At 46.3% G+C, this 72089-nt stretch overlaps 1 protein-coding gene across 4 annotated transcripts; it reads right to left on the bottom strand.

Moving 5' to 3' along the window:
- Positions 1–29746: 29746 nt before the first annotated feature.
- LOC140731986 (uncharacterized) lies at positions 29747–70990 on the bottom strand. Of its 4 annotated transcripts, none has more exons than XM_073054041.1 (4): positions 70723–70990; positions 51094–52297; positions 39925–40650; positions 29747–30499 (listed from the first exon to the last, which is right to left on the bottom strand). In XM_073054041.1, exons 2-4 carry the CDS (start codon positions 51952–51954, stop codon positions 30098–30100), a joined length of 1989 nt encoding a protein of 662 aa, XP_072910142.1. In that variant the 5' UTR covers positions 51955–52297; positions 70723–70990; the 3' UTR covers positions 29747–30097. The 4 variants fall into 4 exon arrangements, with proteins under 4 accessions (XP_072910142.1, XP_072910144.1, XP_072910143.1 ...); XM_073054043.1 differs by lacking the exon at positions 70723–70990 and adding an exon at positions 67069–67109; XM_073054042.1 differs by lacking the exon at positions 70723–70990 and adding an exon at positions 59583–60289.
- Between the last annotated feature and the right edge of the window lie 1099 nt (positions 70991–72089).

Genomic DNA, 72089 nt, shown 5'->3' with positions numbered 1-72089 from the left:
TCTTCCTCTTTGGGATGTATATATCCCGTGCCTTCCAAATTGCTTCCAGAAATCCCAGCCATCGCAGCTCTGCCATCATCCCTGCCAGTGTTCTTTACCAATCAATTCTGGCTTACTTCTCTCTCATGCCTCTATAATTCTCTTTACTCCACTATAATACTGATACATCTGACTCTAGCTGCCCCTTCTCAAATTTCAGGGCGAATTCCATCATATTACGATCACTTGCTCCCCTAAGGGTTCTCTTACCTTAAGTTCTCTAATCAATTCCAGTTCATTGCACAACACCCAATCCAAAATAGCTGATCCCCTAGTGGACTCAACCACAAGTTGCTCTAAAAAAGCCATCTCATAGGCACTCTAGAAATTCCTCAACTTGGGATCAAGCACCACCCTGCTTTCCCCAATCTACATGCATACTGAAGTCCACCATGACTGTTGTAACATTGCCCTTTTGGGCATCCATTTTCTACCTCTCATTGTAATTTGTTGACCATGTCCTTACGACTGTTTGGGGGTCTGAATACAATTCCCATCAGGGTCTTTTTGCCCTTGCAGTTCCTTAGCTCCACCACAATGATTCAACACCTTCCGACCCTATGCCTTTCAAATGATTTGATATAACATTTTACCAACGCAGCAATGCCACCCCCTCGGGCGTCCTGCCTGCCCTTTCGATACAATGTATATTCTTGACATTAAGCTTCCAGCTACTATCTCTTCTTAGCCATGATCAGGTAGCAGAAGGCTAGTTATCAGATAAACCCCAAAACGGGTGAAAATCTCTCACATGAGGGTCTTGACTACAATCCTGGTGTGGTTTTGAGAGTCGGGAAGGCTTCTATCCATTTAGAGAGCATGTTCACTATCACCAATAAATATTCAAACCCGGCACTAGTTGGCATGTGCACAAAATCTAACTGTAGTCTAGCAGAGGGGGCCTCCGCAGGGGGTGAGTGGTCAAATTTAGCTGGCGTTTCCCCTCCATTATTTGTCTGATATATCTCACAGCTCTGTACAAGAGGTCGGGCCATGGTAGTTACTCCGGGCGCAAACCATTGTTATGATATCCAGTGTATAATCTCCCCTCTTCCTACAAGCCCTTTCCCATGACACAGCCGGACAAGCGCATTCAGAAGATTCTGGGGACATGCTGGTCGCTGGTCCGAGTGGCACCAAATGCACCGGGGACCGGGGGCATATTGGGCTTTGGCCCACCCCTGTCTTTCCCTCTCTCTGGGGCCGCGCGTTTAGTGGTTGCATTGTGAGCTTCACACTTGATTATCACAAATCTTTGTGGCATCTCCTCTGCCTTTGGAAGATTTACCCAAAGACGTAATTAAGTGCCGATGTTTCCAAGGAGTACCGAAATCACGGACCACACCAAAAGCGTAGCGGGAGTTAAGGTCTTACCGGCTGCCAGAAGGCAGGCTCGGGTTAGGGCGAACAATCTGGCTGTCTGTGCCGATGTACCTGGGGGTAGGGGTGCAGTCTCTAGCGTCTCGAAGGGCGTTACTACCCTGCACATCTTGCCAGAATGGAGTGGTCGTTAGCCTACAAGGGAACCCATCTGCAGAAAGGACCAGTTCTGGGTTGTCTGACGTGGTAGAGTGGAGGTCTGGTCGGGGTAAGGTTACCGTCTCAACTACCTCCAAACCATTGTGGGGCTCAGTTGGTTCGAGGGTAGGGCGCCAGGGTAGAAGAGTTAAAGGCGAGATTGGGTTTACTGAGGAGCATGACTTTGTACCCCGTCCGGCGGACTTTGGTGGGTCGCCACCGAACTGAGTAGCAGGAACACCGAGCAGAGTGGTCAAGGATTAACAGAGTTACCTTCTCGGCCATCAGCGCCGTGCGGGCCACTGCCCAGAGGCAAGCAGGCAAGCCGCGGACTGCAGCAGACAGGAGAGTGGAGTAGTCGGCAATGGGGCTTCCAAGTCCTCCATGTTCCTGCATGAGGCCAACCCTCCTTTCTGTTCACATAAAGCCAAAAAGGTTTGGTGTAGTCTGGCAGACCAAGAACGGGGGCCTGCAAGCAGGAATTGGCGTAAAGCGGTGAAAGCGGCCTCTCTTTCCTCGGACCACTGAATAGTGTCTGGCACCTTTTGAGCCAGCGCCTCTCAGAGGATTACGTCGACGGCTCTATACCGACGACAGTAGTTGGTCAAACCCAGAAAAGTCATTAGCTGCTTCTTCGTCCAGGGCTGGGGTACCTCAGGCCTTCTGAAGCCTCCCTGGAGTAGGTCGCCTGGGTACGTAGCCGTAGGTTGGCAGTACTGACGTTCAGTTAGAGAAGCACGCGAGCCCCTTGCCATTAGGTGATTCAGAAGAACGACTGGGTCCTGCCTGCAAACATGCAGACTCGTGGAAGTCCGCAACAGGTCGTCGGCGTACCGCAACAACACCGTTTCCTCCAAAAGCAGCAAATCTGCCAGGTCATCACCATCAGCTGCCGCATAAACTGCTGGACTTTCTTTGTATCCTCGGGCAAGACGCGCCCAGGTGTACTGCTGGCCGTTGTAGGTAAAGGTTAATAGATATTGGCTATGCTTCTGCAAGTGGGGTGGAGAAGAAAGCTGAACTCAAGTCGACTCGCGACTCTTCCAGGGAACGGAGGTCGGGGCGGGCATCACCGGCGAGAGGTAGGGCACTACCCGGTGAATGGCCCGCAGGTCTTCAGGTCACCCCGGTTTCGGCACTGGCAGAACGGGTGTATTGTTGGAGCTTTGTATCGGGCGGAGAACCCCTTGCTGGAGTAGGGTCTCCACCACGGGTTTGACTCCTAACAAGGCTTCTGGTGACAGGCGGTACTGACGGATGGAAGGTGGGTGGCAGTTCCGCTACTTGGTGAGGAGACCACGATCTTGACTCGCCCCATGTGATTTTTGTGTTTTGCCCAAAGTTCCAGATTTACCCAACTAAGTCCATCCACTGACCAGGGGTGACCAGTCCACACCCCACAGTTGTCACTGTGATTCCAGAATCCGGAGTGGGGAAATCGGCCGGGTGACATGGCGGCTCGCACTGTCTTCAGCATGGGCTCCAAGTCTTTAAGTGAAAACAGGGATTTCAGAGCGAGGGACACGTGCGGGCTTGAGGTCTCTGCCTCGAGAAACAGCTGCGCCGGAGCGTGTTCGAAGCCAGTGTCCCAGCTGACCTCCGGGACTGAAGGTAGACGGCCCGGGCTTTTGCCCTCATGCTCAACGGCCAGTTTTCGATCATCGTCATCTGGGTCGGGATCGAGAAAGGCGGCGGTACAGTGCAACATAGTGGCGACACGTCAAGTATTTACAAATTCCTCCATTTACCCTTTCCCTTTAATTTGCCAAAGCCAATTTCCCCACGAGAGACCTTCCACGTGCCAGGCATATAATGCCGCTTGAGTAGCAGGGGGCCCCACTGTTGGTACATCATAGCGCGAAGCGCAGGGTCTGAGGCATTTTAGAAGAGTCTGCTCTGCCAGCTCCGCAAGGGATTCTCCTTTTTTTTTCTGTAGACATTTTGTAACCTCGCCAAAATCCCCATGTTTCCGGGCTGTCATTAAAATGGGTTCCCTTACCTCAGCGACCCACTGTTCCATGGCTTGTCTTACATCGCCCCCCTCTGGTGGTTCCCTATCGCCCTCGGGGGCCGGTCTGGGAAGGTACCCCCGAGAGGTCCCGTATGTAACCCTGAGGAGTGCGCGGGGTAGGGGCTGCAATGGTTTCCATAGCGGGTCAGGGGCATCACCAAACATATTCCGCGCCGCAGCCGGGGTCCAGGGCTTTGCAATTGGGATTTCTCCCACCATTATTCGGGGAAACTGACTGAAATCTCCCCGGCTAGAGCGATCTGCTGTTTCAGCTCTTATTCCCTTTGATTTTGCTGTCTGTCACCGGATAATAGGTGTCAATTCGGGGAACCGTTCCGTCCCGGCCTCTCCGGGCGCGGAAACAAGAGCCGACGCAGATGGCGCCTCGCTGTTGGACTTCAGTGGCCTCTGAGAAGTCTTGCGATGGATCATACGGAGGCGGAGGCGGAGGAGGAGTGGAAGGAGCCGGCAACTGTGGGTACGGACGATTGGCGGGTCGCGGAGCAGCGGCCGTCGGTGTCATGGGTTTCGTTAGAAGTAGGTCCTTTCTTAGGTTTCGTTTTGGGTGGTTGGTGTCGCTTGGTCACTTCTACCCAAGTGAGGTCCCCGCTACCTGAATCAGTTGTCTCTTTCCAGTATTTTGTTTTTAACAGGTCGAAAGAAACTCCATAAGGCTAATCCCTTTGATTCCAACCATTCAAATCACAAGAAAATGCTGTCCCGTTTCCCACCAAACCTTCTCGGCGGGCGATCCGGCGGGGGGGGGGGGGGGTGACCAGCGGGACACCCAGCAATTTACTTGTCTTCTTGAACTTTTCGAATTTCTTCATCGTGGTGTTGTTTACCGGTATTTTCGTTTCAGGATCTCTCGGGCTTTTACCTTTAGAAGGGGCCGCCATCTTACCAGGACGGTTACCCATCTTTTTCAGTCTTGTATCTTACTTACCAGATGCTAATATATTCCCGCACCCCAGTTATCCTTTGTATTATCAGCTGATTATGACAGCGAACATCTGGGTCCCAAAAAGGATCAAGTTTATTTACTCTGATTAAGATCAGAATAGGTTGCATGGTCGGCACAACATTGAGAGCCGAAGGGCCTGTAATGTGCTGTAGATTTAAATGTTCTATGTTCTATTTTAATGCAATTTTAAATTTCAAGGTTCCCTGGTTTCTGTCTGGAACTCAGGAACACCATACACCTTCTTAACAACCCTGTCAACCTGCACAGCAGTTTTTAGTGCCCTATGGACAAGGAACCCAAGATCTCTCAGATCCTCCACACTGTCAAGAGTCTTACCATTCTGTCTTCAAATTTGACTTACCAGAATGAACCACTTCACACCTATCTGGGTTGAAGTCCATCTGCCACTTCTCAGCCCAGTTCTGTATCCTGTCGATGTCCCACAGTGACCTCTCACAACCCTCCAGACTATCCACAACACCCCCAACCTTCATGTCATCAGCAAATTACTAACCCATCCTTCTACTTCATCCAGGTCATTTATAAAAGTCAAAGATAGGGGGTCCCAGAACAGATTCCTGCAAAACACCACTGGTCACCAACCTCCATGCAGAATATGAACCATCTACAACCACCCTTTTCCTTCTGTGGGCAAGCCAATTATGGACCCACAAGTCAAGGTCTCCTTGGATTCCATGCCTCCTTACTTTCTGAAGGAGCCTTGCATGGGGAACCTTATCAAATACCTTACTGAATTCCATATACACTCATCCACTGCTCTACCTTCATCAATGTGTTTTGTTACTTCTTCAACAAATTCAATCAGGCTTATGACCTGCTCTTAACACAACCATGCTGACCATCCCTAATCAGATTATATCTCTCTAAATGCTCATAAATCCTGCCTCTCAGGATTTTCCCCAACGACTTGCCCACCACTGAATTAAGATCTACTGGTCTATAATTTTGTGTGTTATCTCTACTCCCTTTCTTGAACAAGGGAACAACATTTGCTACCTTCCAATCCTCCGGTACTTCTCCCATCCCTATTGATGCAAAGATCATCACCAAAGGCTCAGGAAACTCCTCCCTCACTTTCCACAGTAGCCTGGGGTATATCTCATTCGGTTCTGGGAACTTATCTAACTTAATGCTTTTCAAAACCTCCATCTTTATGCTCGAGCATTTCAGTCTGCTGTAACCTACTCTAGAAACTGCATAGAAATTCCCTACCATATAGCCCTCTATTTTTCTAAGCTCCATGTACCTGTCTAAGAGTCTCTTAAAAGACCCTGTTGTATCCGCTTCCACCACCACTGCTGGCAGTGCATTGCATGCACTCACCACTCTCTGTGTGAAAAACTTGCCTCTGACTTCTCCTCTGTACCTACTTCAAAAGCACCTTAAAACGATGCCCCTTGTGTTAGCCATCTCAGCCCTGGGAAAAACCCTCTGACTGTCCACACGATCAATGCCTCTCATCATCTTATACACCTCTATCAGGTCACCTCTCATCCTTTGTTGCTCCAAGGGGAAAAGGCCGAGTTCACTCAACCAATTCTCATAAGGCATGCTCCCCAATCCATGCAGCATCCTTGTAAATCCCCTCTGCACTCTCTCTATAGCATCCACATCCTTCCTGTAGTGAAGCAACCAGAACTGAGCACGGTACTCCAAGTGGGGTCTGACTAAGGTCTTATACAGCTGTATAGATTTGGTCTGTTAACAACGTCAACAAAAACACTCAAAAATGTCTATAGATTTACCATGGAGAGCATTCTGACAGGCTGCATGCATGACTGGTATGGGTGGGGGGAGGTGGGTGTTATTGCACAGGACCAAACAAAGCTGTAGAGGGTCATAAATTTAGTCGGCACCGTCTTGGGCACTAGCCTACAAAGTACCCAGGACATCTTCAAGGAGCAGTGCCTCAGAAAGGCAGCATCAAATAGTAAGGACCCTCAGCACCCAGGACATGTCCTTTACCATCAGGTAGGACGTACAGAAGCCTGAAGGCACACACTCAGTGATTCAGGAACAGCTTCTTCCCCTCTGCCATCCGATTCCTAAATGGACATTGAACCCGTGAATACTACCTCACTTTTTTAATATATATTATTTCTGTTTTTGCACAATTTTTAATCTATTCATTATACATGTATTGTAATTGGTAGATTGATTTTTCTTTATATTATCTTTTGCATTAAACTGCTGCTGCTAAATTAACAAATTTCACGACACATGACGGTGATAATAAACCTGATTCTGATTATGACATTAGCTCTTTCTTAATGTCTGTGCACTCAAACATTTCAGTCCTCTGTAGGTCATCCCCACAATTGCCAAGGTTATTTTTACTGGTGAATACTGAAGCAAAGTATTGATTAAGTACCTCCGCTACCTCCTCCAGCTCCGTGCACTTGTTTCCACTATTGCTCCTGATTGGTCCTATTCTCACACAGCTCATCCTCTTGCTCTTCACATACTTGTAGAATGTCTTGGAGTTTTCCTTAATCCAGCTCCCCAAGGCCTTCTCATGGCCCCTTTTAGCTCTCCTCATTTCATTCCTGAGCTCCTTCCTGGTACCGTTACAGTACCCAGTAAACAGATGTAACAATCCAAGCATTTGTGAGACTGGATAAAAGTAGCTTTTCACAAGCCCTGCAGCTGGTAGCAATTAGCTCAGTGTCCTACTGGCATATTTAAACAATACGTAAGTTTTCCACACTCCCTTTTATCAACATTTTCTGTTCCCTTCTACTAGAACATTCAGCAGTCACACATTATCATTAACCCTCTAAATTCTCTCACACTTATCATCAGCACTATCGCTCCAGTTCCCAACCCCCTGCTAAATTAGTTTAAACCCATTTGAACAACTCTAGCCAACCTGCCCACAAAGATATTGGACCCCTTCGGGTTCCAGTGTAACCCGACCCTTTTGTACAAGTCATACCCTTGCCAGAAGAGATCTCAATGATCCATAAATCTGAACCCTGCCCCCTGCACCAGTTCCTCAGCCACACATCCACCTGCCAAATCATCCTATTGTTATCCTCACTGCTGCGTGGCACAGGTAGCAATCCAGAGATTACTACCCTGCAGGTCCTGTTTTCAGCTTTCTTCCTAGCTCCCTAAAATCTCTCTTCAGAGCCTCCTCACCTTGACTACCTATGTCATTGATGCCAGTATGCACCAAGACTGCTCACCCTCACCCTTGCCCTTGAGAATACCATAGACCTGACCCGAGTCATCCCTGATCCTGACACCAGAGAGGCAACATGCCATCTGGATGTCTCTATTGACCCCATAGAACCTTGTCTCTGTTTCTCTGACTACAGAATCTCCTATCAACACTACGGTCCTCTTTACCTCTCTTCTCTTCTGAGCCACAGCACCAGACTCAATCCCAGAGACCCGGTCACCGTGGCTCCCCCTGACAGGTCATTTCCCTCAATAGTATCTCAAGTTGTATACTTATTACTGAGGGGAACAGCCACAGGTGTACTCTGCACTGGCTGTGTATTTTCCCTCCTCCTCCTGACAGTCACCCAGTTACCTGTCGCGGGAGAACACAGAACATCAGGAGTAGCAGTTTAGCTGCTGGCTGTGGGTCCAGAGACCTGAGCCTTTCCTGGGCACAGAGTTCAGAAGAAAGTGACGCAACAGACTTTTAACATCATAAATCAGCGAGTTGTTTCTTATGTCTCCCCTCTCACTGTGAAACAGGAACACCTCTTATTTCCTTATTAGGGAGAGAGAGAGCCTGTGGTATGTCAAATTACCGAGTGAACAAGTAGTCTTTGGGGGACTGCAAGTCTGTGTCTTTATTGATGCTTTGCTGCACTTTGCTGCTGGGGGAGGGGGAGTTTGTTGCCTTGCTGCTGTTTGTGTGTGGGAGGGGGAGCTGGGAGAGGGCTTTTGTGGTTCTGAAGTTTAACTGGCATTCATTCTTTGGGTCACTCCCTTGATTTTGTGGATGTTTGCAAAGTAAGAGAATTTCAGGGTGTATACTGTATACATTTCTCTGACATTAAATGTACCCATTGAACCTATTGAACCTGGCTCCTGCAACCTAGGGGTGACTACCTCGCTGTAGCTCCTGCCTATCCCCTCCTCCTTCTCCCATATGAGTTGAAGGTCATCAAGCTGCAGCTCCATTTCTTTAATACATTCTCTCAGAAGCTGCAACTTAGTGCACCTGGTGCAGATGTGTTTATCTGGGAGACTGGAGTTCACTCTAAACTCTCCATATCCTCTCCAAACAATGGCACATTCCAAATGAATGGCTGCTTCACTTCCACTTGAATTATTCTTATTGGCCCTTTCTAATGAATCCCTCTTGCTGATTGGTCACTCCTCTACTCAGATGAACTGTGGCAAAATTCTATCTTTAAAATCTCAATCACCCTCCTGATTAAAAGGTAGCTTTTTTTTTTATACAGCCCTGACATGAATTGTCTAACTCCAGATGTATGTAAATTAAATAGTTAAATTAAAAATAGTGCAAAAACAGAAATAATATAAGTGAGGTAGTGTCCTTGGGTTCAACATCCATGTAGGTATTTGATAGGTGTCGATGAGATCTCCCCTCATTCTTTGAAATTCCAGTGAGCACAGACCCAGAGCATTCAATTACTGCTCATCTGATAACCCTTCCTGCCCCAGAATCATTCTCATGATCCTCCCTTGAACCCTCTCCAATGTACACACATTCTTTCTTAAATAAGGAACCCAAAACTGCTTACAATTCTCCAAGAGCCTTATAAAGCCTAAGCATTGCATCCTTGCTTTTATATTCTACTCCTCTTGAAATGAATGCTAACATCGCATTCGTCTTCCGCACCACCGACTCAACCTGCAGATTAACCTCAAGGAATCCTGCACAAGAGCAACCAAATCCATATGCTGCTCAGATTTTTGGATATTCTTCAGTTTAGAAAATAGTCTGTGTTTTTATTCCTTCTACCACAGTATATGGCCAAATACTTCCTGACACTGTATTCCATCTGCCACTTCTTTGCCCACTCTCCTAATCTGTCTAAATTCTTCTGCAGCCTCTCTGCTTCCCCAACACTACATGTTCCTCCACCTACCTTCATACCATCCACAAACCTGGCCAGAAAGTCATCAATTCCATCATCCAAATCATTGACGTACAACTTAAAAAGAAGTGGTCCCAACATCTACCCCAGTGTAACTCCACTAGTCACTGGCAGCCAGATAGAGAGGGGGGAAAAAGGGGAGGAGGGGTGGCATTACTAGTCAGGGATACTATTACAGCTGCAGAAAGGGTGGATAATGTAGCAGGATCCTCTTTTGAGACAGTATGGGTAGAAGTCAGGAACAGGAAGGGAGCAGTTACTCTACTGGGGGTATTCTATAGCCCCCTGGTAGCAGCAGAGATACCAAGGAGCAGATTGGGAGGCAGATTTTGGAAAGGTGCAAAAATAACAGGGTTGTTATCATGGGTGACTTTAACTTCCCTAATATTGATTGGCACTTGTTTAGTTCTAAGGGTTTAGATGGGGCAGTGTTTGTTAAGTGTGTCCAGGATGGATTCCTTTCACAGTATGTTGACAGGCCGACTAGGGGGAATGCCATACTAGATCTAGTATTAGGTAATGAACCAGGTCAGGTCACTGATCTGTCAGTGGGTGAGCAGATGGGGGACAGTGATCACCGCTCCATGGCCTTTAGCATTATCATGGAAAAGGATAGAATCAGAGAGGACAGGAAAATTTTTATTTGGGGAAAGGCAGATTATGAGGCTATAAGGCTGGAACTTACGGGTGTGAAGTGGGATGATGTTTTTGCAGGGAAATGTGCTATGGACATGTGGTCAATGTTTAAGGATCTTTTGCAGGATGTTAGGGATAAATTTGTCCCGGTGAGGAAGATAAAGAATAGTAGAATGAAGGAACCATGGGTCACAAGTGAAGTGGAAAATCTAGTCAGGTGGAAGAAGGCAGCATACACGAGGTTTAGGAAGCAAGGATCAAATGGGTCTATTGAGGAACATAAGGTAGCAAGAAAGGAGCTTAAGAAGGGGCAGAGAAGAGCAAGAAGGGGGCATGAGAAGGCCTTGGCGAGTAGGGTAAAGAAAACCCCAAGGCATTCTTCAATTATGTGAAAGACAAAAGGATGACAGGAGTGAGGGTAGGACCTATTAGAGATAAAGGTGGGAAGATGGAGGCTGTGGAAGTGAGCGAGGTCCTCAATGAATACTTCTCTTCGGTATTCACCAATGAGAGGGAACTTGATGACGGTGAGGACAATATGAGTGAGGTTGATGTTCTGGAGCATGTTGATATTAAGGGAGAGGAGGTGTTGGAGTTGTTAAAATACATTAGAACGGATAAGTCCCCGGGGCCTGACGGAATATTCCCCAGGCTGCTCCACGAGGCAAGGGAAGAGATTGCTGAGCCTCTGGCTAGGATCTTTATGTCCTCGTTGTCCACAGGAATGGTACCGGAGGATTGGAGGGAGGCGAATGTTGTCCCCTTGTTCAAAAAAGGTAGTAGGTATAGTCCGGGTAATTATAGACCAGTGAGCCTTACGTCTGTGGTGGGAAAGCTGTTGGAAAAGATTCTTAGAGATAGGATCTATGGGCATTTAGAGAATCATGGTCTGATCAGGGACAGTCAGCATGGCTTTGTGAAGTGCAGATCGTGCCTAACAAGCCTGATAGAGTTCTTTGAGGAGGTGACCAGGCATATAGATGAGGGTAGTGCAGTGGATGTGATCTACATGGATTTTAGTAAGGCATTTGACAAGGTTCCACATGGTAGGCTTATTCAGAAAGTCAGAAGGCATGGGATCCAGGGAAGTTTGGCCAGGTGGATTCAGAATTGGCTTGCCTGCAGAAGGCAGAGGGTTGTGGTGGAGGGAGTACATTCAGATTGGAGGGTTGTGACTAGTGGTGTCCCACAAGGATTTGTTCTGGGACCTCTACTTTTTGTGATTTTTATTAACGACCTGGATGTGGGGGTAGAAGGGTGGGTTGGCAAGTTTGCAGATGACACAAAGATTGGTGGTGTTGTAGATAGTGTAGAGGATTGTCAAAGACTGCAGAGAGACATTGATAGGATGCAGAAGTAGGCTGAGCAGTGGCAGATGGAGTTCAACCCGGAGAAGTGTGAGGTGGTTCACTTTGGAAGGACAATCTCCAAGGCAGAGTACAAAGTAAATGGCAGGATACTTAGTAGTGTGGAGGAGCAGAGGGATCTGGGGATACATGTCCACAGATTCCTGAAAGTTGCCTCACAGGTAGATAGGGTAGTTAAGAAAGCTTATGGGGTGTTAGCTTTCATAAATCGAGGGATAGAGTTTAAGAGACGCGATGTAATGATGCAGCTCTATAAAACTCTAGTTAGGCCACACTTGGAGTACTGTGTCCAGTTCTGGTTGCTTCACTATAGGAAGGATGTGGAAGCATTGGAAAGGGTACAGAGGAGATTTACCAGGATGCTGCCTGGTTTAGAGAGTATGGATTATGTTCAGAGATTAAGGGAGCTAGGGCTTTACTCTTTGGAGAGAAGGAGGATGAGAGGAGACATGATAGAGGTGTGCAAGATATTAAGAGGAATAGATGGAGTGGACAGCCAGCGCCTCTTCCCCAGGGCACCACTGCTCAGTACAAGAGGACATGGCTTTAAGTTAAGGGGAGGGAAGTTCAAGGGGGATATTAGAGGAAGGTTTTTCACTCAGAGAATGGTTGGTGTGGAATGCACTGCCTGAGTCAGTGGTGGAGGCAGACACACTAGTGAAGTTTAAGAGACTACTAGACAGGTATATGGAGGAATTTAGGGTGGGGGGTTATATGTGAGGCAGGATTTGAGGGTCAGCACAACATTGTGGTCCGAAGGGCCTGTAATGTGCTGTACTATTCTATGTTCTATGTTCTAAAACTGATTTCAAACCTCTGCTGCCTTGCGACCATACCCCCTCATGGGAAAGGCTTCGGGAGTAAACCCTGAGGACAAATCTGGAGCTGGAGTCCCTAAGGCAGTACGATGTTGTCTTCAACCTCACTCTGGCAACTCCTGCGATGACACTGGCACCAAGCTGTATCGACCCTTGCCCTTCCCTTGGACAACATTGGTGGTGTGGCGAGGGGAGACTTGCTGCATGGGCAACTGCCGAGCTTCCATACAACCTTCCCCAGGGCTGAGCCCTGGAGAGGACACTCCACTTTCCAGGCGCAGATCCATGGTCTCATGAGACTAACGGATGCCATCATATATATCCTGTGACTTCCCAATTGCTCCATGAAACTCCAGCTACTGCTGGTCTGCCATCATCCCTGCTAATGTCCCCTTCCAATCAACTATGGCTAGTTCATCTCTCATGACTCTGTAATTCACTTTACTCTACTGTAATAGTGATACATCTGACTTTAGTTTCTCCCTCTCAAATTCCGATGGACCAGTCACCAGCAGGAGCAGGCCACAGTGATGAGGTTTCTTGCAGGTTGTTTGAAAGGAGAATTTTCGAACACATTCAGATGGCCCAATCACCGGCAGGAGCAGACCACAGTGATTAGGTTTCTCACTGGTCAGCGATGCTTATTTAGAAGTACAGAATGGACAAGTGGGGCAGCGATGGCCAGAATTGGGGCAGTGGTGAGAGTAGGAGCGTCAGGCTTTGGCTCAAAGGAGGCTTCTGCTCAAAAGAGGCATTAGTCTGAGTAAGCTTCTGTTAAGGATCCCTTTTTTCCCTCTTACTGTACCTGGTTTAGTAAATTGCTGTTATGTGTTCTTCATGCCATATGTGGGATTCCTGGGAGACCCAGAGTGTCCCAGGGAACTACATCTGCATGAAGTGCATCGGACTGCAGTTCCTTGTAGCCCATATTATGGATCTGGAGCAGCAGCTGGATGACCTTCAGCTTGTACGGGAGAGTGAGGAGATCATCGATCAGAGTTACAGGGAAGTTGTCACCTCAAGGTTACAGGATGTGAGTATCTGGGTGACTGTCAGGAGAAATAGAAATGTGAATAGGCAGTTAGCACAGAGCACCCCTGAGGCTGTTCCTCTCAAAAATAAGTATGCCACTTTGGTTACTGTTGTGGTAGATGACCTCCCAGGGAATGCCACAGAGACCAGGATACTGGCAATGAGCTTGGGTCCGTAATGCAGAAGGGAAAGAAAGGCAAGAGGGAAGCAGTAGTCATAGGCGGCTCAATAGTCAGGGATTCTGCGGACGTGAATATTGACACTCAGATGGTATGTTGCCTCCCAAATGCCAGGGCCAGGGACATCTCAGATTGCATCCACAACATTTTGGAGAGGGAGGGAAAGCAGTCAGATGTCTTGCTACCAATGACATAGGAAGGAAAAGCAAAGAGGTCCTGAAAGAATTTAGAGAGCTAGGTAGAAAAGCAGGACCTCCTGGGTAGTAATTTCTGTATTCCTGCCTGTGCCATGCACCAGTGAGGGTAGAAACAGGATGTTTTAACAGATTAATGTGTGGCTGAGAAGCTGGTGCAGGGGGCAGGGTTTTGGGCTCTTGGATCATTGGGATCTCTTCTGGGCAAGGTATGTTCTGTTCAAAGGTGACGGGTTGCACCGGAACCTGAGATATAAGGTGGATGATCTTGTTGCACTATTACAGATTGTCAGCTAAGATGTTGTGGCCATCACTGATCATGGGGAGCTAACTGTCCAAGGTTACACATTATATCAGAAGGATAGGAAGGTAGGCAGAGGGGGGTGGCATGGTTCTGCTGGTAAAGGATGGCATCAAGTCAGTGACATAGGATTGGAAGATGTTGAATCCTTGTGGGATGAGTTAAGAAACTGCAAGAGTAAAAGGAGGCTAATGGCAGTTATATACAGGGCTCCCATCAGTAGTTGGGATGTGGATCGTCAATTGGGAAAATCTGGTTGGAAATGGATCTCAACAGAGTGAGTTTGTTGAATGCCTGTGAGATGGCTTTTTACAGCAGTTTGTCATTCGGCCTTCTAGGGGATCAGCTATACTGGATTCGGTGTTAGGGTAATGAACCGGAGGAGATCAGGGAGTTTAAGGTAAAAGAACTCTTAGGAGACAGTGATCACAATATGACAGAGTTCTACTTGAAAATTAATAGGGAGAACATAACGTCTGACATAGCAGTATTTTCATTGGAGTAAAGGAAATTACAGTGGTATGAGAGGAGTTGGCCAAAGTAAATTGGAAGGAGCTGTTGGCAGGGATGACAGCAGAGCAGCAATGGTGTGAGTTTCTGGGAAAAAAAGAGGAAGGTGCAGGATATATGCATTCCAAAGACAAAGAAATACTCATATAGCAAAATAGTACAACAATGGCTGACAAAGCAAAAATTAGTGGGAAGATAGAGGATTGGGAAGTTTTTAAGACCCTACAGAGAACAATTTTAAAAATTATTACGAGGGAAAAGATGAAATAGTAAGGCAAATGAGCAAACAATATCAAAGTGGACAGTAAAAGCTTTTTCAAGTATGTTAAAAAAAAAAGAGAGATGAGAGTGGATATAGGACCACTAGAAAATGAGGCCGGTGAAATAATAATGGGGGACAAGGAGATGGCAGATGAACTAGATTAGTATTTTGCATCAGTCTTGTCTGAGGAAGACACTAGCAATGTGCCAGGTGTTGAAGGGTGTGAGGGAAGAGAAGTGAGTACAGTTGCTATTTGCAGGGGGATGGGAACCAGAGTGGCAGAGTAGATAGTGGAACGGGGGTAAAAATAAATGATGTTAGAGTTCATGGAAAGTCACAAATAGTAAGGTTGGTGTGGTGGTAACAATCTTCTGAGGCGTGTATATTTCAATGCAAGGAGTATTGTGGGAAAGGCAGATGAGCTGAGGGCCTGGATTGACATGTGGAATCATGACTTCATAGCCATTACTGAAACTTGGCTACAGGAGGGGCAGGACTGGCAGCTCAATGTTCCAGGGTTCCGATGTTTCAGACGTGATAGAAGCAGAGGGATGAAGGGTGGGGGGGGAGTGGCTTTGCTAGTCAGGGAAAATATTACAGCAGTGCTTCGGCAGGAAAGATTAGAGGGCTTGTCTACTGAGGCCATATGGGTGGAGCTGAGAAACAAGAAAGGTATGACCACATTAATAGGGTTGTATTATAGACCTGACAATAGTCAGTGAGAATTGGAGCAGCAAATCTGCAGGGAGATAACAGACAACTGCAGGAGACAGAAAGTTGTGATAGTAGGGGATTTTAATTTTCCACATATTGATTGGGACTTCCATACTGTTAAAGGTCTAGACAGGTTAGAGTTTGTGAAATGTGTTCAGGAAAGTTTTCTAAATCAATATATAGATGTACCAACTAGGGAGGATGCAAAATTAGATCTCCTATTAGGAAATAAGTTAGGACAGGTGATGGAAGTGTGTGTAGGGGAACACTTTGGTTCCAGTGATCATAACGTCATTAGTTTCAACGTGATCATGGATAAAGATAGATCTGGTCCTCGAGTTAAAGTTCTAAACTGGAAAAAGGCCAAATTTGAAGAAATGAGAAAGGATCTAAAAAGCGTAGATTGGGACAGGTTTTTCTCTGGCCAGGATGTGATTGGTAAGTGGGAGGCCTTCAAAGGAGAAATTTTGAGAGCAGAGTTTGTATGTTCCTGTCAGGTTTAAAGGCAAAATGAATAAGAATAAGGAACCTTGGTTCTCGAGGGATATTGGAACGCTGATAAAGAAGAGAGAGATGTATAACATGTATAGGCAACAAGGAGGAAATAAGATGCTTGAGGAGTATAAAAAGAGTAAGAAAATACTTAAGAAAGAAACCAGGAGGGCTAAAAGAAGACATGAGGTTGCTTTGGCAGTCAGGGTGAAGGATAATCCTAAGAGCTTCTACAGGTATGTTAAGAGCAAAAGGATAGTAAGGGATAAAATTAGTCCCCTTGAAGATCAAAGTAGTTGGCTATGTATGGAACCAAAAGAAATGGGAGAGATATTAAATGGGTTTTTTGCATCTGTATTTACTAAGGAAACTGGAATGGAGTCTATGGAAACAAGGCAAACAAGTAGGGAGGTCATGGAACTTATACAGATTAAAGAGGAGGAGGTGCTTGCTGTCTTGAGGCAAATCAGAGTATAAATCCCCAGGACCTGACAGGGTATTCCCTTGGACCTTGAGGGAGACTAGTGCTGAAATTGCAGGGGCCCTGGCAGAAATATTTAAAATGTCGATATCCACGGGGCAGGTGCCGGAGGATTGGAGGATAGCTCATGTAGTTCCGTTGTTTAAAAAAGGCTCAAAAAGTAACCCGGGAAATTATAGGCCGGTAAGTTTGACATCGGTAGTAGGTAAATTATTGGAAGGAATACTAAGAGATAGGATCTACAAGTATTTGGATAGACAGGGACTTATTAGAAACAGTCAGCATGGCTTTGTGCGTGGTAGGTCATGTTTAGCCAATCTATTAGAGTTTTTCGAGGAAGTTACCAGGAAAGTGGATGAAGAGAAGGCAGTGGATGTTGTATACATGGACTTCAGTAAGGCCTTTGACAAGGTCCCGCATGAGAGGTTAGTTAGGAAGATTCAGTCGCTAGGTATACATGGAGAGGTAGTAAATTGGATTAGAAATTGGCTCAATGGAAGAAGCCAGAGAGTGGTAGTGGAGGATTGCTTCTCTGACTGGATGCCTGTGACTAGTGGTGTGCCACAGGAATCAGTGCTGGGTCCATTGTTATTTGTCATCTATATCAATGATCTGGATGATAATGTGGCAAATTGGATCAGCAAATTTGTTGTTGATACAAAGGTTGGAGGTGTAGTGGACAGTGAGGAAGGTTTTCAAAGCTTGCAGAGGGATTTGGACCAGTTGGAGGAATGGGCAGAAAAAATGGCAGATGAAGTTTAATACGGACAAGTGTGAGGTATTGCACTTCGGAAGGTCAAACCAAGGTAGAACATACAAGGTAAATGGTACTACACTGAGGAGTGCAGTAGAACAGAGGGATCTGGGAGTACAGATACATAATTCCCTAAAAGTGGCGTCACAAGTAGATATGGTTGTAAAGAGAGCTTTTGGTAGATTGGCCTTTATAAATCAAAGTATTGAGTATAAGAGTTGGAATGTAATAGTGAGGTTGTATAAGACATTGGTGAGACCGAATTTGGAGTATTGTGTGCAGTTTTGGTCACTTAATTACAGGAAGAATATTAATAAGGTTGAAAGAGTGCAGAGAAGGTTTACAAGGATGTTGCTGGGACTTGAGAAACTCAGTTACAGAGAAAGGTTGAATAGGTTAGGACTTTATTCCCTGGAGCGTAGGAGAATGAGAGGTGATTTGATAGAGGTGTATAAAATTATGATGGGTATAGATAGAGTGAATGCAAGCAGGCTTTTTCCACTGAGGCCAGGGGAGAAAAAAACCAGAGGTCATGGGTTAAGGGTGAAGGGAGAAAAGTTTAAAGGGAACATTAGGGGGGGCTTCTTCACACAGAGTGGTGGGAGTGTGGAATGAGCTGCCAGATGAAGTGGTAAATGCGGGCTCACTTTTGACATTTAAGAAAAACTTGGACAGGTATATGGATGAGAGGGGTTTGGAGGGATATGGCCCAGGTGCAGGTCAGTGGGACTAGGCAGAAAAATGGTTCAGCACAGCCAAGAAGGGCCAAAAGGCCTGTTTCTGTGCTGTAATGTTCTGTGGTTCTAAGGGAGAAGGTGCTCAAGAAGTTGAAAGACCTAAAGGTACATAAGTCACCTGGACTGGTTGAACTGCACCCTAGGGTTCTGAAAGCAGTAGCGGGAGAGGTTGTGGAGGTATTAGTAATGATCTTTCAAAAATCATTGGACTCTGACATGGTGCCAGAGGACTGGAAATTTGCAAATGTCACTCCACTCTTTAAGAAAGGAGGAAGGCAGCAGAAAGGAAATTATAGACAGTTAGCTTGGCCTCAGTGGTTGGGAAGATGTTGGAGTCAATTGTTAAGGATGAGGTTTTGGAGCACTTGGATACACAAGACCAGATAGGACAAATTTAGCATGGTTTCCTTAAGGAAAAATCTTGCCTGAAGAACCTGTTGGAATTCTTTGAGGAGATTACATGTAGGATAGATAAAGGGAATGCAGAGGATGTTGTATATTTGGACTTTCAGAAGGCTTTTGACAAGGTGCCACACATGAGGCTGCTAACCAAATTAAGAGCCCATGGTATTACAGGAAAGTTACTAGCATGGTTAGAGCATTTGCTGATTGGGGGCAGCGAGTGGGAATAAAAGGATCCTTGTCTGGTTGGCTGCCAGTGACTAGTGGTGTTCTGCAGGGGTTGATGTTAGGACCGCTTCATTTTATGCTGTGTATCAATGATTTAGATGATGGAATAGACGGCTTTGTTGCCAAGTTTGCAGCTGAGATGAAGATTGGTGGAGGGGCAGGTAGTGTTGAGGAAACAGGCTGCAGAAGGACTTAGACAGATTAGGAGAATGGGCAAGAGAGTGGCAAATGAAATGCAGTGTTGGAAAATGTATGGTCATGCACTTTGGTAGAAGAAATAAATTTGAAGACTATTTTCTAAACAGGGAGAAAATCCAAAAATCTGAGATAAAGACTTGCGAATCCTTGTGCAAAACAACCTAAAGGTTAACTTGCAGATGGAGATGAAGGCAATGCAATGTTGGCATTCATTTCAAAAGGTCTAGAATACAAGAGCAAGGATGTGATGCTGAGGATTTATAAGGCACTGGTAATGCCTCACCTTGAGAATTGTGAACAGTTTTGGGCTCATCTAAGAAAAGATGTGCTGGCATTGGATAAGTTCAGAGGAGGTTTACAAGGATGATTCTGGGAATGAAAGGTCATACAAGGAACGTTTGATAGCTCTGGGTCTGTACTCACTGGAATTTAGAAGGATGGGGGGGGGGGATCTCATTGAAAACTTTCAAATCTTGAACAGCCTAGACAGAGTAGTAGTGGAAAGGATGTTTCCCATGGTGGGGGAGTCTAGGACAAGAGGGCACAGCCTCAGGAGAAAGGGGTGTCCATTTAAAACAGAGATATGGAGAGATTTCTTTAGCAAGACTTAAATTTGTGGAATTTATTACCACAAATTGGCTTGGAGACCAGGTCAGTGGGTGTGTTTAAAGCAGAGCTTGATAGGTTCCTGATTGGACGTGCATCAAAGGTTACAGGGAGAAGGCCGGGGAGCGGGTCTGAGAAACGGAAAAAGGATCAACCACGATTGAGTGGCGGAGCAGACAACGGGAAAAATGGCCAAATTCTGTTCCTATGTCTCATGGTCTTATGGGTGAATTTTATCATATAATGATCATTGTTTCCTAAGAGTTCCTTTACCTTAAACTCTCTAATCATACCCGGTTCATTAAACAACTCCCAATCCAGAATTGTTAACCCTACTGGCCTCAACCACAAGCTGCTCCAAAAAGCCATCTCGGAGGCATTCCTCAAATTCGCTTTCTTGGGATCCAGCATTTGACTTGATTTTCCCAACCAAGCTGCATATTGAAATTCCACATGACTAATGTAACATTGTCTTGTTTTTTTTCCCTGTCTTTCTGCCCATCACTCTGCCTGCTCTCCATCTCCCTCTGGTGCTCCCCTCCCCCTTTCTTTCTCCCTAGGCCTCCCATCCCATGATCCTTTCCGTTCTCCAGCTCTGTATCCCGTTTGCCAATCACCTTTCCGGCTTCATCCCACCCCCTCCGGTCTTCTCCTATCATTTTGCATTTCCCCTCCTCCCCCCCCCCCCCCCCACTTTCAAATCTCTTACTATCTTTCCTTTCAGTTAGTCCTGACGAAGGGTCTCGGCCCGAAACGTCAACAGTGCTTCTCCCTATAGATGCTGCCTGGCCTGCTGCGTTCCACCAGCATTTTGTGTGTGTTGATTGTCTTGTTGACATGCTTTTTCTATCTCCCACTGTAATTTGTAGAACAAATCCTGGCTACTTTCCAGAAGCTGTAGTTAAATCCCATCAGAGTCTTCTAACCCTTACATTTTCATAACTCAACCAACAATGATTCTACATCTTCTGATCCTGTGTCACCCCCTTATAATGATTTTATTTCATTCTTTACCAGCAGAGCCATTCCTCCTGCTCTGCCTACTTGCCTGTCCTTTTGATAGATTGTGTATACTTGGATATCAAGCTCTCAACTACAATCGTCCATCAGCAATGATTCTGTGATACCCACATCATACCTGCCAGTCTCTAACTGCGATACAAGATCATCTACCTTGTTTTGTATACTGCATGCATTCAAATATAAAACCTTCTGTCCTGTATTCATCACCCTTTTCAGTTTTGTCTTCCTGTTACACTGCAACCCATCCACTGACTGCAATTATGCCCTGTCATTCCTAACAGACTCACTATACAATACCTCTGCTTGTAAAACAACATTTTTATCCTCAGACCTATCACTCCAGTTCCCATACCCTTGCCATATTAGTTTAAACCCTCCCCAACAGTTCTAGCAAATCTGGCTGCAACAATGTTTGTCCCGCTTGGGTTCAGGTGTAGCCCATTCCTTTTGTACAGATCATAGCTTCCCCCAACAGCAATCCCAATGATCTATAAATCTGAAACCCTGCCCCCTGTACCAGTTCCTCAGCCACACATTTATCTGCCAAATCTCCTTGTTCTTCCCTTCACTGGCACCTGGCACAAGCAGCAATCCAGAACTTGTTACCCTGGAGGACCAACTCTTCAGCTTTCTACCTGGCTCTCAAAATTCTATCTTTAGAACATTTCTTTTCCTTCCTGTGTCATTGGTATGATTATGTACCTAGACATCTGGCTGCTAACCCTCCCCATTTAGAGTGTTGTGGACATGATCTGAGATGTCCCCGACCCTGGCACCTGCAAGGCAACACACCCTCTTGATCCCTCTATCACATCCAAAGTCTGTTCAGTCTGCACTCCTCTAACTATGGAATCTCCTATCACCAATGCATTCCTTCTCTGCTCCTTTCCCTCTCTGCTCCTTTCCCTCTGATCACAACACTCCTGGTCTCTGATGCTGATCCTCATAGGTTCTCTCCCCACCCCCCACCCCCAACAGCAACCAAAACGGCATTCTTGTTATTGAGGGGAATGGCCGCAGGGGTATTCTGTACCGACTGCCTATTTCCCTATTCCTCTCCTGACAGTCAACCATTCACCTGCCTCTGGTAACCGCAGGGTCTCTGCCTCCCTGTAGCTCCTATTACCTCCTCAATTTCCCTAATGAGCCAAAGGTCATCGAGTTGCAGCTCATTCTCCAAGGAGATGCAGCTAGGTGCACCTGGTGCAGATGTGTTTATTTGGAATGCTGCATGTCTCCCACATCTCACACAGAAGAAAAAAATACAGCCTTTGGAGCCATTCTTACTGTCCTACAGATTAAGGATGAGCAAGATAAAGCTTACCAGATACTTAGGTCACCCAAGCCTATTGGGCCAAAGCCAAAAGTCTCCCCACTCCAACACTGGCTCACTCATACAATGGCCACTCTGCTTGTCTCTGCTTTATTTTTATCTGACCTTACAAATGAATCCTGAACTCCAATGTGATAGTTTATTATCCCTCGTGGCTGATTTACTATCCCTGTCAACCCCATTCGCCAGCCTTCTGCCCTTACTAATCAAGAACTGACCAATCTCTGTTTAAATACACTCAAAAACCTGGCCTTTGCTTCTGCCTGTGGCAATGAATTCCACAGATTCACCACCCTATGGCTAAAGAAATTCTCCTCATCTCAGCTTGAAAGTGAAGTCCTTCTATAAGAGGCTGTGCCCTCAGGTCCAAGACTGCCCCACCATATCCTCTTCACATCAACTCTCCCAAGGCATTTAAACATTTGAATTACATCATTCTTCTAAATTCTAGTGAGTACAGACTCAGAGCCATCAAATTCTCCTCATATGTCAACCTTTTCATTCCAAGAATCACTCTTTTTAATGTCCGGTGGATACCCTCCAATATCAGCACATCCGTACTTCAGTGTGTTTTCTTAGAAACCTCTAAATTCAGTCAGCTTCATCACAGGCAATAGCCTGCCCAGCATCCAGGACACCCTCAAAAGGCAGTGCCTCAAAAAGGTGGCATCTATCATTAAGGACCACCATCACCCATGACATGCTGCCTTCTCATTACTACCTTCAAGGAGGAAGTACAGGAAGACACACACTCAATTCTTTAGGAAGAACTTCTTCCCCTCTGCCACCAGATTTCTGAATGGACAATGAATCCATGTACACTACCTCAATAATTGTTTCTGTTTTTGCTCTCTGTTTGTAATACTTAATTGTTTTATTGAACTTATAATGTTCAAAAAATATTATGGATTGCAATGTACTCCACAAAACAACAAATTTCACAACATACACCAGTGAGATTAAACCTGATTCTAACTCTGAAATGCGGGGCCACCAAAACTGCTCACAATTGCTAAGCCCACTGACCCATATATTTTTGGGATGTAGGCAGGAAACCGGAGCACTCAGATGTGACAGGTCAGAGACGTGCAAAATCCACACAGACGGTACGCAAGATTAGGACCAAACCTGAGTCTCTGGCGCTGTGAGGTGGCAAATTGACCAGATGCTCCGCTATGCTGTCTGGAATTTGGACTTCTGAAACCTTGTATCCTACTGTTGAAAGGCACTGGCGTTTCCACACCAGGCCATGATGCAGCATGTCAGTATACTCTCCACTACTCTGCTATAGAAGTCTGTCAAAGTTTTAGATGTCATGCTGAATCTCCACAGACCCCTAAGGGAGTAGAGGCACTGCTGTGCTATCTTGATTATTGCACTTACGTGCTGAGCCCAGGATGTAATAACAGCTGGAAATTTAAAAATGCTAACCCTGCCCACCCCGATTCTCCGATGAGAATTGGCTCATGAACCTTTGGTTTCCTTCTCCTGAATTCCTCTTAGTAAACCTCTTCTGCACCCTCTCCAAAGCCTCAAATCCTTCCTATAATGGGACGACCAAAACTGTACACAATACTCCAGATGTGGCCTAACCAGAGTTTTATAAATTTTCATCATAACCTCTTGACTTTTGAATTCAGTGCCTCGACTAATAAAAGCAAGCATTCCATAAGTCTTCTTTGTCGACCTGTGTAGCCACTTCCATGGAGCTATGAACTTGGAACCCAAGATCTCTCTGCTCAGCAACACCGCTAAGGATCTTGCCCTTAACAGTGCACTGTCTCCTTGCAGTTGCCCTCCCAAGGTGCAACATCTCACATTTATCTGGGTTAAACTCCATCTGCAACTGATCTATTTTGTGCTGTATCCTATGCCAGTCTTCTACACTATCCACAACTCCTCCAATCTTGGTATCATTTGCAAACTTACTAGCCCACCAGCTTGTTGGCGTAGTGGTTAGCACAATGGTTTACAGTAACAGCGACCTGATTCAACTTCCACCACTGCCTGTATAGAGTTTGTACGTTCTCCCTGTGACCGCGTCAGTTTTCCCTGGGTGCTCTGATTTCCTCCCAGACTTCAAAGACTGGTAGGTGAATTTTCCATGGTAAATGTCCCATGATTAGGCTGGGATTAAACTGGGTGATTGCTGGGCGACGCAGCTCAAAGGACCGGAAAGACCGACTCTGCTGTATATCAATTTTTTAAAAATCTACATTTTTATCCGGGTCATTCATATACATCACAAACAGCAGAGGTTCCAGCACAGATCGCTACAGAACAACACTAATTACAGACCTCCAGCTCAAGTAAGTCCCTTCAACCACTACCCAAATAGCTAATTCACCATGGATCCCATGCATCTTCATCTACTGCATTAGCCTTCCGTGAGAGATTTTGTCAAACACCTTACTAAAATCCATGCAGACAACATCCACTGCTCTACTTTCATCACCTTGTCAAAAACTCATTCAAGTTTTGCAAAAAGGAGGAGGTCATTGTCTACGGAGTCTCTGTGGGTGGAAGTTAGGAATAGGAAGGGGGGTCAATAACTCTACTGGGTGTTTATAGACCACCCAGTAGTAACAGGGACATCGAGGAGCAGATAGGAAGACAGATTCTGGAAAGGTATAATAATAACAGGGTTGTTGTGGTGGTAAGTTTTAATTTCCCAAATATCGATTGGCATCTCCCTAGAGTGAGGGGTTTAGATGGGGTGGAGTTTGTTAGGTGTGTTCAGGAAGGTTTCTTGACACAATATGTAGATGAGCCTACAAGAGGAGAGGCTGTACTTGAGCTGGTATTGGGAAATGAACCTGGTCAGGTGTCAGGTCTCTCAGTGGGAGAGCATTTTGGAGATGGTGATCACAATTCTATCTCCTTTACCATAGCATTGGAGAAGGATAGGAACAGACAAGTTGGGAAAGCGTTTAATTGGAGTAAGGGGAAATGTGAGGCTATCAGGCAGAAACTTGGAAGCATAAATTGGAAACAGATGTTCTCAGGGAAACATGAAAGAAACGCGGCAAATGTTCAGGGAATATTTGTGTGGAATTCTGCATAGGTATGTTCCAGTGAGACAGGGAAAGGATGGTAGGGTCAGAAACTGTGGTGTACAAAGGCTGTTGTAAATCTAGTCAAGAAGAAGAGCTTACGAAAGGTTCAGAGAGCTAGGTAGTGATAGAGATCTAGAAGATTATAAGGCTAACAGGAAGGAGCTTAAGAATGAAATTAGGAGAGCCAGAAGGGGCCATGAGAAGGCCTTGGCAGGCAGGATTAAGGAAAACCCCAAGGCATTCTACAAATATGTGAAGAGCAAGAGGATAAAACGTGTGAGAATTGGACCAATCAAGTGTGACAGTAGAAAAGTGTGTATCGAACCGGAGGAGACGGCAGAGGTACTTAATGAAAAATTGCTTCAGTATTCACTACGGAAAAGGATCTTGGCAATTGTAAGGATGACTTACAGCAGGCTGAAAAGCTTGAGCATGTAGATATTAAGAAAAAGGATGTGCTGGAGCTTTTGGAAAGCATCAAGTTGGATAAGTCACCAGGACCAGACGAGATGTACCCCAGGCTACTGTGGGAGGCGAGGGAGGAGATTGCTGAGCCTCTGGCAATGATCTTTGCATCAACAATGGGGATGGGAGAGGTTCCAGAGGATTGAAGGGTTACCTTATTTGTGGATGTTGTTCCATTATTCAAGCAAGGCGATAGAGATAGCCCAGGAAATTATAGACAAATGAGTCTTACTTCAGTGGTTGGTAAGTTGATGGAGAAGATCCTGAGAGGCAGGATTAATGAACATTTGGAGAGGCATAATATTAGGGATTGTCAGCATGGCTTTGTGAAAGGCTGGTCATGCCTTATGAGCCTGAGTGAATTTTTTGAGGATGTGACTAAACACATTGATGAAGGAAGAGCAGTAGATGTAGTGTATATGGATTTCAGCAAAGCATTTGATTAGGCTTATTGAGAAAGTAAGGAGGCATGGGATCCAAGGGGACATCGCTTCGTGGATCCAGAACTGACTTGCCCACAGAAGGCAAAGAGTGGTTGTAGACGGGTCATATTCTGCATGGAAGTCAGTGACCAATGGTGTGCCTCAGGGATCTGTTCTGGGACCCCCTACTCTTTGTGATTTTTATAAATGATCTGGATGAGGAAGTGGAGGGATGGGTTAGTAAATTTGCTGATGACACTAAGGTTGGGGATGTCGTGGGTAGTGTGGAGGGTTGTCAGAGGTTACAGCGGGACATTGATAGGATGCAAAACTGGGCTGAGAAGTAGCAGATGGAGATCAACCCAGGTAAGTGTGAGGTGCTTCATTTTGGTAGGTCAAATATAATGGCAGAATTACTGGTAAGACTCTTGGCAGTGTGGAGGATCAAAGGGATCTTGGCATCCGAGTCCATAGGACACTCAAAGCTGCTGCGCAGGCTGACTCTATGGTTAACTTGTACATACTGTTCGGGTCAAATTTGACCCATTTTGACATTTGGCAGCAATAAAAACACCCTAAATGCCATTTTTTTTAGCCGAAATTTGATGACTTTTCCTAAAGTGACCCAAAATGTGCAAAAATGAAGATATTTTAAAATGTTATACAGGTGCTACAAATTTTTGTACATTGAGGCTGTTCCGGGTCAAATTTGACCCGTATCTATTGAAATGGATTTTAGATCTCTGAAACATTAATTAAGGATTTATTAATCCCATTTATTAATGTCAGATAGGCTATTTATACATTCTAAATAGATCTGTGGTTCAAAATTTGGTATAGACACTTGTTATGAAGGGATTCTTGGGCCCGGTGAAAACTGACCCGTACCATACTGTGCAGGTATAGAATATGAACAGTATGTAAGGGTTAAGAAGGCATATGGTGCATTGGCCTTCATCAGTTTTGGGATTGAGTTTAGGAGCCGAGAGGTAATGTTACAGCTATATAGGACAGGGAGTACTGTGCTCAGTTCTGGTCGCCTCACTACAGGAAGGATGTGGAAACCATAGAAAGGGTGCAGAGGAAACCTACAAGGATGTTGCCTGGATTGGGGAGCATGCCTTATGATAATAGGTTGAGTGAACTCAGCCTTTTCTCCTTGGAGCGACAGAGGATGATAGGTGACCTGATAGAGGAGAATAAGATGATGTGTGATGCATTGATCGTGTGGATAGTCAGAGGCTTTTTCCCAGGGCTGAAATGGCTAGCACATGAGGACACAGTTTTAAGGTGCTTGGAAGTAGGTACAGAGGAGATGTCAGGGGTAAGTTTTTTACTCAGAGTGGTGAGTGCGTGGAATAGGCTGCCGGCGACGGTGGTGGGGGTGGATACGATAGGGTCTTTTAAGAGAGATGATGCTTAGAAAAATAGAGGGCTATGGGTAACCCTAGGTAATTTCTAAAGTAAGGACATGCTCGGCGCAGCTTTGTGGGCCGAAGGGCCTGTATTGTAGGTTTTCTATGTTTAAGTTGGTAAGACACAACCTGCCCCACACAAAGCTATGCTGGCTCTCCTTAATTAGGCCATGGGTTTCCTAATGATTATATATCCTCTCCCTAAGAATTTTCTCCAGCAATTTCCCTACAAATAACATGAGACACACCGGTCTATAGTTCCCACAATTTTCTCTTGTTCCCTTCTTAAATAGTGATACAATTTAAGATACACGTGCCTATCTAAGTTTCTTAAATGTCCCTACTGTATCTGCCTCCACCACCACCTCTGGCAGGGTGTACCATGCACCCACCATTCTCTGTAAAAGAAAAAAAAACTACCTCTGACATCCCTCTATATTTTCCTTCAATCACCTTAAAGTTGTGACCCCTCGTATTAGCCGTTTCCACTCTGGGAAAAAGCCTCTGGCTGTCCACTTGAACTATGCCTCTTATCATCTCATGCACTTCTATCAAGTCACCTCTCAGCCTCCTACACTTAAAAGTGAAAAGTCCGAGGTCGCTTAGCCAGTCTTCATAAGACATGTTCTCTAGTCCAGACAGCATCCTAGTACATATCCTCCGCACCTTCTCAAAATCTTCCAAATCCTTCCTTTAATGACCAGAGCTGAACACAATATTCCAAGTCCAGTCTAACTGGGATTCTGAGGTGCTGCATAGCTTTTGAGTTCAATCCCCTGACTAGCAAAGGCCAACACACCATACACTGTCTTAACAAACCTGTCAACTGGCACTGTTTTGGTAATATTTGGATGTGGAGCCCAAGATCCCTCTGTCATTCAGAGATGTTCTTCTGCACACCACTGTTGTAACGTGTGGTTATTTGAAGTACTGTCACTTTCCTGTCAGCCTGGCCATTCTCCTCTGACAGCTCTTATTTGCCCACAGAACTGTCACTCACTGGGTGTTTATTTTTGTTTTTCACACCATTCACTGTAAACTCTAGGGACTGTCGTGTGTGAAAATCCCAGGATATCAGCAGTTTCTGAGATACTCAAACCACCCTGTCTGGCACCAACAAACATTCCACGGTCAAACTCACATGATCACATTCCTCCCCCATTCTGATGTTTGGTCTGAACAGCAACTGAACCTCTAGATCATGTCTGCATGCTTTTACACATTGAGTTCCTGCCAATGTGATTGGCTAATTAAAGGTGGAGAGGGTTAGCAACTTTAAATTCATAAGTGTTGTTATTTCGGAGAACTTTTCCTGGGCCCAGCACATAAATGCATTTAAGATGAAAGCACGGCGCTGCCACTACTTCCTTATGAGTTTTCAGAGATTCAGCATGACATCTAAAACTTTTACAAACTTCCATAAATGAGTAGCGGAGGGTATATTGACTGACTGTATCACAGCCTGAGATGGAAACACCAGCGGAATGGAAAAACCAACAGAAAGTAGTGGATACAGCCCAGCCCATCATGGGTAAAGCCCTCCCAATCACTGAGTACATCTGCACGAAAAACTGTTGCAGGAAAGCAGTATTCCTCAACAGGCACCCCCCACCACTCAGGCCATGTTCTCTCGTCACTGCTGCCATCAGGAAGAAGGTAAAAGAACCTCAGGACTCACACCATAAGGTTCTGGAACAGTTACTACCCCTTGTCTATCAGGCTCTTGAGCCAAAGGGTATAACTTCACTCAAGACTTCACTTGCCCTATCACTGAAATGTTCCCACACCAAATGGACCCACTTCATCTCATGTTATCAATATTTTATGCTTATTTATTACTTCTTTTTGTATTGGTATAATTTATTGTTTCCTGCACTCTGGTTGAACACCCTACCGGGCGGTCTTTCATTGATTCTGTTATGGTTATTTATCTATAGATTTCTTGAGTATGCCCACAAGATAACAAATCTCGGAGTGTATGTGGTGACACATGATAATAAAATTTACTTTGAACTTTTGTATATTTAACTGTGTGTTAACTTTATGTCAACTGTATTTTTATTTGTTCAGTTAGGAATACAGCGCAGAATAGGCACCTCCAGTCCTTAAAGCCACGGTACTCAGATTAACCCTAACCTAATCACAGGACAATTTACGATAACCAATTAACCTACCTGTGGAAGGAAATCAGAACACCCGCAGGAAACTCATACATTTCACGGGGAGGACGTACAGAGACTGCGCACAGGAACAGCGCCAGAATTGAACTCCGATTTCTGGTATGTCCTGAGCTGTGTTAGCATCGCGCTGACTGCTTAACTGTAACTTCTCTATCTACAGAATATATTTAATTATCCATTGACATGATTGTGTTAATATTATTGTGTTGTATGTGATACATGTACTGTGTTTTGCACCTTGTTCCCAGAGGAACGTTGTTTCATTTAGCTGTATACGGCTTTATGACAATAAACTTGAATGTGATCAGTTTCAAGAGCCTTTTAATATCGCACAATAAAGTAGGACAATTATTTTTTTGTTTAGAGGCAACAGGAAAACAGTGCTCTAGTAAACCCCCTAATATTCTATACACGTGAATAGCAAAATACAAATTAATATTGGAATTTACGAAAAACAAGTAGAAATTTTAAAATAAAGTGAATATTCACAACTATTGGATTTAAATGCATAAGAATGGGTGACCGCACTTTAGAAGGAATAATTGACAATCGCCAAACTATGAGGTTGTCCATAACCCTCAGAAATACTACCCTTCATCACATGGTTCAGAGCGTCCCTACTCACTACCTACTTCATATCTGCAGTTTGCACCTCTTACTCCACTGTAGAGCCCGACGCAGAACTGGAAAGTGATACTCGCTTCCTCACAAGATCCAGTGCTGCCTGTTTCTCCTTGAGAATTTCCTTCAAGCGATTAATTTTCTCGTCTCGCACAGTGTCGTCCACTTCCAGAGGGTTTTCCTGCTCGGGAGGGTAGAAGTAAAGTTGTGGCTGGTGGTGCAATAAGAGCAGACAATGTGGTGATGTCTCGGCAGAGTTTCCAGACTCATCATTGGTCGGCCTTTTGGCATTAAGGAGCCCGCACACTTCCCTTTCGGAATTCACAGAAGTTTCAGAAGTGATCTCTTGGTGAAGCTTTCTCCTCTTGTTCGGTCCACATTTATCATCGTCCCCATTAGAGTTTTGCCAGCCGGAGCTCTGAATCTCAATTTCAACCTACACCACACATGGAAACAAGGTTAGAATATAAGAACATAAGACACAGGAGCAGAATTAGGCCATTTGGCCCATCAAGTCTACTCCACTATTGCATCATGGCCGATTTATTATCTCTCTCAACCGCGTTCTTCTGCCTTCTCCCCATAACCTTTGGCACCCTGACTAATCAACCTCCACCTTAAATAGATCCAAGGCTTCATCTCCACAGTTCTCTACGGTAATGAATTTCGCAGATTCACCACCTTCTAGCCAAAGAAGTTCCTCCTTATCTTTGTTCTAAAGGGATGTCCTTTTATTTGAAGGCCGTGTCCTCTAGTCCTAGACTCACCCACTTTAGGAAATAGCCACTCCACATCCACTCTATCTAAGCCTTTCAATATTTGATAGGTTTCGATGAGATTCCCCTTCATTCTTCTGAACTGCAGTGAGTACAGGCCCAGAGCCAAAAATGCTCTTGTATGTTAACCCTTTCTTTCCCAGAATCATTCTTGTGAACTCCTCTGGACCCTCTCCAGTGCCAGCACATCTTTTCTTAGATAAGGCGCCCAAAACTGCTCACAGTACTCCAAGTGCAGGCTTATAAAGCCTCAGCATTCCATCCTTGCTTTTATAGTCTAGTCTTCTCAGATGTGTGGATTCTATCCTCGCAAACATGAATAGACGAAGTAGATGTAGTCAGCAGTTATGCCTTCCATTTCCTAGCACAATCAACCTAGTATTACTCCAAAATTGCATGATCATTTATCAAAATTTAAAAACTGTGCCTGTGCAAGTGGAGCCATGCTCTTTTCTTTCTGCTGCCATTAGGAAACAGGTCCAGAAGCTTTTGACCCACACCACCAGGTACATGAACAGTTAATAGCCTTTAACCATCAGAGCCCTGAACCAGTTGATAACATCACCCACCTCAACACTGAACTGATGATGCAACCTACTGACTCAACTTCAAGAACTCAACAACTCATGTTCTCAGTATTATTTTTGTTATGTATTTGAACAGTTGATCTTCTTCTGTACATTGGTTGTTTGTCCATCTTTGCTGTTAGTTTTTCATTAATTCTATTGACTTTCTGTTCTACTGTGAATGCCAGGAAGAAACTGAATCTCAGGGTGATATATATGTATTTCGATAATAAATTTACTTTGAACTTTGAAATGTAAGAAATGGTAAAACTGAAACAAATGGCTAAAATTAATGTGGGTCCCTTTATAGAATGAGAGGGAGGAAATTATATTTGGGAATAAGGAAATGACAGAAAAATTAACTGAATGCTCAGTGTCCATCATTGCAGAAGTGGACAGAGAAATCCGCATCTAGAACCAGTGGAGGGCCACCGGTCTAGAGCAAGTGAAGTTAACGTTAATAACACAAGCATGTAGCTTTGTTAATAAATTTACTTTAAACTTTCAAGTCTGTCCAACTGGCAAGGAGGAAGATGGCAACAGGATCAGGTTAATCTGCTTATTAAATCATCAAATGTCGGTGGAACACACCCTGCAAAACTCCACGGTGTTTCCATTCATGATTAAATATCATTCACCAAAACAAACTCGCTCAATGGAATGGAATGTTTACCTTGCCTGTGTCCCAAAAGCGCTGGGTGGAGCTGGAGTCCAAATCTTATCTGGGTTGAATTTATTTACTTATTTTCTTTAGAGATACAGCACCTAACAGGCTCTTCCAGCCCACCCAGCATGTGCCAATAGGTCACATCCACGTGACCAATGAGCACACTAATCCGTATGTCTTTGGAACGTGGGAGAAAGCTCACACGGTCATATGAAGCAGATGAAAGTTCCTTCCTGATGAGCAGGAGTTGAACCCGGGTGATGGGGTAAGTCATGTCAAACTCTGCAGGTTTAAATTCTGCAGATCACTCATTATCTTTCTCATCTATCTGAACTGATCTCCAATTTTATGAAGTTGATTATCATTATTCATGTAATGGGCTGGGCCTGTTCCCTTTGGAGTTCAGAAGAATGAGGGGATATCTCATTGAAACCGATCAAATATTGAAAGGCCGAGATAGAGTGGACATGGAGACGATGTTTCCTATAGCAGGACAGAAGGCACAAACTCAGTATACAGGGACTTCCATTTGGAATAGAGATGAGGAAGAATTTCTTAGCCAGAGCACTATGAACCTCAGGAAATGCTTGCCACAAACTGCTGAGGAGGCCAGGTCATTGGATATATTTAAAGCAGTTAGTCAGGTTATGGGAAGAAGGCAAGAGAATGGGGTTGAAAGGGATAATCAATCAGCCATGCTGAAATTGCAGAGCAGACTCGCTGGGCCGAGAGGGTTAATTCTAATCTTACAGCTAGTGTGATGTTTAAAACCACCTCCTTTCTAAGTACTTCTTTGTATCTTGCTTCAACAATTCTCCCTCTTTAATGCACCAACTACCTTAAACTGTGAATACTAAATATTCAATCACTCCTGGAAACACTAATAAAAATAAATTATCGCAGAGTAATACACACAAAATGCTGGAGGACTTCAGCAGGTCAAGCAGCACCTATGGAAAAGAATATACAGTCCACGTTTCAGGCTGAGACCCTTCATCAGGACTGGAAAGGAAGGGGGAAGACACCAAAATAAAAAGGTGGATGGAAGGGAAGGAGGATAGCCAGAAGGTGATAGGTGAAGCCAGGTAGGTGAGTGGTAAAGGACTGAAGAAATCTGAGTGGACCATGGGAGAAAGGGAAGAAGAAGGGGCATTGGGTGAGGAAAAGAGATTAGAGGCCAGAGTGGGGAATAGAAAAGGGAAGAGGGAGGGGAAGAAATTGGAAGGAGAAATCAATGAGACTTGGTTGTCACAATGACAGGAATGGCTGTTCAATATTCTGGGGTTTAGATGTTTCAAAAGGGACAGAGAGGGAGGTAAAATAAGAGGGGGAGTGACATTGCTGATCAGGGAGAGTACCACAGCTGCAGAAAGAAAAGACATCATGGAGCAGATGTCTAGCGAGTCAGTGGGAGTGGAAATCAAAAACAGGAAGGGAGCGATCACTCTACTGGAAGTCTACAGACTACTGCCCCCAAAAGCAACAGAGACACTGAGGTGCAGATTGAGAGGCAGGTTTTGGAAAGGTACAAAAATAACAGGGTAATTGTCCTCAACTTCCCGAATATCAATTGGCACCTCCTTCGTGCAAAGGGTTTAGAGGGGGCGGAATTTGGTAGGTGTGTCCAGGAAGAATTCCTGACATAGCACATGGACAGGAGAGGTAAAACTGGATCAGGTACTGGATAATGAGTCTGGTCAGGTGACAGATCTCTCGATGCATGAGCATTCAGAGACAGTGACTATAACTCCCTGACTCTAGCATGGCCTTGGAGAGGGATAGGATCTGACGGTATGGGCACCACGGTTTCATAGCAATTGGCATGATGCTATTAGAGTTTGGGACGTCATATTCGGATTCCAATCCTGGTATCCTCTATAAGGCATCATTATCCGTCTTCCCATGGAATGTGTGGGTTTTCACTGGGTTCTCCGGTTTCCTCCCACAGTCCGAAGATGGACTGTAAATTGCCCCATGATTAGGTTAGGATCGGGGTTGTCGGGTTGCTGGGTGGTACGGCTTGAAGGGACTTCTCCATGCCACATTTCTAAACAGATATACTCAGGGAAACATGACAGAAATGTGGAGCTTATTTAGGGAGCACTTGCATGGAGTTCTGGATAGGTTTGTCCTATTCAGGTGAAGAAAGGATGGTAGGGTGAAGGAACTACAATAAGATTAAGAAAAACCCCTCATACATGAAGAACAGGAGAATGACTAAATGACCGATCAAGCAAAAAAGAGGAAACATTCTTAGAGTCAGAGGAGACAGGAGAGGTCCTTAAGAATACTTCATGTTCACCAATGAGAGGGATTGTGACGAATGTGAAGTCAGTGTAGATCACACTGTCATGCTGGAACATGGCGACATCACGAAAGATGATTTGATGGCATTTATGAAAGCAATAAGACAATTAATTCCCTAGAACCAGATGGGACACACCCCAGGAAACTACAGGTAGAGAAGGAAAAATTGCTGCACCTTTGGTGATGTTCTTTGCATCCTGACAGGCTATAGGAGTAGTACCAGATGATTAAAGGGTGGCAAATGGTATTCCTTTGTTCAAGAGAGATAATAGGGTTAACCCTGAGAATTACATATCAGTGAGTCTTATGACAGTGGTGGGAAAACTACTACAGAGGATTCTTAGAGACAGAATATACAAGCATTTTTTACATCTCAACGGACCGCAGGGTTTATTTAGTGTGGCCTAAGTTCACAATAGCACTGTTTGTCAAAAGTTCAAAGTTCAAAGTAAATTTACTATCAGAACACATTTATGTCACCCTGAGATCCATTTCCTGTGAACATTCACAGTAAATACAAAGAAACACAGTAGGATCAATGAAAAGCTGCACATGACAGAAACAAGCAACCAATGTACAAAAGTCAACATGAACTCTGCAAATACAAAAGGGAAAGGAAAAAAAATACAATAATAAATAAATTGCAATAAATAACAAGAACACAGGTTCTAGAATCCTTAAAAGTGAGTACTAGGTTGTGGAATCAATAGAGTGTTGGGGCAAGCAAAGTTGAGAGAAGATTTCCCCTCTGGTTCAACAGCCTGGTGGCTGAGGGGCAAAATCTGTTCCTGTACCTGGTGGTGTGGGTCCTGAGGCAATTATGCTCCCATCAGGGAGGAGGTTATGTAGCAACTACACCAGAACCAGACTCAAAAAACTGTCACATTCCCCAAGTAGTAAGGCTGATCAACACGTCCACCCACTAACCCACTCCTCCACACCCCCACTCACCACAACTTTTTTCATTTCCTGTCAGAATCACCTAATGTACAGAAGTTCTTGTGCCTAGCATCACTTTATGGACATGCTATTAATCTATGTACATAAACTATCTTATGTATTTACATTTACTGTTTTTGTGATGTATTTATTGTGTACAAAGCTGCTGAAAGTTGTAAACTCAGCCATCTACATAATGAGCACAAGCCTCCCAGCATCAAGGACATCTTCAAAAAGCAATGCCTCAAAAAGGCAGCATCCATCACCCAGGATATGCCCTTTTCTCATTGCTACCATCGGGGGGAGGCTCAGCAGCCTGAGGGATGGGGGGAGGTTCAGGAACAGCTTCTTCGCCTCCGCCATCAGATTTCTGAATGGACAATGAACCCATCGCTATTTTTTGGCTCTCTCTTTGCACTACTTATTTAATTGTTTTTATATTTCTTTGTAATTTATAGTTCTTTATTATGTATTGCACTGTACTGCTGCTTCAAAACAACAATTTTCAGTGATATTAAACCTGATTCTCATGTTTTATTATTGCGTTCTTTATCTTTTTGTGTTTGTTTTTGTGCTGCATCGGATCTGGAGTAACAATTATTTCAACCTTCTTTACACCTGCGGGCTGGAAACGATATTAGACGATCTTGAGAGCGAGAGTGAAATCCTATACAGATTCACAGTGTAACTCTGCACAATGGCCAACCGTCCACTGCCCTCTGGTCCAAACTGTGCACCCCTAGCTCACAAATTTAGGAAGAGCGTGTGCTCAGAAGACCACAAAGCTGAACTCCCACTAGAGAGTTCAGTTCATTCAAACAGAAAGCAGACTAAAACAGCCTTTCAGTCAGAATTATCTCAGGCTTTGGTGGTGGAAGCAGAAACAATAGGGTCTTTTAAGAGACTCCTGGATGGATACATGAAGCTTAGATAAATAGAGGGCTATGGGTAAGCCTAGGTAGTTCTAAGGTAGGGACATGTTCGGCACAGCTTTGTGGGCCGTAGGGCCTTATTGTGCTGTAGGTTTTCTATGTTTTTGTCATCCCCGTTAGTAGTAGCATTGTAACTTGTTTAGGAGTACAGTGAAAATTTACAAGGATGTCACCAGGTCTCAAGGAAAAGTTTAAATAGATTAGGACTTTATTCCCTGGGGCACAGGAGAATGAGGGGAGATTTGATATGAGGTATACAAAATTATGAGGGGTATAGATAGGGTAAATGCAAACAGGCTTTTCCCACTGAAGTTGGGTAAGAACATAGAATAGTACAGCACATTACAGGCCCTTCGGCCCACAATGTTGTGCCGACCCTCAAACCCTGCCTCCCATATAACCCCCTACCTTAAGTTCCTCCATATACTTGTCTAGTAATCTCTTAAACTTCACTAGTGTGTCTGCCTCCACCACTGACTCAGGCAGTGCATTCCACGCACCAACCACTCTTTGAGTGAAAAACCTTCCTCTAATATCCCCCTTGAACTTCCCTCCCCTTAACTTAAAGCCATGTCCTCTTGTACTGAGCAGTGGTGCCCTGGGGAAGAGGCGCTGGCTGTCCACTCTGTCTATTCCTCTTAATATCTTGTACACCTCTATCATGCCTTCTCTCATCCTCCTTCTCTCCAAAGAGTAAAGCCCTAGCTCCCTTAATCTCTTATCATAATCCATACTCTCTAAACCAGGCAGCATCCTGGTAAATCTCCTCTGTACCCTTTCCAATGCTTCCACATCCTTCCTATAGTGAGGCAACCAGAACTGGACACAGTACTCCAAGTGTGGCCTAACTAGAGTTTTATAGAGCTGCATCATTACATCGCGTCTCTTAAACTCTATCCTTCGACTTATGAAAGCTAACACCCCACAAGCTTTCTTAACTACCCTATCTACCTGTGAGGCAACTTTCAGGGATCCGTGGACATGTACCCCCAGATCCCTCTGCTCCTCCACACTATCCTGCCATTTACTTTGTACTCTGCCTTGGAGATTGTCCTTCCAAAGTGTACCACCTCACACTTCTCCGGGTTGAACTCCATCTGCCACTGCTCAGCCCACTTCTGCATCCTATCAATGTCTCTCTGCAGTCTTTGACAATCCTCTACACTATCTACAACACCAACAATCTTTGTGTCGTCTGCAAACTTGCCAACCCACCCTTCTACCCCCACATCCAGGTCGTTAATAAAAATCACAAAAAGTAGAGATCCCAGAACAGATCCTTGTGGGACACCACTAGTCACAACCCTCCAATCTGAATGTACTCCCTCCACCACAACCCTCTGCCTTCTGCAGGCAAGCCAATTCTGAATCCACCTGGCCAAACTTCCCTGGATCCCATGCCTTCTGACTTTCTGAATAAGCCTACCATGTGGAACCTTGTCAAATGCCTTACTAAAATCCATGTAGATCACATCCACTGCACTACCCTCATCTATATGCCTGGTCACCTCCTCAAAGAACTCTATCAGGCTTGTTAGGCACGATCTGCACTTCACAAAGCCATGCTGACTGTCTCTGATCAGACCATGATTCTCTAAATGCTCATAGATCCTATCTCTAAGAATCTTTTCCAACAGCTTTCCCACCACAGACGTAAGGCTCACTGGTCTATAATTACCCGGACTATCCCTACTACCTTTTTTGAACAAGGGGACAACATTCGCCTCCCTCCAATCCTCCGGTACCATTCCTGTGGACAACGAGGACATAAAGATCCTAGCCAGAGACTCAGCAATCTCTTCCCTCGCCTCGTGGAGCAGCCTGGGGAATATTCCGTCAGGCCCCGGGGACTTATCCGTCCTAATGTATTTTAACAACTCCAACACCTCCTCTCCCTTAATATCAACATGCTCCAGAACATCAACCTCACTCATATTGTCCTCACCATCATCAAGTTCCCTCTCATTGGTGAATACTGAAGAGAAGTATTCATTGAGGACCTCACTCACTTCCACTGCCTCCAGGCACATCTTCCCACTTTTATCTCTAATCAGTCCTACCTTCACTCCTGTCATCCTTTTGTTCTTCACATAATTGAAGAATGCCTTAAGGGTTTTCCTTTACCCTACTCGCCAAGGCCTTCTCATGCCCCCTTCTTGCTCTTCTCAACCCCGTCTTAAGCTCCTTTCTTGCTACCTTATGTTCCTCAATAGACCCATCTGATCCTTGCTTCCTAAACCTCGTGTATGCTGCCTTCTTCCACCTGACTAGATTTTCCACTTCACTTGTCACCCATGGTTCCTTCACCCTACCATTCTTTATCTTCCTCACCGGGACAAATTTATCCCTAACATCCTGCAAGATATCCCTAAACATTGACCACATGTCCATAGCACATTCCCTGCAAAAACATCATCCCAATTCACACCCGCAAGTTCTAGCCTTATAGCCTCATAATTTGCCCTTCCCCAATTAAAAATTTTCCTGTCCTCTCTGATTCTATCCTTTTCCATGATAATGCTAAAGGTCAGGGAGCGGTGATCACTGTCCCCCAGATGCTCACCAAATGACAGATCTGTGACCTGACCCAGTTCGTTACCTAATACTAGATCTAGTATGGCATTCCCCCTAGTCGGCCTGTCAACATACTGTGACAGGAATCCATCCTGGACACACTTAACAAACTCTGCCCCATCTAAACCCTTGGAACTAAACAAGTGCCAATCAATATTAGGGAAGTTAAAGTCACCCATGACAACAACCCTGTTATTTTTGTACCTTTCCAAAATCTGCCTCCCAATCTGCTCCTCAGTATCTCTGCTGCTACCAGGGGGCCTATAGAATACCCCCAGTAGAGTAACTGCTCCCTTCCTGTTCCTGACTTCCACCCATACTGACTCAAAAGAGGATCCTGCTACATTACCCACTCTTTCTGCAGCTGTCTAGAGGTCATAGGTTAAGGGTAAAAGGTGAAATGTTTAAGAACAGGAAGAGGAATTTCTTCACTCAGAGGGTGATTAGAATGTGGAACAAGATAGCGGAAGTGGTGGACTCGGGTTTGATTTCAACGTTTAAGAGAAGTTTAGATAGGTACATGGATGAAAGAGGTATGGAGGGCTATGGTCCAGATGCAGGGTGATGGGACTAGGTAGATTAATAGTTCAGCATGGACTAGATAGGTTGAAGGGCCTGTTTCTGTGTATATTCCATGAACTAAAGTGGCCGTGGACTTGCAAGTGACAGTGAAGCTGCAGGTGAGCAGGCCGATACAGACTGATTAACCACAGGTTAATTATCAACTGCAGCTGGGAAGTCTCCTGTGGAAACTTCTGCTTGTTTTCCTGGTTTCCAAAATTAGAACCAAAGCACCAAAACAAGCTGTCAATCTGAAACCCGTATGCTGCAGAAATAAATCAGTTCGTGCTGGCGATGCTCTGCACTCACCTAGCAGTGGTTCTTTAATACCAAAATCAGAACAACTTTATGCCCAAGGAGCACTGTACCTATTCCTCATTCATGAAAGGAATTCCTGAATTAAAATTCTACAATATACAAAGCTGAGTTTTTCAACAGTTGTTCGACTACCGAGTTTTTCAGATTCATTCATTTCGAAGCTTTGTTTTGTTTTTCTGTGTTACACAGACCACCACCGCACTCTTAATAGAATTAAATACCTCTTCACGCTTCCTTCTGTCTTTGCTGTGAAAATCCTCGTCCAACTCTGCACGACAGCCTTTCAAACCTGCACAGCTCAAGTTCACAGTAGGTTCCAATTGTTCTCTGAGGTCTGCCGAGCTTGGCATGCTACAGGCACCTCTATCTTCTCGCAATGCCACTGAGACATTGTTTTTGAAATTTCCCTGGCTTTCTTCCAGCGATACTGGGCTGGCCTCCCTCGAGATACCAGAGCACCCCTCCAGTTCTCCTGGTTTAAGCACTTTTAAGGTGGATCCACATTCCTCCATTACGACAGGCCCAGATTCTTTGGAGAGCTCTGGACATTCTTTGGATGGGACTGACGTGATAATCTTTGAGGTATCAGAATTTTCTTCCAAATCTCCAAAATCAACTTCTTTGGAAAGCTGTGGGCACGCCTTCAACTCATGTTCCCCCGTGAGCTCCAGACACTCCTCGAGCTCTGACAGCTCAGGCTCTCGAGAGAGCTTAGGGCATTCTTCCAAGCTCACCCCCTCAGGTTCTTTGCAAAGCTGTGGAATACTTCTTGTGGGACGTTCCACCCGGTGACCCGAAGTGTCAGCGTTGCCATTCAAGGAGATTCTGTGAAGACAAACACTGACATCGTAATGGATGCCTGCTTTGAGGAGCAAGTCCCTGTTTTCCAAGAACATAGGCCTTCTCACACAGCCTCCTGGAAGAAAGTTCGGCAGCCACTTCACAATCTGCAGGAAAAAAAGAGTACACAAAATGCATAGGAGTATTGAACTTACAGTAGATAATAGTGTTTCACTCAAATTATATTTTTTAAAATTTATAGATACCAGCATGGTATCAGGCCTCTCTAGCCCAACAGGCACGCACCACCCAAATACAGGTGTCCCATTAACCTGTTTGTCTTTGGACTGTGGGAGGACACCCACACAGTCACAGGGAGGATGTACACACTTTAAGAGAGTGGCAACACAACATGATATGACACACCATTCAAAAAAACATACTACCATGTGCACTATATTTCCATTCAGTTATGTTAGTGAACAAATAGGGTGTGGAATGTTAAAGGGGAAGTGCTTAACATGGCTATTAATTCATGCCAACAACCTGATGAACATCGATTTCTCCTTTTGGTATTTTTTCCCTCTTTTTCTTTGCCCCTCCCCCTTCCCTCTATTCCCCAATCTGTCCTCGTAACTCTTCTCCTCACCCAAGTCCCCTCCTTCCCTTTCTCCTATAGTGCACTCATGTCCTATCAGATTCCTTTCTCTCCGGTCCTATACCTTTCTTACCCACCTGGCTTCACCTATCACCTACTTCTAGCTATCTTCCTTCTCCTCCCCCTCATTTGTATTCTTTCCGGTCCCGATGAAGGATCTCAGCTCAAAATGTCGACTGTTTATTCATTTCCGTATATGCTGCCTGACCTGCTGAGTTTCTCCAGCATTTTGTGTGTGTTGCTATCACTCCCTGCGTCGATGAGCAGGCAGAAGGGGATACAGAAAGAATTCACGATAGACTACTCCAGAGTGAATGAAGGTATCGGGAGCAGAGCAACTCCGAGAGCCGGTACTGCAGTAGTTGCTCAATTCCTGTGCCCCCAGTATCGCTAGACTAAAAACAGGCACAACTCACAAGTCAGAGGTTCTGTTTCACAGCTGCTCACAGGGTTGTTATCAAAGCAGCACAATTCCCAAGGCTTCAAAAGACATAACCTCATTCTACGAACCCTTGCTTAATGAAGACATGTCATCATGATAGGCAAATAATGCAGGTAGAAGTATTCCTCAAAATACTGAATACTATTATTTTAGAAGATACAGCACAGAACTGGCCCTTCAAGCCGTGCCGTTCGGCAACCCCTGATTTAACCCTAGTCTAGTCATGGGACAATTTACAATAATGAATTAACCTACCAAACGGTACATTTTTGGCTTTGGGAGAAAACCTACACAGTTATGGGGGGGGGGAGGGACAAACAGACTCCTTACAGATGGCATCAGAATTGAACTCCGAAACCCCAAGCTGTAACACCGTCGTGCTAACCATTATGCTCCCGTGGCACCCACACAATATCAACAATAATCATATATTTTCCTTAAAAATTGCACAGCCTTAAATCAGACGTACTTAAAAAGATACTCTATTTTGAAGATAAAAATATTCAGTTGAGTCCATTTTCAGTTTAAGGCCTTCACTTGTCTTAAAAACAACTTCCAAGACAGAAAGAACGCTCATTTAAACTATAAACACAAGAGATTCTACAAGATGCTGGAAATGCAGAGCAACACACACAAAATGCTGGAGGAACTCAGCAGGTCAAGCAGCATCTATGGAGTAAACAGTCAACGTTTCGGGCAGAGACCCTTCATCAGGACTGGTTTAAACCACCTATCAGGGGCCTGCATTTTTAGCCAATAAAGTTTCATTCGTGAGGATACCAACTTCAAAGGCATTTTCACTCAATGCAAGATAAGAAAGGTTTTAACTGTCTAAACAGGAGTTTCCTCGTAATACACACAGTGTCCACTTCATTAGGTACACCTACTCGTTAATGCAAATATCTAATCAGCCAATCATGTGGCAGCAACGCAATGCCCAAAAGCAAGCAGGCACGGTCAAGAGGTTCAGTTGCTGTATGGACCAAACATCAGAATAAGGAAGAAATGTGATCTAAGTGACTTTGACAGTGGAATGATTCGTGGTGCCAGATGGGGTGGTTTGAGGATCTCAGAAACTGCTGATCTCCTGAGATTTTCACACACAACAGTCTCTCGAGTTCACAGAGAATGGTGAAAGAAACATAAAACATCCAGTGAGCAGCAGTTCCCTGGGCAAAAATGCCTGTTAATGAGAGAGGATAGAGGAGCATGTCCAGGCTGGTTCAAACCAACAGGAAGGTGACTGTATCTCAAATAATCACACAGTACAACAGTGGTGTGCAGAAGAGCATCGCTGAGCGTTGAAGTGGATGGGCTACCTCAGCAGAAGACCACATCGGGTTTCATTCCCGGCCACTAATTGTAAATTGTGGAAACACATATCAACAGACAGACTTTAAAGCTCCGAACAATATTCATCCTGATCAGAGACTAATGCACACAAACAAAAGCTAAAACCTTGCAGTCAGTTCCTCACAACACTGCATGACGATGAAGCAGGGCCAATAATTGCACCCACTCTGGCACTCATCATTCAACGATCAAATCCACAGAACTGTGCGCCAGGGATGGCACGACACTATTACAGCTTGGGGTGCTCCAGAGGCCGGAGCTCAGTTCTTGCATCCCCTATAAGGAGTCTATACACCCTCCCTGCAGAATGCATGGGTTCCCTTTGGGTGCTCAGCTTCCTCCCACAGTCCAAAGACATAACAGTTAGTAGGTTAATTGACCATTGTAAATTGCCCAGTGGTTAGGGCAAGGGTTTGATCAGTGGATGCTGGTGGTGCAGCTGAAAAGGCTGGAAGGGAGATATAATTTTTCCAAAGTGCCTGGGAGACAGAGTCTCAGCCGCTTTGAGAAGGTCTGCGTGGGAACTCAGAATATGCAGACCACTAGCTACATGGATTTTCCAAAGTGAGGCAAGAGAAGGAAAATCTAACCAATTACTGGGAGCAATAATTATTATTTGGGGACCACTGGGTTCGTCCATCGTCATCGATGAAGACCTCGACACCATTAGTACTTTTTACGAGGTCGAGTTACTTGCTCGACACTCAACCCAGCACAGGTGGAGAGCGCACACGGGAGCTGGCCGGATTCGAACTCGGGACCGCTCGCCCCGAAGTCCAGCGCTGATGCCACTACACCACCAGCCGGCTGTTGGTGTCGAGACTAGCACTTGATTTGGATTTAAGTGAGGGAGAGTTGTGCAGCATCAGCCTCACTCTCTCTTCCCAATTCCCATCTGGATCCAGTGGCAAGACAAGAGACAAGACGGCTGGAGATGGGAGTAGGCGCAGTGGATGACCAGGACATCTTCTGTGTCTTGTCGTGCTCTACGCGTTCCACGACGCTTGTAGAGACCGCCTTCTTGACCATTGGACCTTCCATTGGTCTCATCCGCTCAATCCACCGGAGTCTGTCTTCACATGCTGGGATAAACAACTCCGTACCTCACCGAGGGTTTGAGACCCGTCGGCTTGTCGAAGCCGTTGCCCGGGGTGTGGCCGCTGTCACATGCAAACAGCTACAGGAAGCCACAGGTGAGATCTGAGAGCCAGGTGAGTCCAAAGGTGGACAAACCGCCTGAAAAGGACGCGACACGTTCCCCCACTAGAAGCGCTACCCCTCCCAGACACCCCACACATCCCTGACCACTGGGACAGAAGGGGAAAAGCTACAGATAATTGTTAACTCAGCCAGCTCCATCAAGGGTGTACCGTATCAGACCAATTGTGAGAATGTGGCGGGCGCACATCTGGCTGTTTGATAGCACAGTGAATTCAACGGGCCTCCTACACACAGCAAGCACTGTCTTTTGGGTGTAGACTTGTCAAAAACATACATTTTCATCTCGGCAGGCCCTGTTCATCATTCACAGACTGCAAGTCACCCAGCATGTACCATTACTAACATGACTCAGTTAAAAAAAAAGTTTAATCGTACTACTCCATGCATACGTAACGATGGGCACTAGCCTCCCCAGAATTCAGGAGACCTTCAAAGAGGGAGAATGTCATACTCACAGTCACATGGTTCAGCCCATTAAACCCACATCTGATGCCCATCCACAACAATCCCATCTTCCAGCACTTGGTCCATAGCCCTGTGTACCTGGATGATTCAACTGGTCATCTAAGGGTCCTGATTCAGGGGTCAGCGCTGGAAAATGTGAGCAGTTTTAAGTAGCTGGGTGCCAACATCTCTGAAGATCTATCCATCCTACTGATGTGATCATGACCACAGCATGCCAACGGTTATATTTCATTAGGAGTGTGAGGAGACTGGGTTTATCACCAGACAGCCCCAACACCAGATACAAATTTGCTGATGACACCACTGTTGTGGGCTGTATCAAAGTCTGTGATGAATCAGCATACAGGAGGGAGATTGAAAACTTGGCAGTAATAACAACAACCTCTCACTCAATGTCAGCAACTGATTGCAGACTTCAGGAGGAGGAAACGAGAGGTCCATGAGCCAGTAATCATCGGAGGATCAGAGGTGGAGAGGATCAGTAACTTTAAATTCCTGGGTGTCACTCCCTCAGATGATCTGTCCTGGACACATCATATAAATATTATTGCAAAGCAAGACAGTGCCTGTACTTCTTCAGGAATCTGCACAGAATTGGCATGACATCAAAAACCTTATTAAACTCCTACAGATGTGTGGTGGAAAGTGTGGTGACTGGCTGCATTATGGCCTGGTATGGGAGCACCAAAGCCTTTAATTCCTGCAAAAGGTAGTGGATTCAGACAAACGCACCATGTGTCAAGCCCTCCCATTCACTGAGCACATGAATCGTTGCCGTAGATAAGCAACATCCATCATCAAAGACCCTCACCACTCAGGCCATGTTCTTTTCTTACTGTTACCATCAGGTAGAAGATACAAGTGCCTTAGGATTCGTACCACCAGGTTCAAGAACAGTTACAATCCCTTAAGCATCAGGCTCTTGAACAACAGAGCATAACTACAGTCATTTTATTTCTGACGTCCCCACAAGTGATCATCTCACTTTAACACTCTATCTCATTATTTCATTCTCTTGTTAATTATTGTTATTTATTTATATCTGCATTTGCACAGTTTGTTGTTCATTGATCCTGTTTACAGTTACTATTCTATAGGTTTGTCGAGTATGCCTGCAGCAAAAAGAATCTCAGGGTTGTATGTGGTGACATGCAGGTACTCTAAATTTGACTCTGAAAAAGACTCTTGCAAATGTCCACAGGTGCATGGTGGAGCGCATTGTGTCACCATCTGGTATGGAGGGGTCACTGCTCAGAGTCAGTAAGAACTGCAGGAAGTTGTAAACTCAGCCACCTCCATGGGCACTAACCTCCCCAGTATCCAGGCCATCTTCAAAAGGTGATGCCTCAAAAAGACAGCATCTGTCATTAAGGACTCCTACTATCTAGGACATGCCCTCTTCTCATTATTACTATTAGAGAGGAGTTACAGGCATCTGAAAACACACACTCAATGTTTCAGGAACGGCTTCTTTCCCTCCGCCATCAGATTTCTGAATGGGCAGTAAACCCATGAACACTACCTCACTATTTTACTCTCCTGTTTCATTATTTATGTATTTATGTATATTTCATGCTGTAACTTGTAGTAATTTTTTATATCCAATAAAAAATTATAACTTATAATAAGAAATACAATGGATTCCGGTTAATTTGAAACATCAGGACCAGTATGTATTGGCCCAATTAAGTGGCTGCTCCAATTAGCTGAAGTTTCATGGAAATAGTTAAAAGGTATAAAAAAGACAAACTATCATTTAACTGAGTAACAAGTTATGTATGTCAAATTAGAGCACTACCATATTACTGGTGGTCGTCCATCGTGTCTGACAGTGACAGTGAAACCTGTACAAAAGAGTTTTTTAAAGTGGAAGATCTGATGCATTGCGTCAGTTCAACTTTCTCGACCTTGAAAGTTAGGGTCTCATGGTACAAGTAGACTGGAGTCCTCCTGGGTAGGAGTGGATGACCACGACTTCTTCTGTGCCTTGTCATACTCTCCACATAGCATTGCAAAACCGTCCTCCTGGCCGTTAGATCACATCTGCCCAGTCCACTAGAGCTGACTTCGCAAGCTAGGACAGGCATGTCACTATCTCACCGGGGTACGAGGCTCACTGGCTACCTCCACCTGGCTTAGCCTGCCTGTTGAAGCAGTGTACAGCCACTGTCACATGGAAACAGCTACTTTGAGCCACTGGTGTGAGCTGAATGTCTGGTGGGGACTAAAGGTAACATTGTTTACACTTTGTTTACACAAACATCCCTGACGCGTACCGGGCAGAGCCCCGCCCCCACCTCGGTTACTCAGACCACATTTCTGTTATGCTAATCCCAGCATACAGCATAATCAAGCGCTCCAGACCAGTTCAGAAGCAGGTGAAAATCTGGCCAGCAGGAGCCATCTCTGCTCTTCAAGACTGCTTTGAGCACACTGACTGGCACATGTTCAGGGAGGCTGCAACTGATAGCAACTCCACCAACTTAGAGGAGTACACAGCGTCAGTGACCAGCTACATCAGCAAGTGCATTGATGACATCACTGTGTCCAAGACCATCACTACACGCGCTAACCAGAATCCATGGATGATCGCGGAGGTTTGTGCGCTGTTGAGGACCCCTGACTCCGCCTTCAGAGCCAGCAACAAGGCAGCCCTAACAACAGCGAGGGCCAAACTGTCCCGAGCCATCAGAGGGGCAAAGCGTGCACACGCCCAGCGAATCCACAGCCACTTCCAGGACAGCGGTGACACGCGGTGCATGTGGAAGGGCATCCAGGACATCACCAACTACAGGACAACAGCACCCGACTATGCAGGTGATGCCTCCCTCCCAGATGTGCTGAATAACTTCTACGCTTGTTTTGAGGCGGAAAATGACGTAGCGGCAAGGAAGTCCACCCCTCCTCCAAATGACACAGGGGCTGTGTCTCACCATGATTGACGTGAGAAGAACCCTGTACAGGGTCAACCCACGGAAGGCTGCTGGACCAGACAATATTCCTGATAGAGTGCATAGAGGATGTGCAGACCAGCTAGCAGATGTTCTCACTGACATCTTCAACATCTCCCTGAGCAGCGCCATCGTTCCAACGTGCTTCAAGGCCGCCACCATCGTCCCCGTGCTGAAGAGGTCTTCAGTGTCCTGCCTCAATGACTACCGCCCCTTTACCCTCACATCCATCATCATGAAGTGTTTCGAGAGGTTCATCATGAGGCACATCAAGACCCTGCTGCCCCCCTCACTGGACCCCCTGCAGTTCACGTACCATCCCAACCGCTCAACAGACGACGCCGTTGCCATCACCGTCCACCTGGACAAAAAAGACAAGTACGTTCGGATGCTGTTCATAGACTTCAGTTCAGCATTCAACACAATCATCCCTCAGAAACTGATTGGAAAGCTGAGCCTACTGGGCCTGAACACCTCCCTCTGCAACTGGATCCTAGACTTCTTGACTGGCAGTCCAGTAGCGAGTAACTGTCTTAGTGCTTCTCTTGTGATCGCAAGACCTTATGGGACATCAGCAATGAGGAATACCACAAGTTCAATTCACTGTTTTATTGGCGAGCGTCAGTGCAGACAGCAGGGGAGCTGCGTGGCCTCAGTTGGAGTGAGGACCAGACCCTAAACTGCACTGTTGCCTGTTTGCAGCTGCCCAGGAGAGAGGCGGAGTTGGTATTTTCCACAAGGGTGCTGGAGGCGGTGAGGTGCAGCATCTATACTGGAGTCAGCTCTGCCCTCCAGTGCTCATTCAGCAGAAGACAAGCTGTATTATGCTCGACAGCAGATAGCCGCAACATTCACGGACTCGGATTTGACCACATCTTTTGTGTGACTGTATTTTACCGCTGGTTTATATTTGCTACGTGTGTGCCTTGTGTTTTGTATGAGTGTTGGTGTTGTGTTTTATACTTCGGCTCCACAGTAACACTGTTTCATTTGGCTATATTCATGGGTTTTCATGAATGGTTGAATGAACTTGAAATTAATCCCATTGAGCCACAGCCTACCATACCTTGGCGATTCACGTGCTTCTTAAATGTCTTGAGAGTACCTGTCTCCATCACCCTTCTGAGACACTACATTCCAGACTTCAACCACCCTCAAGGCAAAAGGAAGTTTTGCCCCACACCTTACTTCTCACCTTCAAACTACACCCTCTGGAATTCTATCCCCTTCGGTCTTAGGCATCTCTGCCGGATGGGTAGGGGAGAAGAGAAACTTCTTCCTTTCTACCCTGTGTCTCACATGATTTTGAATACTTCTATCAGATCCCTCCTCCAAGCCAACTCATTTTCTCCTCCATGTTGCAATTGTCCATTCCTGACAACATCCTGGTGAATCTACTCTGACCTACTGCACTGCACTCACCTCCCTCCAGTAGTGGGGCAACCAGAACCGCACACCATATTCCAGCCTAGCCATAAACAATGTGTTATAAAGTTGAAAACACAAGTGATTCTGCAGAAGCTGCGAACCCAGAGGAACACACACTAAATGCTGGAGGAACTCAGAAGCATCTATGAAGGGGAAATAAACAGTTGACATTTCGGGCCAATACCCTTCAATCAGGACACAGGAGGCTACCGTTCTTTTGAATTATTATGGATGGCTACACGTACAGCTCCTCCCCGGGTTATAAACATCAGACTTATGGACGTCCTCTACATTCAAAAAAAAGGGGAGGGGAAGGGGGATGGATGAGTCAGATAGCGTGAGGCTTCGGGCATCTTCTGCTGGGTGGAGAGTGGCCATTTCTGCTTGCCTTCTCTCCTCACCCCACAACCCGACAAAGCTTAAAATTCCAGGGTGCAGGGGGGGCACACAGTTGAACACTTCCGCTCCATCCACAACTGGGATGTTTTCCCAGTGTCCCACCATTTTAATTCCAGTTCCAATTGGCATTCCAATATGTTAGCACATGGGATCCTGTACAGCCAAAATGAGTCCACTCTCAGGTTGGAGGAGCAACCTCTCATATTCCATCTGGGTAGCCTCCAAGCTGGCAGCAAGAACATCAATTGATTGAACTTCTAGTAATTTCTCCCCCTTACTTCTTCTCCTCACCCACCCATCATCGGTTTCTGATTCTCTTTCTCCCCATGGTCCATTCTCTCCTTCAATTAGACTCCTCCTTCTTCAGCCCTTCACCCCTTTCACCAATCCCCTCCCAGCTTCTCACTTCATTCTCCCCTTCCTTCACCCATCCCCCTTCCCCTCACCTATCACCTACTAGCTTTCATCCCTTCCCCTCTCCCTACGTTCTTATTCTGGTTTCTTCCCCCTTCCTTTCCAGTCCTGGCCCAAAATGTCAACTCTTTATAACCCACCCTAGAAGCTGCCTGACCTGCTGAGTCTCTCCAGCATTATGCGTGTGTTGCTCTGAATTTCCAGCTTCTGCAGAATCCTTTCTTTGTACAAATCAGAGGCTGGGTTGAGTGGAGTGGAGCTGAGCCATCCGCCAGCCACTTCTCCTGAATCTGAACCTGCTCGTTCACTGTCATAGCAGCTTCTGTGTTCCTCTGCCAAACATTGCTACAGTTCACACACAAAGTGCTGAAGAAACTCAGCAGATCAGGTAGCATCTATGGAGAGGGATAAGCAGATGACATTTTGGACAAATCCTTCATCAGGACTGGAAAGGGAGGGGAAGCTGCCAGAATGAGAAGGTGGAGGAAGAGGAAGGAATACAGGCTGGCAGGTGTTGGTGAGGCCATGTGAGGAAGGAGAGGGGATGAATTGAGAAGCTGGGAGGGCATAGGTGGACGAGGTAAAGGGCTGAAGAAGGAATCTGATAGGAGTGGAGAGTGGATCATTTGAGAAAGGGAAGATAGAGAAGCGGGTGCTGGGCAGGTGAGGAGAAGAGATAGGATAAGGGAAGAGCCAGGTGGGGAAATGGAAAAAGAGAAAAGGGGGGGAGAAATTAGTGGAAGTTAGAGAAACTGTTCATGCCATTGTCAAGTTGGAAACTAGAAGGAACATAGAAACATAAAAGACCTATAGCACAATACAGGCCCTTCGGCCCATAATGCTGTGCCGAACGTGTACTTACTTTAGAAATTATCTAGGGTTACCGGTAGCCCTTATAACAACATTATGAGCTGTTCCTCCTCCAACATGAGGTTAGCCTCATCGTGGCAGCAGAAGAGGCAATGGACCGACATACAGGAATGGGAATGGGGAATGGAATTAAAATGGGTGGTCACCAGGAGATCCAGCTTGTTGTGGCAGACAGAGCTGGTGCTTATTTCCAAATACAGACAGTTTGGGCAATGAACAGTTCTCAGGAACAGAACCCCACCATAACCTGCAGATTGCCTATAGTATGAAATAGACATTGCTCAAGAAATCACTGCCAAATAAGACAATGAGATCAGGTTGTGAAAAATATTAGTATCAGCTAACCAGTTGTACAGAAACTAACTACATGGTCCATCAACATTAGACAGTAGTCATGAAAGCATTTCACCTGCTGTGCCGTCTGCAATCCATTTTGCCGAGTTTTGGAAGGGCAATTTGAGCCATCACCTCCCTTTGCAGCGCATTCTTTCCTATTGGTCTCGTGTTCCCGCTTCAACGCCTGTGGATCAATCTCACGCCTTGCAGCTGAAGAGCTGGTGGAGATCTGACCAGTATCAATCCTATGCTCAAAGCGACCTGGCTCCCCTTGAACCACGTTTGGCTCCTGCGCGTCCGATTCCCTTGCCAACGGCTTCCCTTTCATTGCCGCAGCAGGTATTTCGGCGCCTTTCTGGGCAAGGAAAAACAGCTGCCCATTGAAGAGGAGCAGGGCATTGTCTTTGAACGAATTGGCAGACTTGACCTCCAGTGGATTGTTGAAGTAAGTCTGCATCAAGTCGTCCATGCTTCCCCCTTTCCCCTGCAGCTTTACATATGTTTTCAGAACCTGAGAGGCCAGGTTATTACAAAATTTAACAGAAACAGGTGTTGGGGTAACAATAGCGTCCTTTGCAGGCTGATTTATTTTGATGTCTTGTCTCCTTGAGGATGTTTTCTTACTCGGCACTTGGGCTGGTGGAGAAATGGGCTTCTCCTCTGAATCAGTCACACCCTTAGCTCCACAGTCTGGCGACGATGGCTTGTGTGTCAGAGGAAGAAGGCGCTTGGCCTCGGACAGCTTGATTGGGATGACAGGGTAGATGTAGATGGCAATGGAGAGCTTGCTACTGTCACTGCCCTTCGGCGGGCTGCAGGCTCCGCCGTAGATCTTCCTCTGGACCGCTGGGGGCAAGGAGAGCGTGGAGATGCAGCGGACCTCGGCGTTGGTGGGGATCTGAATGTAGGTTCCTGGGCTGGTCACATTCTGCATGATGCCCAAGCCTGCTGCGGGAAAGGGGCTGGCTGCCAAGCCGCTTGCTGGGAGAGGCGATGGAGGAGTGGACCTGCCCACAGCTGCCAGGGAGGTTGCTGCAAGGCTTTGGACTCAATGCCGTCTGGGGCTCAGGACTCAGCTGGTTTGGGTTCATAGCTCCTGTGGGTCAAATTTCTCGGAGGAGACTCTCTAGTGAACACTAATTGCTGGCTTGTGGCAGAAGACGAAGCAAGGGATGGGTTCAACACAATCTCAGAAGTCTGATGGATGCCTCTTGATATTTGAAAGCCAAAGGAGAGGCAGTTACCAAACCGAGGAGGACAGCCAGTAGCTCCACGTCCTGAAAGCACAAGAAAAGGGTGTAATGTTATTACCTGGATTAAGTTCTAAATGAGTGCAATTTGTTGAGTTCACACCAAAAATAATCCAGATTAGAGCGGATATCATAATAAAATCTTACTGCAATTAACTCCACAAAAAACCCTGATTCATATATATGGTCTACGAGGAACGCAGATCTATTTAACTCAGGCCAGTAGGGCCCAAGTCCAGTGAAACACTTAAAACAACTTTTTAGTACATTCGCTCTCCTGTCAGCTCAAACCAGTCTGGCCATTCTCCTCTGATCTCTCTCATTAACAAGGTGTTTTCACCCACAGACCTGCTGCTCACTGGACGTTTCTCTGTGAACTCTAGAGACTGCTGAGTGAGAAAATCCCAGGAGATCAGCAGTTTCTGAGATACTCAAACCACCCCGTCTGGCACCAACAATCATTCCACAGACAGTCACTTGGATCACTTTCCTCCCCCATTCTGATGTTTGGTCTGAACAAGAACTGAACCTCTTGACCATGTTTGCATGCTTTTATACATTGTTGCTGCCACATGATTGGCTGATTAGATATTTGCATTAACGGGTATGTGTACAGGTGTACCTAATGAAGTGGACACTGAACGTATGTAAACTAGAGATTGACAGTTAATCTGCGAACATGGGTTATGGGAAGAGAGCACAGTAATAACATTGAGGCTAAGACTGGATCCACTGCAAATACAGTAGCAGGTCTGGAGAGTTAACCTGTTGATATTTCCTGCATCTTAAAAAAAAACTAGAATTATAACCTTTAATATAGAGTTGAGAGAGATAATAAATCAGCCATGATGGAATGGTGGAGCAAACTCGAATGGGGTGAGTGGCCCAATACTGCTCCAGGCTTATGGTCTTAATAGAGAATGTCTGCGGTCAAATGTAGTCCAGCCTCAGAAGAGTTTCCTCATCCTCTCTACAATGAGCTTCTCTCATTTATATCATTTTCTCAAATAACAACACAGCCTCCGGTTTAATCTCAGACTCCTGTAACATACTCCACAATCTTGACAAAGGGAACAGAGGTGATATGTACAGCGATCTACAGTGTTTGGCTTCACCCATGTAAAGCAAATCACAGAGTAAACAGCACCTCCACCACACAATTGGAATAAGCTATTTACCTATCTAAGTGTCACATTGTTTGTTTAATGCTGCATTTATTTATTGATACAGCATGGAACAGGCCTTTCTGGCCCAATGAGCTGTGCTATCCAGTGACCCACCTATTTAACACTAGCCTAATCACAGGACAATTTATAATGACCAAATAACCTACTAAACAGAAAGTCTTTGGTCTGTGGGAGGAAACCGGAGCACCTGGAAGAAACCCACAGAGCCACAGGGAAAATGGAAAACTCCTTACTGACGGCACCGGAATTGAACTCCGAACTCTGATGCCCCAAGTTGTAATAGTGTCACACTAACCGCTAAGCTACCAGGGCACCCCCAAATTAGAAAGCCAATCATTTTTCAAAATGGGGTTATTTCCTGTTCACACATTGGGAAGTCAGCATCAGTTCAGAATGCCAAGCAGCTGACGCTCTGAGTTAAACTACGAAGCAAGTTCACAGAATTATTATTGTCATAATACATCAACTAACTTCATCGGTAACAGTCATTTACATAATCCTTCATATGACCGCAGGAATGAAAGTGTTAATGTATGAAGAGCCTTTGATGGCTCTGAGCCTGCACTTGCTGGAGTTTAGAAAAAAAAGGGGTGGGTATCTCATTGAAACCTAAAGGCCTGGATAGAGTGGAAGTGGAAAGTTGTTTCCAATAGTGGGGGGTCTAGGATCAGAGGCCACAGCCTCAGAATAGAAGAACAATCCTTTAAAACAGAGATGAGGAGGAATTTCTTCAGCCAGACAGTGGTGAATCTGTGGAATTCTTTACCACAGACAGCTGTGGGTATACTTAAAGTACAGGTTGGTAGCTCCTTGATTCAGCAGGGCATCAAAGATTAAAGGGATAAATCTCAGATTAGGGTTGACAGGGATAATAATCAGAATGGCGGAGCGGACTCGAAGGTTCAAATGGCCTAATCCTGTTTCTGGATCTTATGGTCAAAATATTTGTCCGGACAAAATAATTTTGCTTTACCACAAATGCAGATGCTTGGTCATTTACTGATATATTCATAATCAGTCACACATGCAGACACAAAAGCACGTATGTACAAGCATGCATACCTAATCTACAAATGTATCAACCAGAAGCCTGTCCTGAAAACTACTTACATATAAACACTACCTCCATTCTACGCCAATTGAAAATCCGTGATCATAACTGTATGATTAAGAGGAGAAAATAAGGGAATAGGTTGTTATGCAAAATAATGACACTGGGCCCCTGCTCTAACTGCATGATGAGGCAGCCTCACCACAAACGAGCGGTTTGAACAGAACATCTTGCTGCCAGCTACGAACTTTAACAACTAAAGGCCTTCCTACCAGCATTCACGTCCCGAGAGAAAATAACTAAAACTGAATGTGGTCGCCTTCTAAGTTTAGAGTTCAGCTGCAGTGAGGACAGTTAGAGGGCTGCGAGCAAGCTCCACAATTCACTGCACTTTATCAAATGGATTGTACAGAAACAAATCCAGGAATTAGATTCTAGTTTTAGACTCAGATTACATGGGTATAATTAAACACTGGCTCCTTCTGAAATCTTTAAAGACTTCCAAGAGTTAAGATTATGCTCCATAACAGTAATCTGTAGTTCTACACTCGTACCACTCTCCCTCATTCAAATCAGCTGATCTGGATGAAAATAGGCTACTGCTGATTGGACAGCAGAATATCACAGCTGAATGTGAGGAATGGCCATGGCCGGCAGTGACCCATAAGACATAGGAGCAGAATTAGGCCATTCAGCCCATCGAGTCTGCTCTGCCATTCCATCATGGCTGATCCCAGATCCCAGTCAACCCCATACACCTGCCTTCTCGCCATATCTCTTGATGCCCTGACCGGTCAGGAAACCATCAAATTCTGCTTTAAATATACGCACAGATTTGGCCTCCATTGCAATCTGTAGCAGAGCATTCCACAGATTCACCAGTCTCTGGCTAAAAAAATTCCTCCTTACCTCCGTTCTAAAAGGTCACCCCTCAATTTTGAGGCTGTCCTCTAGTTCTGGATACCCCCACCCCTTTCCGCATCCCCTTATCCCACGGCAGCCCAGGGCGTGGCCTCTCTCCCCTGACCTACTCAATGGACCTGGTCACAGGTCATGCAATACCCCCAGCCCTGGAAGCCCACCAGTGATGATCAGGGCTGCCACGTCAGACCAGGCTTCCTTCTATCGCTACAACAAACTGACTTTCATCCCTGTGAATTACAAAAGGATTATTATAGGGGCAGAAGCCCGATTTTGGGGGGGGGGGGGAAGGTGGATGTGTGCCGTGTGCGTGGGACACGTGCCATGTGTGTGAACTCAGCAGGTCAGGCAGAATTAATGAAAATGAATAAATAGTGGAAGTTTCAGGACGAGCACCTTCACCAAGACTGAAAAGGGGGAAGACACCAGAAAAAAGGTGAAAACAACCCAAGTTCGTTCAAGCTTCCGTTATAGCACATGTCCTCTAATCTAATCCAGGCAGCAAGCACCCTGGTAACCTTTTTCTGCATCCTCTCCAGAGCCTCAACATCCTTCCTATATAACAACAACCAGAGCTACAGTACATGCAGTGCAATACTACAGATGCAGCCTAACTGGAGTTGCATGAAACTGCAGCATGACTTTTGAACTCAGTGCCTGCAACTAGTAAAGGTAAGCCCTTCTTAACCATCCTATCCGTTCCAGGCACCTCTGCGTCAAAAACTTTCCCCTTACATCTCCTCAGTTCTCTTGGCTGGCATCCAGTCCAACTCATCCAGATTCTAATTTCCACGACTATGCTATGATTCTCCCCCTCACCTTTGAACTTTTTTTTAAAAGAAAGCAATTAACAAAGTCAATAATCCTGTGTCACCCTAATTCTGAATATGAATCAGTGAGGGCATATCTTTCTGCACTCAAGGCGAGAAGCCTGTTCACAGATCAACACATCTCACCCCATTCAGCTTCCAAATATCTCTTGGCTTTAAGATGGCTAAATGCCTAACTAACTAATAATAAATTTATTATCAACGTACTTGTATATTACCATATACAACCCTAAGATTCATTTCCTTACAGGCATTCACAGTAAATACCAGAAACACAATAGAATCAGTGAAAGGCCACACCCAACATAAAGGACAAACAACCCATGTGCAAAACACGACAACTGTGTAAATACAAGTAGAAAGTAAAAAGAAATATTAATAATAAATAAGCAATAAATATTGAGAACATGAGTCCTTGAAAGTGAGTCCATAGGTTGTGGGAACATTCCAATATTGGAGCGAGTGAACCTAAGTGAACGTGTCCTCTCTGGTTCAAGGGCCTGATGGTTGAGGGGTAATAACAGTTCCCCAACTTGGTGGTGTGGGTCCTGAGGCTCGTGTGCCTTCTTCCTGATTTTCTGCCGAGGAACTTTAAAATACTGAGAAAATGCACTTCGGGGGAAGGGTTTGAGGTTGCACACAATGAGGTCGGCCCAACCAGATGGCACGGAGGAAGTTTTAACTAACAGGCCAGAAGATGGGATTTATAGCGTGTCAGTGTGATATATATATATATAAACTTGCGTACACTCCACCCAACTCTTCCCTACAGGAGTATTGCTCAAATGATTGCGCCATCGCTATGGGTTTCCTGTTACTAGTTGGACGTTAAACTCAAGATTGAAGACCTGTGAAACCTCCCCCCCCCCCTCCCCCAACCTCCGCTGTTCCCGCAGCGAAACACGGCAACGCAGCGCCTCTTCAGCAGCAGATGATTAAAATTCCCGGCAGGACATAGAGGGTCGGGCAGCAAGAACGCCGAGACTGCACTGCGAACTCAGCAAATGCGGAAAAGCTGGCTGGGTACAACCGGCTGAATAGCGCGCTAGGTTTAACGAAAAGCAACCCGCCACGATTCCATTAGGGAGATACTTTGCTTCGCTTCGCCTCCTTCACGTACTCAGTGCTCCGGTTCAGGTCCGGCCTGTACCTTGCCATTCGCAGACCGTCTCTCAAAGCCACGCAAACGCCAAGCTCAGATCGCGAGCACTAATCTCGCCAACTGTAGACTCCCTTACCCATGGGTGACCGAAGAACTCCGTGATCTTTGCGGGACTTGTCGGTTTCACTCACTTCGTCGCTAACAGGTCGCCGAATGCGGCGGGGTTAACGTGGAAGCGACACTTAATATGGCACGACCTCCAGCTGCTCACGGGACTAGAGGGCCCCAGCATTCTCTGCCCAGAGCGGACAGCGCTGAACGCTTCTCGAAGCAGAAACCGTGAACGAGTAATATTAATAACTGTTTATACAGCACTTTTTATACAAAACGATGTAGTTCAAAGTGATTTACAACGGGGGTAAAGTACAAACATGAAAATAAAATAAATACGAATATAAAAGAGAAACGGAAGTTAGTTAAAAGCAAGGTTAATTAAGTACGTTTAAACGTGTTAACTGGGTCTTCACCCCTTACAGTTTTAGGTATTGAATTCCACAATTTAGGAGCGTACTTAAAAAAAAACAAGCTGACCTGCCAATTATCTTTTGAGAAAGATTGTTTAAATTTAAGATACGGACGGAATAAGACCTGAGAGCTAGAGATGGATTATAAAACGAAAGCAATTCTGTGATGTACTCCGGACCCAGACCATTAATAGCTTTAGAAACGAGTAAGAGAACTTCAAAATCAATTCTAAACGATGCAGGAAGCCAACGCAAAGTAGCTAAGACGTGTGATGTGTTCCTTCATCCTGGTTTTGGGTAGAAGTCTAGCAGCGACGTTCTGAATGAGCTGAAGTTTGCCATTAGATTGTTTTGGAAGGTTCAGTAAAAGTGCATTGCAGTATCTAGTCTACTCGATATAAAGGTGTGAATTAGTTTTTCCAGCATCATTATATGACAGAAGCAGGTGTGCCTTTGCAATAATTCTTCAAGTGTAGAAATGCTGGTCTGGTCACTTCCTTTCTGTGGAATTTAAAATTCAAATCTGATTCAGGGTTAACACCCAGACTTGTTACTTCTGATTTCTGATTTTACAAGGGGTGTGTGTGTGTGTGTGTGTGGGGGGGGGGGGGGGGGGAGCAAGTTCCTAAGGCTATCAAGAGGTTTATATTTTTTTGGAGTGGAGAGAGCCTACTACTCTAATCTCTCAGGGCGCAGTGTTCTTCAAGATCTCTGATCAAAGCTGGCCATTTGCCTCGGCCCAGTCCTCCACCAGTGCTCAATCATATAACGGCCTTTAGCTGCATTAAAGCCTAACACACAAAATGCTGGAGGGAACTCAGCTGGTCAGGTCACCTCTAAGGAGAAGAGTAAACAGTCGAATTTCCAGGCCGAGACCCTTCATTAGGATTTGGCTGCATTAAAGAACTAATTCATAAGGCGAAGGGACGGGATTTCAAAACCCGTAATCGCTTCAACCCTCTCAGTGCTCTACTGTGCCACAACCATTCATTAAAATTGCAACCTGCTGTTAATATTTGCGGCTGTCCAAGCTAAGATGTGAGTTCAAATCCCGCCCCGGCTAGCCTGTTCAATTTGCGCTGGCATTTACCCCGGTGTTCCCAGAACTGGTGGAATTCCATCGGCATTCCAACCTGGGCCGATCCGCTGTTTCTACCCAAGGATCACCTGTGTCCCCAGTGCAAGACAACGGGTGTTTCATGGTCTAAACCATTAAGCCAGTCCATTCTGAACTGGCTTCAGTCTATCAGACTGGAAAAGACATTGGAGTAGAATTAGGCCAGTTGCCGATCGAGCCAGTCCCGCCCATTCCATCATGGCTGATTTAATATCCCTCTCAACCCCATTTACCTGCATTCTCCCCGTAACGTATGACGCCCTGATTAATCAAGAACCTAGCAACCTGCGCTTTAATATACTCAACGACTTGGCCTCTACAGCCGCCTGTGACAATGAATTTATTTGACCAAAGAAGTCCTTCCCCATCTCTGATCTAAAGTAATCCTTTGACAACCAAGAACAGCTCCTGGCCCCCCACATGTGGTTTAGCTACTAAACCCGGCAGAACCGTTTCTACTGACAGCGAGAACGGGCAAAGGCGGGTTTCTGGGATCTTAAAACCAGTCACTTCGGGCAGAGGGAGCTCGTCAGCCGTGGTTGGCGGTTCATCTAGGAGAAAGGGAAATCTGATGTCAAACCTCCGCTGCCTATACCCACTCACGGGGAAGGCTTCGTGAGTAAATCCCGAGGAAAGCTCCGGAGCTGGCAATCCCACGTCGGGTTCAACGCTGCCTGGCAATTCTTGCGATGCCGCCGGTGCTAAACTGGAAAGGGTTCTGCTGTTCCTGTGGATTGATACGCTGTGTGGAGGAGGGGGAGACTGTCATATGGGGCAGCAGCTTGCTCTCCATATTGTACTGCTCTGGCTTCCATAGACAATTAGGATGCAACACACATGGTCGACTCCAACCAAAGGAGGGCTTCCACTGTACTGACAGGTTGCTAGCCCTGGCGGCGGCCTTCCCTGGTCACTGGGCACCGACATCTGACAGAAGGGTAGTCCGAAACCGCAGTGCGTGCGGCCAATCTACACGTAACCGCGCCAGTAAACGCTTCCATTCCACATACTACGTGGCTACACCGTAGACCAGTGTACGATACGTCTTCCGTTCTTATCTCAGAGCCTCGTAATAGATGGGGAAATGGTTAATAAATGGATCAACTGTCAGTGGCCAATGACTGTAGTCCTCTACTGCTGTAGCCCATCCACTTCAAAGTTCGACGTGTTGTGTGTTAAGAAATGCGGTTGTACCACGTGGCTAGTCAGTTCGGCCTCTCTCAAATGTCGCTAGGCGTTTTGGTTCCCATAACTACCGCTCACTGGATTTTTTGTTTTGGTTTTTTCACGCGATTCTCTGAAAAATCTAGGGACTATTGTACGTGAAAACCACAGGAGATCAGCAGTTTCTGAGACACCCAAACCACCTGGCACAACAACCATTCCATAGATATTTGCATTAACGGAGTGTACAGGTGTACCTAATGAAGTGGCCACTGACTGCTTACGTTAACAAAGTTAAGCTTCTCAGAGTACTTCAAACAACATTACGCCACCTTTTTTAATTTACCCATTTTCAACGTTACCTATGACTGACGCACTGGAAAAACCGGAGGTTGGTATCAGTAAACACCAAGTGCGCGGCTAGATACCATAGATCAACGAACAGGGAGTGGGAAACGCTAGCGACTACTTCCAGTCTGCGTCAATGTATTTTGGACTAATGTTCTTGAACTGTTGCCAAAACTTGATGATCAACATGACTATAAATGCAGAATTTCGTTCCTAAGTTACAATAACCACGGCGACCAACTCTGCGCTTGTGTTTTGAAGTTAGAAACCAGTATTGATACAATTCGGAGGCAAAAAAAAATGTCGACAGAAAAAAAGTTCAGTGGGTTGAGCGGGGGGGGGGGGGGTGAGTGTGTGTGTGTGTGTGTGTGTTTAGGGGGGTGGTTGACCTTTCGAGTCCAGACCCTGTATCTGAAGGGGTCAAATGGGGCTCCGAAATGGGGCTCCAAAGACAAAATGCTGGATGAACTGAGCAGGTCAGGCAGCCATTGTGAAACTGAATCAACAGTCGATGTTTCGGGCCGAGACCCTGAACTGGACAGGACTGGAAAGGAAGAGGGAAGATACCAGAATAAAAAAAAACGTGGGGGGAGAGGAGTAACTAAGAAGAAAGGAGCTGATAGGTGGAAAGGGTAAAGAGCTGAAAGAGGGGGGAATTTGATAGGAGAGGAGAGTGGATGTGGTTAAAAAAAGGGAGAGGCGCCATCTGCAGAATTTGTTGTGTTCTACAGCGCTACAAAAGTACGCCCACATGCCGCACAGCAGTCACCACCCTGAATAAACACGTAAGAACTGGTCAACTTGTGCTTGGCTTGACTCAGTTTTCACCTCCCAGTGAAGGGCTTTGCTGTTGACTGTCCCACGTTCCATCCTTAACAACAAAGATATGCCTCTAGTAGGTGTGCACATAAATGGCTTTCTGATCCAAGATTATTTCGCGTAGAAGTTACGTTCATTCTCTGATGCATCTTTACCATGATTACATCGTAAATTGATTTTTGAGGCACCGGCCCAATCCGCTTATATTTCCCGTTCTTGACGATAACCCGGTATTTACATATTCAACAAAAACATATATCGTCTCAGAGTGCTGTCAATGCCCGGCTTTGATGCCGAGTAGCATCAATGAAGAGGGAAATAGTGGACCCGCGTTCTGTTTTCCCAATCCTCCCCCTCTCTACAACTCTGCTTTTCCGTGCTAACTTTTCCACGTTCCTGTCTCCCTCGCTCTATTTTGCCCTCTTTATTTCTGTCTCTATCTTTCCCTCTTTTTTCTTTCTCCCCTCTATGCATATGATTCTTTTGTGATTCCTCTATTTCTCGCTTTCTCCCTCTTTATCTCTTTCCTCACTCTACTCTTTCTATCTCATCCTCTCTCGCTTCTCTTTCTCCTTCGCCCTCTCTTTTTTCGCTCTATCTTTTTCTATGTATCTCTCCCTTCCGCCGGTGCAGCCTGGCGTAGAGAGCACCTCCAGCTATTTCTGTCCTGCACAGAATCTGCCGAGGGGTTCCGATAATTTACTTGCCTGCCTTTTTCCGAAAGATTAACAATGCACTCACCGATCGCACACTTCTCACATGTGACCCTAACCTACCCCTCGGGATTTTTAAAACCGGGACGGACGAGACTCCAATGCTGTCGCAGTGGCGGTGGTTTTCGCTGGCCTCATGCTGATCACAAGTCAACTACTATGTCAGTGCACCGCGGTGTTGACTTCATTGGTTCCCTTACAACCCCCAGTTAATTATATTTTGTCAACGGAAAAAAACACTTGTTCCTCTCATTAATTATCCCCCACCCCACCGCCGTTCGTCCCCTCTTTTTCCCTTCTCTCCCTCCGAACGCTTCACACGTTTGTCCACTCAATCTCTTCTGCGGCTCTTTCGCTCCGCCTCTTCGACAACAGCCCTGTCTCCCGCCCCTCTCGTCTCGTCTCCACCCCACCTCCTTCTCTCTACAGTGTCCTTAAGACATACGAGCAGAATTAGGCGATTTAGCCCATCGAGTCATCAAGGCTGATAAATTGTTCTCTAAACCCCATTCTCCCGCCTTCTCCCCATGACCTTTGACGCCCTGACTAATCAAGAACCTGTCAACCTCCGCTTTAAACATAGAGTACACAAGGACACGTCCTGCCTGCACAGCCGCCTGTTCTAATGAATTCCACAGTCACCATTCTCTGGTTAAAGGAATTCCTAACCTCTGTTCTAAATATATATTCTTCTATTCTGAGTTGTGCCTTCTGGACCTCGACTCCCCCACAATAGAAAACCTCCTCTCCACATCCCCTCATCTAGACTTTTCTTTCCCTTTAACCCTCCACTCCTCCCTTCCCGCCCCCCCCACTTGCACACTCCCTCCCGTCCCTCCACTCTTCTCTCCCTCCTAGTCTACCTCACCAGATCCATCTTTCCTTCATTCCCTTTCTCCGCGTCTCCCCTACTTTCTCCTCCAGCACCAGGTCTCCCTCCCCCTGATACCTCACCCTTCATCAACTCGTCCGATCCCTCACACCTATCCGTCCCTCTCATGTGCCTCGACCTCCCTTCCCCTGCCTAACTCTAACGTCGCCTCCACCTTCCCGCAACTCTTCCCCCTTCCCACCTACCACTATCCCCATCTTCATTTCAATTTGCTTCCACATAACTATCTGGACCCTCATCCCATCTACATCCACTATCACTTCCACCCCACCTACCACCCTCACCCTATCTACAATTCTCAGCCATCCCTCCTCCTCCTCTCTACTCTCACCCCAATCTCTTTGCACCATCACCCTGCCTTATCCCCACAGTCTCATCCCACCTACCCCACCCTCTCCCTCCCTCCTCTTCCCTTCACCTTCTCTCTTCCCACCTCTCCTTATCCTGGTCCCACCACTGAATTCTCCCCATTCTCCCAATTCCCACCCTTACCTTTCATTCCCTCTACCTCACTCCATGTCTCTTCCTCCTTGCCCCACTCCCTCTCCCTATCTTTCCCTTCTGAAATGACCTAATTCTGCTGTCTTAACATCTGCTCCTCTTCTTTGCCCTTGATGTTTCCCGCATTCCCCACTCCGCTCTCTACGCCCGCAAACACCACTTTCCTTCACTAACCCCATACCACTTTCCGCTCCTCTTACAAATCCACACTATATACTTGCTGCTCTGCACCAAGCAGATTTCCACCACACACCCCCGAACCACCCTCTGGACCTGTGCTCCACCACCAAAGCCCAACGTCGCACCCACCCTTCTCACTCTTCATCTCCTACATTTCACTCTCCATTACAGCCCCTCTTCCCCATTCCATAGCCTTGCCCGCGTCTGCAGCTTCCTGCTCTCATCTTCTAGTTCCCCATTTCATCTGCCATTTTAACATCCAACACACTGCCTTCCCATCAAATCCCAAAGTGCCTCACCTCCACCCTCAACACCTCATTTCAGAACCACAACCACACCCAACCCCCTCAATCCCTCTCTTCTTTGGAAACCCCTCTCAATCTCATAGTTCTTAATTTCACCCTCCAGCTACACTCTGACCCATCCTCCCACTCCTCCATTCTCTTCCCTCTTCCTCATGCTCAGCCCACATTCCTTGCAGCTTCTGGCGTCTCCTCTAGTCTGTACCCCCAGCCTCCCATACTTTCCGGTCCTTCTATGTTGATGCCCTCCTTTTCTCCTGCTCCTCCACCTCCACCCCCCCCCCCCCCCAAGTGCTTAACATCCAATTAGACCGCCACAGCAGCGTAGTGGTTGCTGTGACGCGACTGCATCTCGGGATGTCAGAGTTCAATTCCAGCATCTTCTGTAAGGGCTCTGTACATCCTCCCCGTGCTATGTGTGGGTTTTCCCCAGGTCCTCCAGTTTCCTCCCAAAGTCCAAAGGCATACCAGGTGGAATAACTGGTCATTGCAAATTGTCCCATGATTAAGTCAGGGTTGCTGGGACGCCACAGCCTGAAGGGTTGGCAAGGCCTATTCTGCTCTGCATCGCCAGCTTCCCACCAACTTCAGCCATACTCCCCTCCATCCTCAACGACCCAACCCTTCCGTCCTCAACCACTGCTTCCTTCCATTCTCAACTACTCCTCCCCTCCATCCTCAATGACCCCTCCCCTCCGTCCTCAACCACTGCTTCCTTCCATTCTCTAACCACTGTCCCCTCCCTCAACCAGCCTATCCCCACCTCTTGGTACCCCATCATTTCCCCTCATTCTTTATTCACCTACCACCTCACCACGATTCACGCTACTCCCACTGCACGATATCCAGTTCCAAACTTGTCTCATGAAAACACTTCCTCCACCTTCAATCCTTAACTCATTGCCACATTTCTCATTTCATACCCTTCACCAAGACACCCCATTCTATCCCCTCACTTGATACACTTCACCAAGACACCCCATTCTATCCCCTCACTTGAGACACTTCACCAAGACACCCCATTCTATCCCCTCACTTGATACACTTCACCAAGACACCCCATTCTATCCCCTCACTTGATACACTTCACCAAGACACCCCATTCTATCCCCTCACTTGATACACTTCACCAAGACACCCCATTCTATCCCCTCACTTGATACACTTCACCAAGACACCCCATTCTATCCCCTCACTTGATACACTTCACCAAGACACCCCATTCTATCCCCTCACTTGATACACTTCACCAAGACACCCCATTCTATCCCCTCACTTGATACACTTCACCAAGACACCCCATTTTATCCCCTCACTTGATACACTTCACCAAGACACCCCATTTTATGCTCTCACAATCCCTCAATACCATCCCTTTCATCAAACATACAGCATCAAACTGGGAACAGATCCATCGGCCCACCATGCTATGCTGACCTTGTAACCTACTCCAAGATTACTCGAACACTTCCCTCCTACATACTCTCCATCCTACCATCATCTTTTTCTTAAATGGCCTGAATGTATCTGCCCCTACCACCAGCAATGGCGCCCATCACTGTCTCTGATATCGTCCCTACCCTTTCCTCCAATCACCTTAAAATTATTCCCTCCTTTTACAAGCGATTCCTGCCCTAGGGAAAATGTCTCTGGCTATCAACTCTATCTATGCCTCTTATCATCTGATACACCTCGTATCAAGTCACCCCTCATCCTCCTTCACTCCAAAGGGAAAGCCCCAGCTCGCTCAACTTTTCCTCATAAGACATGTTCTCCAATCATTGACAACCACTTCAGTGCTCAGCGCCCCTCAACTTTGCTCCTTCACAACTCTGTCATACTCTCCTTTCTCCTCTCAACCCCCTCAATCACCACAGTCATGAGCTGTTTTCAGCCTCCAGATCTCTCCCCTCTTGATTCTGCTCTCCTTAATGCAACCCATCCCAACTACACCACCTATTTCACAGTCATCACCTCTCTTGACCTTTGTCCCCTTAATCCACTTATGAATACCTTCAACCCTCATCCCTCCTACAGCATCTTTGCCTCATCCCCTTCCATCTCTTGAACTCTTCATCCTCAATGCCCCTACCCCACAACTACCTTTTACAACTTCATGTCCCTTCTCTCACCCCGTACTACCCTCTTAAGCCCTCCACTGCTCAACTCCTCCTTCCTCCATGCCTCTTCCGCTCATCCTCCTATTCCCCCCCGCCTCACACCTTCCCTCCATCCATTACCTGACACTCCCCTTCCCTATAACCGGGACTCAGTCGGCCTACATTCCCTCTGCCCAACACACCACACAAACTGCTGTAAGAATTCTCTCCTTCCACCTCTTCTTTCTTCCTACCAGCCCCTTCCCAATTCCATTCCCTTCTCTTCTGCTCTCCATTCACTCCCCTTTCCCCTCCACTCTCCCTCCCCCTCCTGCCATTCCTCTCCCCTTTTCTAATCTGTTCACTTTCCAATCTGTTCCACCTTTTTCAGCCCCATTTCCCTCCCACTCTATTTTCCCCTCCACCCATCATTCATCAGTCACCCAGATGCTCATGCCTTCCCTACTGGTTGTCCCTTCTCCACTGCTCTCACCTCCCACCTCTCCCACTCTGCCTCTCATCCCTTTCCTCCTACTCTCATCCCTCCCATGTCACTCCCCTCCACTCCTCTCCCTCTACAACTGCCTCCTCCTGCCCCATCCCATTCTTCTTGCCTACTCTCCTCATCCATCCCCTTCATCTTCCATCTCCCCCTCTCTACTCCCCTTTCCCCTCCCCCTCCTCTACCATCCTCCTTCAACCCGCCCTTCTCTCCCCATCCCCCTTCTACCTCCTCTCCCTGCCCCCTTACCCTATCCCTCCCCCTCCTCCCACCCGTCCCTGCTTGCTCCTCCTCTTCCTTCTCTACCCTCCCCTCTCCCTCCTTCCCCCTTGCATCTACCCCCTCCCTTCTCCCCTCCCTCCTCCTCGCAGCCGCTTTCTCTCCCCGGTCGTTACACATGCTCCTCCCTCCGCCCTGCCGTGTATGTCCAGTTCCAGATGACGTCGGCGGCAAGGTCCCGGCCTCCACCTCAGCTCTGCCCGGCCACAGGTGGTGGAGATGGGGGAAGCGCACGTCCGGCCGCCGCCAAACGAGTGAAGCGATTACCTGAGGGCGGAGGCCCGGCCCGGCCCAGCCCAGCCTCGCTCCGCCCGCCAAAAAGTCACAGGTCCCGCCGGGCTACGCCCGCCCGTCAATCATCCCAATGATTGACACGCTCAACTGCCAATTAGCGCGAGCTACCGAGCCACCCTGCCGGGGCGACAAGCGCGCTGGCCTGGAGCCTGCAGCGGGGGCGGCAATGCAAGCAACCCTGCATGTGCCCGCAGCACGCAGTGCTCGTTCTCCTCTGCCTGCGCCCCTTAATGGCTCACAGACTGATTTTAAATTTAGAGCCTCTCTTAATTCTGAGTGAGCGTCCCTCTCCCCACGCACAAAATGCTGAAGGAACTCAGCGGGCCAGGCAGCAAATATGGAAAGAGATAAAAACAGTTTCCGGCCGAAACCCTTAATTAGAATTTAGTTTGCCTTTGATAGCTTCCTGAGCTAGCAAATACTCCCGTCCCACTCTGCGAATACTTCGAACTCGATTCTCGCATTCGGCTGCGATTTCGTCCGTACTTGTCACTGACTCTTCCGAGTTAATGGGCAAATAAAATCCCTATTTCATTCAATCAGTTTTATTTTGTCAGAAGGATTATTTACTCGTGACAGTCGAGGCCGTGTTCGAGATCTCAGAGCCTTCCAGCCTTTTGTGGTTACGTTGACAAGATAAACTAGATTATAAACACGAGATTCTACAGTTGCTGGAAATCCGAAGCAACACACACAACTTGCTGGGGAAGTCAGCAGGCGTTTCAGCATTAATAGAAATGAATAAAGAGCCGATGTTTCGGGCCGAGACCCCATTCGGGACTAATCTATAAATGGAATAGTTACTTCTGCTTAGGAAGTCCCCTAGAGGGCGTACGTAAGAGAAAAATTAGGCCACTCGGGCCGTCGAGTCTTCTCAGCCATTCCATCAAGTCTGATTTTCTTGCTTTCTCCCTATAGCTTTGGATGCCCATACTCATCAAGAACCTATCAATCATCTGTGGCAATGAATTCACCACCCTTCTTGCTGAAGAAATGCCTCCGCATCTGTTTGACTTTGAGAGCTTGCTGGATGGGGTGGGTAGGGGCCACTTACTCCTGACTCGGTGCTCTGTGCTGGCTAAATGAGGGTATTTCCTCATGTGGGGCTCCATGGTAGTGTTGTGGCTAGCGCGATGCTATTACAGCTCTGGGCATCAGAGTTCGGAACCCAGTTCCAGTGATTCTGTAAGGAGTCTGTTCATTCTCTCCATGACTGTTGGTTTGCTCTGGGTGGTGATGGATTCTTCCCACTGTCCTGAGATGCACCAGTTAGTAGGTTAATTGGTTGCTGTAAACTGTCCTGTGACTCCTCCATGGACGATCCCAAGTCCGGTCGTGAAGGGAGGAGGGATGGACATGGAGCTGGCCACCCCATCCCGTAAAACCCCAAAGCTACAGAAACACCAACAGAAGCTGCAAAGACGTTATCAATGGGAGAGTAAAGACCTTCAAAGATGGCTACAGCCGGGGACAACCTGAAAGACTGGCCCAGGACACAGGATTCTGGTGAGCAGCTGTCAGTGGACTAAGCCCCAGTAGGGGTGATGGGACTTTTGAAGAAGAACAGGTCCAGTCATTAGGCTGGTGTTAAACTGGAGGGTGGCTAGGTGGCACAACCTCATTGGGCCGGAGGTACCCATTCAACCTTGTATCTCTAAATAAGTAAATAAACATTCCCTTAGCTACTGCATCACCTCTGAAAACCCTCATCTGTCATGGGCTATTCAACTGTAACTCTGGGCAGCATGAAAATCTGCAACTTACAGGTGCAAAACAGACACATGGAAGATAACATCAGACTGACATTCATGTGGGGAAACAATGCAACCAGGACAAGTGCAAAATGCAACCCGGACTGAAATTCCACAACGAAATTCAGGTGAGGCAATCCCTGAGAATTAATGCAGAGCATGGGAACACGGAAGAGAGCATGGGAGCACCGAATGGCTGATTCTCTTTTTAGGAAGATAATTTCAGGATGTGGTGAAATTTGTGGGTTAGGGACGAGCAAATTCATTGCAAGGCCAGGTAAGGTGGAACTTGCCCATGGGCAGTCCCAAGCCTGGCTGTGAAAAGAAGATGGCAACCCCATCCCATAAGACTCCATCTCTACAGAAATGTGAACCGGAAGCTCCAAAGACCCCATCTCCGAGAGGGGAAGGATCTCCAGAGATGGACACAAGAGGTATTGCAAATGCTGGAAATTTACAGTGATACACACAGTGGGCTGCAGGAGCTCGGCGGGATAGCTAGGAGCTAAGGATGGGAATAAACAGTTGACGTTTCGGGCTGCCTGGCCTGCTGAGGTCCTCCCGCACATTGTGTGTATCTTCGAAGATGGACTACACCTGGGAACAACGTGAAAGGCTGGCCCAGCACCAAGGACTCCTGCAAACTGCTGTCGGTGGCCTATACCCCGGTAAGCAAGTATGTAGTGTGAACATTAAGCAGATCGGGGCAGCGACGAAACTAGAGTTATAGCTGAGAAGCAGTGAGCAGTGATCTTCCTACTGGTTTCAGAAACTCCATGGAACCCAAGAGTCGCAGGAATGGTGCTGGCTGGGTCTTACACAGCAGAGACTCTCAGCGCGGAGTGACAGAGGGCCGAAGAGGTTCGCGAGAATTATCCCAGGAATGAAGGGGTTAACATATGAGTCACGTTTAAAGGCGCTGGGCCTTGTCTCGCGGGAGTTTAGAAGACTGGGCATGTCATCGAAACCCATGAAATGTTGAAAGGCCTGGGCAGCGTGGATGTGGAGAAGATGCTTCCTATAGTGGGGGAGCATAAGGCCGGAGGACACAGCCTCAGAATAGACGGATGTCTATGCAAAACAGCGCTGGGGAGGGATATCTTCAGCCAGAGGGTGGTGAATCTGTGGAAATCGTTGCCACAGGCAGCCGTGGAGACCAAATTATTGGGTATATTTAAAGTGGAGGTTGATAGGTTTTCGATCAGGACCGGTGTCAAAACGTACGGATAGAAGGTAAGGGAATGGGGTTGAGAGGGTTAATAAATCAGCCATGATGGAATGGCCGTACAGACTCGATGGGCCGAACAGCCTAATTCTAATCCTATGCCTTATGGTCCTATGGGCAGGCGGAAGCGACATTGGTTTCAGGGTTTGCAGAGAGTCGGTTTAAAAAGGGGAAGTATTTAACAGGCGATTGCAGAGGCCACGGAGCCGCGCAGCCAATGCCGAGCGCAGCGGGAAAGTGCGCCGTCTCCAGCTTGCAAACACACATCGCCGAGAATCGGATGACGCGGACAAGTGCAGTTGCTTGGAATGCGGAGAGGGGGCAGACGACACCCGTTTACTGAGGCCTGCACTCCGACAGCACCCGGCCGTAAACGTAGGTCCTTCGGATCTCACTCCCTCTCCCTCCCCCCACTGTACACCAAACAAAAAACAGAACAGCGCCGAGGGCGATTATACCGGCCGAGCGACTTCGAGGATTCAGTAACATTTGAGTAAACACCTGCACAGGGAGAAATAGGAGACGGGACACCCGTTTACAAATATCTATTCTTTCACCGTCCTAGTTATTCTGACAGCGGGCTACCAGAGGGCACTGTTGTCCAGACAATTACTGCAATGCATTTAAGAAGAAAAAGGTTTGAATTCTTACCAGGCGGAACAAGCGTCAATTAACTGCTTGAGAACACGGGTGCGGGCTTTCCCTCACTCTACAACATACAGTTTGATCGCGGGGGCGGGGGCACCAGAATGCGGATAAACCGGGCGAGTTGGACTGACTCAGAACGAGAAGGATATGCAATGCAGTCTCTCAACCTCCGCCGTCTAACGGCGCCGGGTTCCGGGCGCAGCTGTCAATCAGCCGGCAGCCGGAGACGCTATTGTTCCTGCCGCCTCTTCGAGCTTTCTGCGCAACAGCCCACTTCGAGGTCACGGAGCCACGTGGTCTGAAGCTGCCTGGAGATTTGCGTTCCGCTGTCGCCGGCCTTTGAAAGCCAATTGTGAATTCACTGTGGTTTAAAAAACCAGCGAGGCCCCAAACGGCTGACACTTGCAGTAGGAGTAGACTCCCTACTGGGGGCGCATTGCTTCGTTCAATCAGCAACTGTACTCTACACTTCCACTGATTGAATGTCCATTATGTCCTGATGGCAGTGGGACAAAAAGTCCATGAGCAGGGTGGATGGAATCCTTTTGCAGCACGTCTCTGTATATATGTCCTTGATAGTGGGCAGACCGGTGCCAGTGATGCGTTGGACATTGTTGACTACCCGTTCTAGAGCCTTCCTGATCGCTAGAGTGCAGTTTCCGTGCCTAGCAGGGATTCAGTGTGTCTCTCTAAGTCAGAGACCCGTAGAGGTACATGGATGATAGGAAACCATGTGGAGAGTGGGGGGGGGGGGGGGGCTAGAACCACCTTAAAGGTCCACTGTCAAATACAGTGCTTTGCACTGTCACAAACACGAGAAAATCTATAGATGCTGGAAATCCAAAACAACAGACACAAAATGCTGGAGGATCTCGGCAGGCCTGTACTGAGATGCCATGTTCTAAGTTCTATAGCCTCTTTGCCAATTTCCATATTATCCAGGCATTGTGTAGTAGAGACAGATACAGTAGGGGGTAGTTAAAAACGCAGAAGTTTCTGCATTTGCTGGAAATCCTGAGTAACACAGAGAAAACGCTGGCGGAACTCAGCAGGTCAGGAAGCACCTATGGAGAGGAATAAACAGACAAAGTTTCAGGTCAAGACCCTTCAACAAAAGTCCTCATGATGAAGGGTGTCGGCCCGAAATGTCGACTGTCTATACCCCTCCACAGATGCTGACTGACCTGTTAAGCTCTCCTGGTATATGGGTGAAAGAAAAATGGAGGGCTGTGGGGAGTGAAGAATTAGATTGATCTTAGAGTAGGTTAAAGGTCAGCATAACATTGTGGGCCTACCGGCCTGTACTTCTCTATGTCATATGAAAGTTTGTAACCAGTGAAACAGCAGGCGCAATCCAGCCCGAGGGAGGC

The sequence above is a fragment of the Hemitrygon akajei genome, chromosome 8, assembly GCF_048418815.1.
Source record: "Hemitrygon akajei chromosome 8, sHemAka1.3, whole genome shotgun sequence".
In the NCBI taxonomy this organism is placed as follows: Eukaryota; Metazoa; Chordata; class Chondrichthyes; order Myliobatiformes; family Dasyatidae; genus Hemitrygon; species Hemitrygon akajei.
The sequence above is the reverse complement of the archived record's forward strand: the minus strand, read 5'-3'. Positions and strand labels throughout refer to the sequence as shown.

Bases quoted from the DNA above. Each gene is read 5' to 3' on its own strand.
- LOC140731986 (XM_073054041.1), bottom strand. From the start codon at position 51,954: ATGCAGAATGTGACCAGCCCAGGAACCTACATTCAGATCCCCACCAAC. The intron at 40,651-51,093 runs GTGAAATGCTTT...TTTTTCCTGCAG, and splicing joins GATTGCAGACGGCACAGCAG to ATTGTGAAGTGGCTGCCGAA. The intron at 30,500-39,924 runs GTATTTAATTCT...TGTGTGGTGTAG, and splicing joins ACAGAAGGAAGCGTGAAGAG to GTTGAAATTGAGATTCAGAG.